Consider the following 72,089-nt stretch of genomic DNA (forward strand, 5'->3'; position numbering starts at 1 on the left):
TGTGTGTGTAATTTTTTGTGTGTGTGTAAGTTTTTTTTTGTGTGTGTAAGTTTTTGTGTGCGTGTTAGTTTTTGTGTGTGTGTGTAAGTTTTTTTGTGTGTGTGTATGTTTTTGTGTGTGTAAGTTTTTTTTGTGTGTGTATTTTTTTGTGTGTGTGTGTATGTGTGTTTGTGTTTTTATGTTTTTTTGTGTGTGTAAGTTTTTGTGTGTGTGTTTAAGTTTTTTTTTTTTTGTAAGTTTTTTTTTTGTGTGTAATTTTTTTTGTGTGTGTATGTTTTTGTGTGTGTGTAAGTTTTTTTTTTGTGCGTTTTTTTTTTTGTGTGTGTATGTATTTTTTTGTGTGTGTGTATGTGTTTGTTAGTTTTTTTGTTTTTGTGTGTGTGTAAGTTTGTTTTTGTGTGTGTGTGTAAGTTTTTGTGTGTGTGTACTCTGGTGTTTTCGTGTATGTTTTTGTGTGTGTGTTTGTTTTTATGTGTGTGTAAGTTTTTTTGTGTGGGTGTAATTTTTTGTGTGTGTGTGTAAGTTTTTGTTTGTGTTTAAGTTTTTGTTTGTGTGTAATTTTTTTTGTGTTTGTAAATTTTTTTTTTTTGTGTAAGTTTGTGTGTGAGTGTAAGTTTTTGTGTGTGTGTAAGCTAAGATATTCTCAGATACTTGGATTAAAAGGTGTTCTATTCCTTTTGTTTTGATTTTCTTTGGTTACTATACTTAGGGTTCATATAGATTTTTTTTCTCTTCATATACATTTTTATTCATGAAATTTATATACATTAACTGAATAATTGAAATTGAAAAGCTGAATTTAACATTGCAAACTTCCGTAAGTCCCTTGCTTGAAATAGGAGATCATGCATATTTCTTTTTTTGTATTTTTCTATATTCTCTTATATGTTTTCTTCCAACAGTGGAGATATGACTAGTAAATGAAGAACTCGATATATTGTTATGGCTCTTTTTATTTGGAAGGGTATGATTAACACAAAATGTTTCCTAATCCAATTGTTCAAATAAACTATTCGAATCACTTAGAAATGAGTCAATAAATTCATTTGTGCCAAAAGGTAACGCATTAATATGAGAGTGATTAGAACATACTGAGTCTAAATCAAACTCTTTAAATATATCATAAGAGTCATTCTGAAATAATTGAATGAGTTCATCATAGTCATATCTTACATTGTTTGGCTCATTCTGTATCACAGAGATGGTTGGATTGGGGATACTCTCAATCATGCTGACGATATTGGTTATATGATTTTTTGCGATATATGATTTATTGGTTGCTGGGTTTGGATTTCCACAGTTGACAGTTGGTTGGTGTATGATGGGTCCGGATGGTTGTGTCATATTGCTGTGGATGCTGGCTGTGATAGCTGGATAGTTAGCTATTGGGCGGTTTACGGTTAATGTTGATTATACGTATTAGTGGATTCGACCTACGACCATGTTGTATAACCGTCGGTCTGTTGACCACTGGCGTCGCTTCACCCCTTCTTATCTTCTTAATTGGTAGGGGGAGCTCTGTAAAATCCTAAAAAAAAAGTTTGTTTTTCATGAAAAAAATCTTGAAAGAGAACCATCAGTCCTCATCAATAGTATACACAATACTAAGTTTTTAAAATTTAAATTGAAAGTGTCGTAATATTCTTCAGATATGATTAATATATGTAAAAAAAAGTTAAAAAAAACTGTCATAAAAAAAACAAAAAAAAATTCTCAGAAAAAAAGTTAAAAAAAACTGTCAGAAAAAAAATGGTCACTACAAACACTATTATTCTAATAATAAAAGTCGCAACACACATATCTATATCATTCCCATTTTGAACCTGGAATATATCAAATATGAAATTTTTATGTTTTAAGTGTGTTTCATGACATTCTAGGAGATGTTAAAAAAAAGTTGAAAAAAAAGTTTAAAAAAAAATGTTGGGGGGGGGGGTTGGAGGGGGGGTTAGATGAAGGGGGTTGGAGGGGGGGTTTGGAGGAAGGGGGTTGGAGGGAGAGGGCGGTGGACGATTGTGGCACTTTGGGCCGGTGGGGAACGAATTTGGGGCCGGTGGGGAATGAATGTGGGGCCGGTGGGGGACGAATGTGGGGAACTTTGGTCCGGAATAAATAATAGGTATGATTTAACTCATGTGCTAAGCTCGCAAGCCATTTAAATACAGTTTTTATATACTTTTTTTTCTTGTTTTGATATTGCTCTTTACCGACGACTGGAGATCCAGGTTCAAAAAATATTTAACAATCTGTTAAATATAATAAGGTCTGTATAAATTTTAATAGACTTTATGTATTTGCCGACTATGGACATAAGTGAATAACTTACTTCTTGCGTGTAGCTTTCGACAATATTCCTTTTATTTGAATGCATCATTATATTTCAAATGCCAATTCTGAACTGAGAAGATAACAAATTGTCGGAGTTTTTATACCCGTGTTCAAGGTCAAACATAAGTCAATCACATCTAACAATTAAAAGGTAGCAGACAGATAGGAAGTTACTATAGTATAAAGGAATCATCACGCACTTTGAACACAGATCAACACGAATTTTCACGGTGGTTGAATTCCGGTCATTACACTGTCTGCTTGTATTGGCGGGACTGTCTTGTTGTAAGCATTGTAGCTATATGGGAGACACCCCGCTCTCTATCGTTATAGCTATATAGGGAGACACCCTCGTTGTAATCATTATACCTTTACTACTAATAGAAAGGGCTGATACCCTTTTTAATAGTCGAAAGTGCTTGGAGGGAAACTAATCCCCCTCCCCCACCCACCCTCCCATTTTACTTTATTTTTAAAAACTAAATTTTTCCAAAAGATTAAAACAAAAAGCACAGTTTTAATTCTAAATCCCAACAATGCAACTCAGCAGTATCCCAAGAACGACAGAGGGTATTATGTACAAACTTTCGGGGCTGCTTCTGCTCTTAAAACTTAACCAAATCAAAATAGCGTAAGTGTATCCAAGCTATCAAAGTAAGTAAACACATTTTTTTTGCGAATGGTATAAAGTTTTCCATTTCAAGTCAACTAGAGGAGGTATGAAACTAAATTAAACACTACTATTTGTGTCCAAATTTTTAAGAGAGTGTATGTTGTTAAAAATTGCAGACAATTTTTCTCCAGTATACAAATAGCAGGCCAAACTATAAATTCTTAAAAAAAACGAAAAGATTTTAAGTATTATTTTCTTTTTCTCTGAAAAGACTATGTCAATATAAAACGAACAGAAATTATTTGAAAAAAAAATTTCCACAAAATAAGTTTTTCAAAGAAAAGTAAAGAACTCCATGAAACAAAAAATGAGCAAAAATAAAATCAAATAATCTGCCAAGCGTGAAAGTACAAATTATGTTCTTGCCTTGGGAAGGCATAGGGGTTTTGAGCCCAACTTATGTTAATTTCTGGTTGTTTTGAGTTTGACTCGGTTATTTATTGTAATTTCTGTTCGTTTTGGGTTTCATTTATTTATCAATGCTAATTTGTGATAGTTTCATGCTTGGTAGATTATTTGATTTTATTTTTGCTCATTTTTTGTTTAATGGAGTTGTTTACTTTTCTTTGAAAAACTTATTTTTGGAAAAAGATTTTTAAAATAAATTATTGTTAATAATAGTCCATCAACGGTGAAGACGGAACATTGGTTATGGATCTTTTAAGCAAGAAGCAATAGAGAAGTTTTTGATCCGCTTGGCCTACCATATACATTCTACGCGCCTCATATTAAAATTTTCTTGAGCAGAGTGGAAAATCTATTATTTAAAATCGAGAGCGGGTACAAGATCTATCAACAAAATCTGTGGTTTTCTTGCCCTTTTATATGTATTTTTCGAAGTTGCGGGCATACTTGCTTGGAATTCCTCAAGATTTATGGCAATAATCCTCGATTAAAAGACTTTCTAGTTTAAAATACTCTTTTCTACCTTTATAATATAATTTTCGGTGCCCTAAGAGTGAAATACTTTAAACATTTATGTAAATCGGTTTATTAATAAAATTTATATATACATATATAAAACACTGTGTCCCTTTAGATTTCTTCTTCTACGTATAGGTAATCATCAGAAACGATAAGTGACGACAGCTCATCAGGATTCAACTTGTATTCATCTTGAAATGTAAAGTCAGGGTCACATTTTCTACAACATAGTGTAACTTCATTTTTATTGAATTTCTTTGTAAAGTCAATAGTACTATTCTGATTCATATAATAAAATTCACATGTTTCAATTTGCTTATTTGAAGCAATGTCACATAGAAAGTTCATATATGAAGAATCACTCTCTGTAACAGCCAAATAAAAGTCTATAGGCTTATAATCATAGTAGCCGGTATCTTCACAACGATGTCGTAAAAACCAGACTCTTTGTTATTCCAGCAATTGAAGTGTGGACTAGATTCTTCTTCTCAAAAAAATTTAGAATCATGACTATACCAGTCTCTGAAAAATAAAGTGAAATCGCGCTTAGGGTTTTTCGCAATCATGCCAGGGTAAGTATTTCCATTGATCACATTTATCATAGTGACAACTGGCGCATAAGAATCCTCTATTATGAGAATCACAAATCTCTTCCAGTCATGAAATACAGTCTTTATTTTGCATTGCATATCCTCTATGCAATTTACATGGATTGCATAATTTACGCTTCTCATTGTAGTCATCAGCAAAAGTATAATTATCACACGATGACCAGCTGCCCAAAGTATACAAGCATAATGGCCAAGTGTAAAACATTTTTTCGATGCTAACTGTCTCACTTCCAAAAAGACACTGATTGAGGAAAACGAATGTTCTTCGCTGTCAGTTTTAACCCATCGACTCACTAAAAAAATGGGAAGAGTAACTGAAACTCTGTGTAATCTTCAAACAGATGTGCAATATCATTTTGTTTCGTCTCAAGTATATCTATAAATTGAGTAAAAGCCTGGGGACCACGACACATAAGTCTCAGAAAATACTCCAGTGATGGAAACTCATTTCTCATTATATTATCGATTATCCTCTTAGTGAAGATTTTCTACTGCACTGACAATCTTTGAAAACTATTAGAGGCAACACGATAGCGTTGCCTATAGCAAAGGCCATACGGCTCCAATGTTTTATTATTATTATTATTATCGATTTTTTCCCCGGAGACACGTCATAAGGAAAGCGTCGTCGTAGAAACTTCAAAGGGGGCTCATTTGATTGGAAATCGAGAGTTCTAGTGCCCTTTTTGAGGATCAAAAGTGATTGGAAGGCAACTAACACCCCTTCCACGCCCACCCGTTCCCCAAACACATCCAATCAAAATTTGAGATAGCCATTTTGTTCTACGTAGTTGATTTCCACATAGAAATTATGTTATTGAGGAAGACACTCCCCCACAGCCCTCAGGACACGGGTTGTAAGTTATGCCCTGGGAGCATATAAGGTTTTTATAGAAAGATTTGTCGTAGAAACTTCAAAAAGGACTCATTCGAGTGGAAATTCAAAGGGCTAGTGCCCTTTTCAATAGTCGAAAGTGATTGGAGGACAACTAACCCCCTTCTCGCGCCCACCTTTTCCCCAAACACATCCAATAAAAATTTTGAGATAGCTATTTTGTTCAACGTAGTTGAAAATTTTGGAAATTAGGTCTTTGAGGATAACAGCCCCCCCACAGCCGTCGGGGAAAGGGTTTTAAGTTATGCCCTGGGGGCATATACGGTTTTTATAGAAAGCATTGTCGTAGAAACTTCAGGAATGGCTCATTCAATTGGAAATTTAAAAGGCTAGTTACCTTATTATTGTCGAAAGTGATTGGAAGGCAACTAAAACCCCTTCCATGCTCACCATTTCCCCAAACACATCAAATAAAAATTTTGATGCAGCTATTTTGTTCAACGTAGTTGAAAGTTCTGAAATTATATCTTTGAGCAAAAACCTCCCCCCACAGTCTTCAGGGCAAGGGTGATATGTTATGCCCTGGAAGCATATATGGTTCATATGAAAGGATTACTCGTATAAACTTCAGAGAGGGCTCATTTGATTGGAAATTGAAAGTTTTAGTTCACTTTTTAAGTGTCAAAAGATATCGGAGGGTAACACGCTTCCCTCCCCCGAGCGCTTTTTCACAAATGCATCCGATAAAAATTTGAGGTAGCCATTTTGTTAAAAATAGTTCAAAGATCATATAACAAAAACTCCTTTACGTATGGCCATTTCGCAAAAAATAGTTCAAAGGTCAGATAAGAAAAAATCCTGTGTCGACAACGGGGCAGGCGTTATAAGTAATGCTCTGAGGGCATATATGGTTCTTATGGAAGGTATGCTGGCATAAACTTCGGAGAGGGCTCATTTGATTGGATATTGAAAGTTTTAGTTTACTTTTAAAGAGTCATTAGATTTCGAAGGGCAACAGGCTCCCCCCCCTCCATGCCCTTTTTTCCTCAAACCCATCCGATAAGAACTATTAGATAGCCATTTTTTTTAAATAGTTCAAAGATCACACAATGAAAACTCCAGGGTCGATAACACCCCCCAGGGCCCGGAGGTAGGCGTTGTAAGTAATGCTGTACTACTACTACTACTAACAACTCACCGCAGCACCAAGCCGCCTGAGGCCAACACAGCTACGCACGATCCTCCTCCACCCCAATCTATTCAAAGCCTCCCTTTTTACACCCTCCCACAAAGCTCTCATTTCCTTTAAATATTTCTTTATGACGTCCTTCCACCCCAGACAAGAACGATCTGCTTTCCGTTTAGCCCTAGATGGTTGGCCGAAAAGAACAACCTTTGGCAATCTGTCATCCTTCATCCGCACAACGTGCCCTAACAACCTCAACCTTTCTTTCATTATAGCCCTAGAGAGCGGTATTGAACCACATTTTTCGTATAGCCTATTGTTTGAAATACGGTCAGTTAGCCGGGTACCCAGAACAATCCTTAAGCAATATCTCTGGAAAACATTTAGCAAATCTTCATCCGCTTTTCGGAGCGTCCATGCTCCGAAAACCAAAAATGCTCAGAATCGAAAATAAATGGGATTTGCAAATTTGGAGGGAAAACTAAAAATACTCAGAAAGTTCATTTTGAATTTCTTTCATAGAAATGCAAGAGTTGGAATATTTCAGTAGTGTTTTGTTGTGCTTTACCTTGTCACAGTTACATTCTGTTGATTTTCATAGTTCATTTTGAATTTCTTTCATTTAAACACGAGAGTTGGAATATTTCAGTAGTTTTTTGTTGTGCTTTACCTTGTCACAGTTACATTCTCTTGATTTTTCGATGTTCATTTTCAATTTATATCATGAAATGCAAGAATTGAAATAATTCAGTATTGTTTTGTTGTGCTTTACATTGTCAAAGTTACATTCTGTTGATTTTCATAGTTCATTTTGAATTTCTTTCATTGAAATGCAAGCACAACAAAACACTACTGAAATATTCCAACTCTTGCATTTTACGACAGAAATTCAAAATGAACATCGAAAAATCAAGAGAATGTAACTGTGACAAGGTAAAGCACAACAAGTCACTACTGAAACATTCCAACTCTTGTATTTTACGACAGAAATTCAAAATGAACTTCGAAAAATCAAGAGAATGTAACTGTGACAATGTAAAGCACAACAAGTCACTACTGAAATATTCCAACTCTTGCATTTCACGACAGAAATTCAAAATGAACTTTGAAAGATCATGAGAATGTAGCTGTGACAAGGTAAACCACTACAAGACACTACTGAAATATTCTAATTCTTGCATTTAACGACAGAAATTCAAAATGAACTTTGAAAAATTAAGAGAATGTAACTGTGACAAGGTAAAGCACAACAAACTATTACCAAAATTTTCCAACTCTATCATTTCAACGAAAGAAATTCGAAATGAACTTTGAAAAATCAAGAGAATGTATCTGTGACAAGGTAAAGCACAACAAGTCACTTCTGAAATATTCCAACCCTTGCATTGCAACGAAAGAAATTGAAAATGAACTATGAAAAATTAAGAGAATGTAACTGTGACAAGGTAAAGCACAACAAAAAACTACTGAAATATTCCAACTCTTGCATTTCAATGAAAGAAATTCAAAATGAACTATGAAAATCAACAGAATGTAACTGTGACAAGGTAAAGCACAACAAAACATTACTGAAATATTTCAACTCGTGAATTTCACGACAGAAATTGAAAATGAACTTCGAAAAATCAAGAGAATGTAACTGTGACAAGGTAAAGCACAACAAAACACTACTGAAATATTCCAACTCTTGTGTTTCACTGAAGGAAATTCAAAATGAACTTTCTGAGTATTTTTAGTTTTCCCTCCAAAATTGACCCCCCCGCCCCGGCCCTCAGACATGGGGGAACGAAGGGCCTCTGAGCCTTGCCCTTGAGGAAGATCACCTTTATTTTCGATTCTTTGCATTTTTTATTTTCCCTCCAAAATTGACCCCCCCCAGCCCCAGCCCTCAGAAATGGGGGAACGAAGGGCCGCTGAGCCTTGCCCTTTAGGCAGATCCCGATTTATTTTTGATTCTGCTTATTTTGATTCCCCCACCAAAACTGACCCCCCCTCCCCTGCCCTCAGAAATGGGGTAAGGAAGGGCCGCTGAGCCTTGCGCTCGAGGTAGATCCCAATTATTTTCGATTATGAGCATTTTTGGTATTGCCTCCAAAATTGACCCTTCACGTTAAAAAATTATCCAATCACTAATTACCCCTTTTTTGCAAATGTCAATCAATGAATTCCAATTGTAAAAGCGTGGTTAATCATGTAACCTAACCCACAGTACAACGGTTTGATATTCGTAGCCTACTGCCAGGAACCAGTGGAGGGATCCGTGCTTGTAATTGCTAATCCCATTAACCCTTTTATCCTTCGTCAATTACATGCTCCAAAAATATGTCATTCAGAGATTTCACGTTAAAAAATTATCCAATCACTAATTACCCCTTTTTTGCAAATGTCTATCGCTCTGAATCTCTTTGAAAAGGTGTAGAGGTCCCATAGAAACGTCTTCCTATGGCCTCTATAGAACGTGGTTCCTATGGCCTCTATAGAATAACATGGTAATTCCTAGGGCCTCTATAGAATTCAATATAAGCATACTACTTTTGACCACTGTCATCACTGCAGCTTCTATTATTCTAATCTTTGTTAGCAGACTTTGCTTACGGCTGTTCAAAACTTTTTTTTAACTATGAAAAAAACACCCTGGGCCTTGACTATTTGACTTTCCACATTTTCAATGATCCCACCATCTTTACCAATAATGCTACAAAGGTAAGTGAAGCTGTCCACCTGATCAATCTTTTTATTACCCAACGTCACATTTTCATCTTCACTTATTCCTAGCTTTAGTGACTTAGTCTTCCTAACATTAATTTTCAAACCAATTCTAGCACCCTGAACTCGCAAAACCTCTAAAACTTCATTCATTTTGCTCACACTTTCAGCTAGGATGCTTAAATCATCAGCATAATCCAAGTCCAGGAGACTTTTTCCTCCCCATTTGATTCCGTGGTCTCCCATTGCCTTTCCTGTGCTCCTTAAAACAAAGTCCATCAAAATAATCCATATAAAGGGGGATAGAACACAGCCCTGCTTAACTCCTGATTTAATACAAAACCAACTGCTTACCTCATTTCCTACCTTAACTGCAGCAGTGTTATTCTTGTACATAGCACTAATCCCATTAACGTATTTGTCTGGTATACCTTACAAGGATACAACCTTTACCAAAGCTCTTCTATCAACAGCATCAAACACTTGCTCGTAATCTATAAAACTGAGGACCAAAGGTGTTTGAAAACTCAGGCACTTCTCAATTATTAGCCTAAGAGTGAAAATTCGGTCGACACATCCTCTACCTTTTCTACAACTGCACTGCTCTTCTCTTAAAACTTTGTCTGCGGCATCTCTCAGTCTAAAATGTATCATATTACTAAGTAATTTACTATCTACAGAGACCAGACTAATGCCTCGATAATTACGACGCTCGCTTTCATCACCTTTCTTATAAAGTGGCTTAATTAAAGTTTTCCTAAAATCATTAGGTACTTCCCCTTTTTCAAAAATCATATTCATAATCTTCAATAGCTTATTTCTGACCTCAGAGCCACCATACTTAAGAAACTCATTTACCGCCCTATCAGCACCTGGAGCCTTATTATTCTTTAATCCTTTTAGTACTGTTGCTAATTTCTCCTCACAAAACAAATCTTCCTTCACATCCAAAGTATCACAAACTTTTTCATTTTCCTCTATATTTTTTCCTGCAACTCTATCTCGGTTAAGCAAGTTCTCAAAATGTTCGGCCTATCTCTCTTTAGTTTTTTCCTTATCGCTAATTGCGACCCCATTCCTATCTTTAACTGGGACAAGTCCGGATTGACTACTCCCTCCCAATTTGTTAATGTGCCAGTAGAAAATTTTACTATTATGCCGTCTAGCTGCATCTTCCAGATCCTCGGCAATTTTATCCATGGCCTCCACTTCACACCTCCTTAGTTCTATTTTAATGCTTTCTCCACTTTCTTTACATTTCTTTTGTTTTCATACGATTTATCACTCAGATAATTCTTGTACAAGTCCTTTCTCCTTTCTATTAAACATAAAGCTTTTTCACTAATATTCTTAGCTGCGGTTCTAGCTTTCTTCCCTAAGACGCCTACAGCAACTTCACAAATTATTTTTCTACAATTATTCCAATCTTCTTCCACATTACCAAACTTTAAACTCTCAAGTATAGCATTCAACTGTTCCTGGACAGTTTCTCTCAAATTCTCATCCTGGAGTGTACCAACATCATAACTTCCCGGAAGGTAATTACCCTTCCGATATTTCAGCTTTAAATTAACCCTTGACATTACTAGATGGTGATCTTTATTTTTAACATCAATAATAGCACTCCTATATACCCTAGTATCTTGTATTGATCCTCCTAGTCTTCGGTTTACTTTAACATAATCAATAAGGTTTGCTCTCTTACCATCACTTGAATACAAAGTTAACTTATGAGCCACTTTATGACCAAATACTGTGTTGGTTATGACTAGATTGTTATAACTACAAAATTGCAAAAGTCTGTATCCATTATTGTTTTATTTTCCTACACCAAATTTACCTAGGCTGGTATACCATCTATCCCTGTTTCTACCAACCTGGGCATTGAAATCTCCCAGTAATAACATCATATTTCTACCTGAGACCTTGTCTATTTGCTCCTGTAACTTTAAGTAAAATTCATCTGAGTCCCTAGTATCTCCGTCAGTCGATTCTACAGGGGCGTATACTACTATAACTGATACCCTGAACTTTCTAGTCATAAAATAGGCAATTAGTATTCTATTATTAATACCTTCCCAGCCTAAAGAAGACTTAGCAGCTTCCTTATTCATCATGAGCCCTACTCCCTGTCTATGTACACCATCCTTCATGCCTGAGTAAACAAATTCTATATCACCTAATTTCATGGTTCCTACCCCTGGGATATGAGTTTCTGAAACTCCTAATAAGTCCAGTTCGAATCATCTGAATTTGTCAGTCAAAATGTCGATACAATAGTAATTTTTTAATGCCGTAACATTCCAAGTTCCAATTTTCATGTTCTTTAAATCAATTAAATTATTTTCGCCTCAGGAACAGCAATGATCCCGGATACCAGTGAAGGACGGGGATCATATATCTTCTCAAGTCTACACCGAAGTGCTTAAGCCGGCTTAGAACCGGACAGCAAGAAGTCCCTGGGACCTCCAGAATGAATGGAGGCTTTGCGCAATCCTGGGCCCATATTGGTCACAACATGGTTTTCAGCACTTGGCGATGCTCTTCTATCAGCAAGAGTCGAAATCCTGCACTGAACATCTCAAGCCTATTACCTCCGACTCATTATATATTCATGCCTACAAATATTATGCTACTACGGGGAGGCAACCCATAATAGATAAATTAGCTAGGAAGAGGTTTTTCAGCCCAAAGCCGCCCATCAAAACATACCAAGCCCGAATACTGTATCGTTTAATAGGCTATAATTTCCTCGAGGGGCGCCACTCCTCAAGTGGGAATAGAGTTGACCGCAAGGTCCCCAGTCTTGCGGGTACCCCGAAAAGGTCGAGGCAACCCTCTGCAGAGGCCGTTGTCCATAGATCTGGATCTTACGCCCTGCCACAGTTGTCCTCCTATAGAGAATCCTCCCGCGATGGTGTTCTGAATCACCATGCAATTTAACCCATTACTGGGAGAAGGTATGCAACTCATGGAACTTGTGGACAACCAGTGGGCCCTTTTGAGTGTACATTTGAGGGGCCTTCTTCCTCCTCCGCCTGTATTTATGACCCCGGGCGAGGGTGTCCCAAATTCTATTATGGACCCCCAGGGACAAGGTCCCCCCTTGGTCCGTGCCTCCTATGGAGGTACCCAAACCCGCAAACTACTTATAAATATATATAACTCACTGAATATATAAGTTATATACAGAAATATAGAACTCACTGAAATATTTAACCTACTACTTATAAATATATATAACTCACTGAATATATAAGTTATATTCAGAAATATAGAAGTCACTGACATATTTAAACTACTACTTATAAATATATATAACTCACTGAATATATAAGTTATATACAGAAATATTCAACTTACTGACATATTTAACCTACTGCTTGTGAATACATATAACTCACTGAGCTCATAAGTTATAGACGTAAATATATAACTTACTGACATATTTAACCTACTACTTATAAATACCTATAACTCACTGAATATCTAAGTTATATACAGAAATATATAACTTACTGACATATTTAACCAACTACTTATGAATACATATAAGTCTCTGAATATATAAGTTATATACAGAAATATATAACTTACTGACAAATTTAACCTACTACTTATAAATATTTATAACTCACTGAATATATAAGTTATATACAGAAGTTTAGAACTCACTGACATATTTAATCTACTACTTATAAACATATATAACTCATTGACTATATAAGTTATATACAGAAATATGTAACTTACTTACATACTTAACGTACTACTTATGAATACGATTAACTCACTGAATACATAGGTTATATACACAAATATACAACTTCTGACATATTTAACCAACTACTTATAAATATATATAACTTACTGAATATATAAGTTATATACAGAAATATAGAAATTACTGACATATTTAACCTACTACTTATAAATATATATATATAACTCACTGAATATATAAGTTATATACAGAAATATATAACTTACTGACATATTTAACCTACTACTTATAAATATATATGACTCACTGAATATATAAGTTATATACAGAAATATATAACTTACTGACATATTTAACCTATTACTTATAAATATATATAGCTCACTGAATATATAAGTTATATACAGAAATATATAACTTACTGATATATTTAACCTACTACTTGTAAATATAGATAACTCACTGAATATATAAGTTATATACAGAAATATATAACTTACTGACGTATTTAACCTACTACTTATAAATATATATAACTCACTGAATATATAAGTTATATACAGAAGTATAGAACTTGCTGACATATTTGACCTAATACTTATAAATATATATAACTCACTGAATATATAAGTTATATACAGGAATAATTAACTTACTGACATATTTAACCTACTACTTATAAATATATATAACTCACTGAATATATAAGTTATATACAGAAATATATAACTTACTGACATATTTAACCTACTACTTATGAATATATATAACTCACTGAATATATAAGTTATATACAGAAATATATAACTTACTGACATATTTAACCTACTACTTATAAATATATATATATCTCACTGAATATATAAGTTATATACAGAAATATATAACTTACTGACATATTTAACCTACTACTTATAAATATATATAATTCACTGAATATATAAGTTATATACAGAAATATATAACTTACTGTTCATGATTCATTCTAACAGTTAATGAATTCATTAACTTTTTTTGCTTGTGACGCTCTCTTTATTTCAATACATCAATACTATGGTTGAAATCTTCTACTAAGTTTAATATTTTACTAGTTTTCCTACACTTTTCTATATTTCCCATACAATTCACCTATTACAGCAATTTAGACAGAAATTATCATCCAGTTACGCCAAATTTTGGACTTTATTTCAATTTATTAGTTCAGGAAAACTCAAATGTAAACTTTAACCAATTTTTGAGCAACATTTTTATACTGACCTGGGTCCTTAGAATTTTTTTTTTCTAGAAGCAAAACCAGAAGTTGAAACTTTCTTCTATTGTAAGCTCCTATAAACTAACTAAGTAATGCTCTGGGGGCATATATTGTTCGTATAGAAGGGAAGGTCGTATAAACTACGTGGAGAGGGCTCATATGATTGGAAATTGAAAGTTGTCGTTCACTTTTTAAGAGTCAAAAGAGATCGGAGGGCAACTAGCCCCACTCTCCACGCCCTATTTTCCTCAAAACAATCCGATAATAACGTTGAGAGAGCCTTTTTTCAAAATACTTCAAAGGTCAGATAACAAAAATTCCGGTGTCGACACATCCCCCCGGGGCCCGGGGGCAGGCATTGTAAGCTATGTCCTGGGGCAGTATGGGGTTCTTACGAAAGGGATTCTCGTATGAACTTCAGAGAGGGCTCATTTGAATGAAAATTAAAAGTTGTAGTACATTTTCTCAGCGTGAAAAAGATCGGAGGGCAACTAGCCCCTCCCGCCCTCCAGACCTTGAACCCATCCGATAAAAATTTGAAGTGAACATTTTGTTAAAAATAGTTCAACTATCAGATATTAAAACTTCGGGGTCGACACAATCCCCTAGGGCACAGGGACAGGCGTTGTAAGTTATACACTGGGCATATATATGGTTCTTATAGAAGGGATAATCGTATAAATTTCAGAGAGGGCTCATTTGATTGAAAATAGAAAGTTCTAGTTCACTTTTAAAGAGTCAAAAGAGACCGAAGGTTAATTATCCCCCTCTTCCACACCCCTTTTCCCTAAGCCCATCCGATAAAAATTTTGAAAAATAGTTCAAACATCAGATAATAAAAACCCTATGGTTGACACAAACCAATTTTTTCACTTTGATATTGTTACTTTGATACCAGTTTTGATACTTAGATGAACATTTGATTTTTTTTAAAGTTCGACTTTGAAATAAGGAATTTTTAATAACTTGAAACTTTTTGCAATCAAAAACGAACAAAAACTAATAAGAAAAACTAAGCTCAGCAGATATAAATACCTGTTAAAATCCAAACTCAATACGACCAGAAATTACTATTAAAGAATAAATGAAACCCAAAACGACCAGAAAATAAATAAACAATCATAGCAAAAAATATACAACAAGTAATAATATAAATGAATAAATAGATCTTAAAGCGAGTAATGCTTAGATTGAATATGAAAATCAAGGTTAAAACGAACAAAATATTTTTCTATTGAAGTATAGATGAAACTTGAAACGAACAGAAATTAAATAAACAATCAATGCAAACAAAAATACAATATACATTAATATAAATGAATAAATGAATCTTAATCCGAGTGAAACTTAAACTGAATATGCAAATCAAGCTTGAAACGAACAAAAATCACTACAAACAAGAGTTTGGATATGGCCTCCTTCTCTCACTGTAAAAGTCTAAAACCTATTGCGTCATTGGCGCTTTCCTGAATACTATATGTGTATTGAACGATCTTAGAAAGTATAAACAACATCAAATTGAATATTTTATGTATACTAATATTAATTGTTAAAAGATCCATCAGTTCAAGGAATTATTTCACTGTTATTATATTATTATTTTCAATGCTGTAAGAACTGGGAAAGAAAATATTTGTAATATAATTTGTTTTCAGTTAAGCGCCAATGACGCAGTAGGCTTTTGGTTTTTATTTACAGTTAAGGAAGAAGGCAGTATCCAATCTCTTGTTTGTAGTAAAACTATATTCGTCTTGAACAACTTTAAAAGAGCTAATAAACAAAACCGAATATTTGATGTATAATAATATTAAGGTGAATGTCGCTAAATTCATTGCAATGTTAATTTTTCTATGCTACGAAAAGAGATCTTGCTCTCTGACCCGACATACCAGCACAATGAAATTTTGTACAAGTGATCATCTTTGGACAAGTGTCTAAAATTTGGCCGGTTTTTTTTCTGATTTAATTCCTAGGAAATAGAAAAAAAATCTAATGTGAAACCTGGTAGCTTTTTTTAAAAAAGGTCTGGAGCCTAAGAAATGGAAAATTTGACGCAGTCGAAAGTACTATAAATTCAAAAAAAAAATTTAAAATTAATTGGCCGGATTGAAAATTCTAGATTCTTTTAATTTATTCCTCCAAGATTTTTTTTGTGTTTTTATATTTTGGACTCTTGCACGGCATGGATAACAGTGAAAAAGTCGGAAGTAACTTCAAATTGTAGCTCTTTTTTTATTTAGTTTATTCCAAACTTTTCAGATTTCTAGTCCAATTCATTAATTATATATATATTTATAAACAAAATTAAATTTTTACTCTGTTTCTCCTGTCTTACATAACCCCACTTTACACCCCCTGAATGGAAACATACCTCACGCTAGGACGGGTAATGCTTGCGTTTAACTGTCAACTTGTCTTTAATTGGATTTTGTCAGCTAAGAAAACTACATAAAAATCACCAGAAGAAAAAAGATGAACAAGGGATGGCTTAATCTAAAACAAATGCGGTAAGTACATAAATTATAAAACTATCAACAATGTTTTTTCATAGTTTGAAAAAGATCTTGAAGGAGGGGGCCCGGGGCTCATGACAGATTTGGAGACCAATTTGGCAGAAGCAACGAAATACATTAAAAATCGAAAAGATTATATCCAAATATCGCATATGGAATAAGAAAGATCGTGTAAAAGCGATATTAGACAAAGGCATACGTGTCGTAATTTGCTGGGCGGGTCTCTAAATCTCTTTGGCTCTCTCTCTCTCTCTCTCTCTCTCTCCCTCTCTCTCCCTCTTTCTCTCTTGCTTTCCCTCTCTCTTCATTCTTCTGTAACAGTTTGTTATTTCATTTGTAAAAAAAACATTGCCATTTGTTCCAGCCTCAGTCGCGTCTATTATTTTGTTTTTAATAAATGATTCTGAAATTGATAAGCATAGTTTTTTATAAGGCCATTACTGAATTTATTTAGATTATATCTGAATCTTTTAGATATATCATTTAGATTACGTTTAAAAGAGTATATTCCATGTCAGTAGTATTGATATAACAGTTCCAGGAAGACAGGTAGGAAATTACTGTGTACAATTAAAGGTAGCGGGGTAATAGGAAATTACTGTGTACAATCTAAGGTAGCGGGGTAATAGGAAATTACTGTGTACAATTAAAGGTAGCGGGGTAATAGGAAATTACTGTGTTCAATCTAAGGTAGCGGGGTAATAGGAAATTACTGTGTACAATTAAAGGTAGCGGGGTAATAGGAAATTACTGTGTACAATTAAAGGTAGCGGGGTAATAGGAAATTACTGTGTACAATTAAAGATACGGGGGTAAGAGGACATTACTGTGTCAATCTAAGGTAGCAGAGTGTCTCCCCATATAGCTATAATATAAGGTAGCAGAGTGTCTCCCGCCAATACAAGCAGACAGTGTGATGACCGTAATCACCATACCATGAAAATATCACACACTTTGAACATAGGTCAGCACGAATTTTCAAGGTAGTTGAATCCGGTCATCACACTGTCTGCTTGTATTGACAGGTGTACTGTGCGCTCTTAATCGTTATAGCTATATGGGTACCACCCCCGTCGGAACTGTTATAGCTACATGGGGAGACACTCTGCTACCTTTAATTGTTAGATGTGGTTGATTTATGTTTAACCTTGAACACGGATGTAAAAACTCCGACAATGAATTATTTTATCAGTTCAGAATTGGCATTTGAAATATAATGATGCATTCAAACAAAAGGAATATTGACGAAAGCTACACGCAAGAAGTAAGTTATTCTTTTATATTCATAGTGGGATAAAGAAATTAATTCTACTAAAATTTATACAGACCCAATTATAGTTAACAGATTGTTAAATATTTTTTGAACCTGGATCTCCAGAGGTCGGTAAAGAGCAATATCAAAACAAGAAAAAAAAAGTATGTAAACACTCCATTTAAATAGCTTGCCAGCTTAGCACATGAGGTAGATCATACCTATTTTTTTATTCCGGGCCAAAGTTCCCCACCGGCCCAAAGTGCCAGAATCGTCCACCCCCTCCCTCCAACCCCCCCCCCCCCAACAATTTTTTTTTTAACTTTTTTAAACTTTTTTTTTACATCTCTTAGAATGTTATGAAACACACTTAAAACACAAAAAATTTCATATTTAATATTTTCCAACTTCAAAATGGGGATGATATTGGGGATGAAATGGGGATTGAAATGGGGATGATATGTGTGTCGCAACTTTTACTATTAGAAAAATAATGTTTGTAGTGACCAATTTTTTTTTTCTGACAGTTTTTTTTTCAGACAGTTTTTATTAACTTTTTTTTCTGACAGTTTTTTTTTCTGACAGTTTTTTTTTAACTTTTTTTATGACAGTTTTTTTTAACTTTTTTTTAAACTTTTTTTATTTTACATGTAAATTCTATAAGAAAAAGAGAATGACACTTTTAATTTAAATTTTAAAAACTTATTCTTGTGCATACTATTGATGAGGACTGATGGTTCTCTTAGGGAGTTATTATTCATTTTCTTCAATTGTGTGCTATAGTTTTTGCCCAGCATCTTTCCCCGGAATTATTAGTTAATTTGGTTTTACACTATATGCTATGTTATATTGCAGTTCCAGTCGCGTGGCCAATCCTGCCACAGGGTTGGTAGGCCAAAGCCAGAGCATAGCATGCCATAGCCAAATATTGTTGAACCGTGGTTGGATTTTGGTTTGAATATCTGAGACATCATTTTCTCAAAAATTTTGCATTAATGCTAAGAGGTTAATGCTAAGTTGCATTTTGATTAGAGAGTAAAAAGAAATGAAAGAGGAAAAGTCTTTAAATATATCTGTTATGCCTGTGATTGTATTTTGAAATGGCCTTTCCAAATACAATCACTATAAAACTAAGAAAGTATCTAGGTAAGAGGGTGAGGGTTTAACCCCCCACCCCTGAAATTTTTGTCCGACTCATAGAAACATAACAAAAATGCATATAAACAATTTTATAAAAAAAAAATTTTTAATCATTAGTACAATCAAGTAATAATATAAATATGATGAAAAAATAATAATAAGCCTAAAATGAAAGTTGATATATTCGCAATATTAAAAGAGAAATAAATTAGTTGACTTATTTTGACTCTATTTCCTTGGGATCATTCAGATTTTCAAGTACCTTCACAAGGAAGTAGTTAGTCTTGACTTACCACAGTCAAAGATAGGAATGGGGTGTCATTTAATGATAAGGAAAGTTGTAAAGAGCAAACTATACTGCAAAAAAAAATATATACTTACCCCTAGTTCCTTAGCTGTAGTTACTTGTAATCTTTTCAAAGAGCCTGAATGATCAATTAGCTTTAAAACATCTTTTGTTAGATCTAAAAAGGGAATATGTAAACGATAATTTTTCACTTCAAGGGTTTTTTATTTTGAATAAGTTGTGTTTGGAATATACAAAGGAAAATCAATAGACCTGGGTTGAAAAGTTGAAAAAAGTCCGACGGGAAAAGTTGACGGGTCTTTCAAAGTGAATAAATGTAGTGGTTGTGCGGTTGCAGTAGCTCACAGTTTACAAATCATTTTCCAGAAGACAAAAAACGAAAACAACAATCAGGCCGAGATTGAAGCACTATTGTTAGCCTTGGGCCTAATTTTAAAGACGATCATATATGGTTGATGATTTAGATCCAATCGTTACCGCAAAGTGGTTTGAACTTGAGCCTTTCAAGTCAAAGAAAGAGCGTCAAATCCACTGAGATACGGTAACTGTTTCCATTATTTCCATTAATGTCTTCCATTCATCCCCATCATTATAGTGATTTAGCTGCAACCTAGTAAAGAGCGAACCACAGCCCCTAGTAACCAAAAGTTAAAAACCGCGTTAGTAGAAACATCTCAGATTGACCCAGAAATGGGTGTAGCTGCAGAAACCTGTCTGGCAGGTCTTGTCCCGTTAAAACTGCGTAATAGCATACTACTGGTGTGACAAAAAAACTACTAAGGCCATTAGGTATAAGGCATATACACTAGGACAAACTTTGAAATTTAACTCAATTAATTTTTAGTTTAATTATGAAAAAAGGTCAAAATCAAGTTTTCGAGAATCCTAAATTTAGCATCTAGTACACTTCAAAACGTCGTAAGGTCAATATTCTAAATAAACATTACTGATGCGTGCTAGAAGGGGCAGGTTTGGTGCACATAGAGCTCACACAACGTCTTATTTTGGTTCACAATTTCGGACCCTTTTTATGTGAGTTGAGACCTTTCTAGTCAAAAACAAGGTCAATTGCGCTGATAAAATTTGTTTACAAAACTTGTTTGAATGGTTACTATAATCAGGGCCGCTACAAGAGAGGATCGAGGCAGTTGCCCCGGGCACTGCGGCTTGGGGGGCGCCGTGGCTGGGGAATTGTCCACTTGATCCTCTGAAGAGCAGTAAGATTGTGTCAAGAATTTTTCTTAGAAAAACATTGTCATCGAATGGAAGTGGCCTGTGCATGCAACCCAGGGGGGCAGGGGGTAGGAGTGATATTAGAGATAGATTTAAAGCATTTTAAGAGATATTTCTGAGAGCCCGTAACAAAAATAATGCGTCTTGAGACAGGATAATGCGAAAGGAAAAAAAAAACATGAAAAGGCTTACAAAGGAATAAAATATAGAAAATAACATGCATAAATTAAAGAAGAATGAGAGGGGAGGGGTCCAAGCAAGTAGTTCTAGAGGAGGGGTGCCTTTGTAATAGGGTTAAATTTATGCTATATTTAGAGCTTTCCTAACGAAATGGATCTTTTCTTAGATAGGAATGTTAGATTTCACTTCCCCTCTACCGAAAAATTAATTTAACGCTTCCCGCCTTATCTTTAATCTCCAGAGTATAAGTAGTAAAAGCGTATCAGATTCAGAAAGGACTGACGTCAGACCACTTTCTGCAGCAACACCCATTCCTGGACCAATCAGAGATGTTTCTAAGCCTATTGAATACAAAAGGGAGTGACGTCGGACCTATAGTTTCTAACCTAGATTTACGCAATAGCCTTATGATGAAAATCTAACAGAGTTTCGATTATGTCATGATGAGATCTATTTTTAATAAGGCTTCCTCTAGAATCAATTGTATGAACAGCGTCACCACCCCTATATTCCGGCCATGAATATTTCGTAAATGTGGTAGACTTGAGAAGGATGTCAAAATTAGTTTTAAGGTTAGAAAGGTTAGATTAGTGGAGGAATGGTCATATTTAGGAGTAAAGCTTAAGGCGAAAGGAAATTTATTGAGTAGTGATTTAGAAAGTAGGATCGAAAAAGATAAGGCATGTTGTAATATGGCATTAAGAAGTCAGCCTAGGGATATTAAAAAGATCAAAGTAGTTAAAGAGGTTTTCAGGGCTAAAATCTTAATTGTAATGCCCTACGGTTCTGAGGTTTAGGGGTATGTGGAGTGAGATAGGCTAGAAACAGTGCAATTAGGATATTATAAGAGGTGTCTAAGGATATATAAGAACACAAGTAGTATAGTAGTTAGAGGTGATTTAGGTATGTTGTCATTACGAAGTCGTAGGCTAATTAACATGGTTAGGCTTTGGGAAAATTTTTTAGTGATTTTTAGGGTGCGGGCGATGAAGGCGGTTTTATTTAGAAATTTTGAAGGGCAGCTCAGGTAGGGGTTAGCTATACCCAATTAAGAGTGTCTTAGATCAGTGTGGACTGAGCCATATGTGGGGGGATGATTTAGGGCTCGAGGATATAGGGGGACCAAGTAAGTAGATTAGTTGAAAGCATTTTACAGGACCAAGAAATACATGCATGGCAGGCCCAGCTTTCGCTTTCGAATTCACCGGGTCTTTATTGTCGGTTGAAGGACATTTGGGGCGAAGTTTTGTTTTTTAAGGTGGGTTTGAAAAAAAAAATGAAATAAAGTTATTAATTGAAATGAGGGCTGATAGTTTGCCACTGGGCCAAAGAAGAAAGTTTATCGGGAGGGAAAGTCAGCGTAGTGATATTAAAAAGATCAAAGTAATTAAAGAGGTTTTCAGGGCAAAAATCTTAGGTGTAATGCCCTATGGTTCTGAGGTTTAGGGGTATGTGGAGGGACAGTGCAATTATATATTATAAGAGGTGTCTAGGGATATTTAAGAGCGCAAGTAGTATAGTAGTTAGAGGTGATTTAGGTTTGTTTTCTTTTAGAAGTCGTAGGCTAATTAACAAGGTTAGCCTTTGGGAAAATTTTTTAGTGATGCCTAGGGTGTGGGCGATGAAGGTGGTTTTATTTAGAAATTTTGAAGAGCAGCTCAGGTAAGGGGTGGCCGTTTCAAATTAAGGGTGTCTTATATCAGTGTGGACTAACCCATATATGGGGGAATGGTTTAGGGCTCAAGGATATGGGGGGACCAAGTAAGTAGATTAGTTGAAAGCGTTTTGCAGGACCAAGAAATACATGCATGGCAGGCCCAGCGTTCGCTTTCAAATTCACTGGGTCTTTATTGTCGGTTGAAGGATATTTGGGGTGAAGTTTTATTTTTTAAGGTGGATTTGAATAAAAAAGAAATAAAGTTACAGATTGAAATGAGGGCTGATAGTTTGCCATTGGGACAAAGAAGAAAGTTTATCGGGAGGGGAAGGTCAAAGGCTGGTCCTTGTGTTTGTCGTATGTGTGGAGGTTTAGATGAGAGCGTTTATCATTTGACAAAATAATCATTTAAAAGAGATGAAGGCTTAAAATATTAATTGCTTATCAAGTAAGCGATAAATCTCTTGGAATAGTAACTCCATTAAGAGATACATATTATATTTTATTTTGGAGGGATGCTGAAAGCAATAAATGGAAACTTTGAGAGCTACTACAACTACTACTTATGAAATTATTACTACTGCTATTGTGATTTTTTTAAGCTGTGACTACTTTTAACTGTTTGAATTTGTATTTAATTGCAACTGCAAATACTTGTGAATGTGACTGATTGGGACTGAAACCACAACTACTTGTAAATACAATTTTCAGTGCATGTGACTGTATCAACTACTTTACTATAGCAAACAACAAGACAATCCCTCAAAACTGGAGCAATGCCAAAGAGGCAGGGATAGACTGGCTGGTAGAGTCCGTAAATACAAATAGTTATACATAGACCTATAGTTTATTTCTTATTTTTACAGATTTATACACCCAAGACAGCTTCTAAAAAAAGAAAGATTGTTTAAGAAAAACGGATTTTTAATGAAGCATGGATAAATTTATATCTTTTTTAGTGAAGTAAAGAAAAATATTTGTGTTTAATCTGTCAAAAGAGTATTTCTGTAGTAAAGGAATATAACTTGAAGCGACATTACGATACTGAGCACAAAACTAAATTTGACTGTCTTGTAGGTGAGTCTCGAAAAAAATAAAATCATTAACTTGAAATTGTCACTGAGAAATCTGCAGAAAATATTTGAAGTTGTGACAGACAAAAGCAAATCAGCTGTACGAGCCAGCTACAAAGTAGCAAAAAAAAAAATAGCAAAGCATGGTGGCTAGAACTTGCACCCGCCGCACCGAAGACTTGGGTGCTAACTTGTGTGAACAGCTTAAGGACAAACCACAGTCTTTTATGTACTTCTCTCTTGCGATGGACGAAAGTACGGACGTGTGGATACGGAAAAATTTCTAATATTTGGGCGAGGGATTTGTGAAAACTTCCATGTGTATGAAGAGTTTTTTTTTAAATATGCGAGTCTTAATAAAACTACAAAGGGGTAGGATTTATTTCACCACTTGGAATAAGCTCTGGTTTCATGCGGCTTGAGCTGGAATATATTGAACAGCATCACCACGGAAGGCAGAAAAAACATGAGTGGCCATAATAAAGGTGTCGTTGGAAGAGTCAACAGCAATCTTCTAGAGTCTGGACCTGAAGTTCCATATACGTTTTACCGTATTGTCCATCAAGAAGCATTCTGTTGCAAGGTTTTATGGTAGAGAGAAATAATGGATACCGTTATATCTTCCATTAATTTTATAAGAAAAAATAGGCTCACTCACCGCCAGTTTAAAAAGTTTTCGGGAGATGTGGAAGCTGAAAATGTTGACGTGATGCATTACCGTGAAGTAAAATGGCTAAGCCGAGGATCAGTGCTTCAACGATATTTTTATTTAAAGAAAGAAATTTGTAACTTCACGAATATGAAAGGAAAGGTAATACCCGAACTTTACAGCAACCAGAGGGTTGTATTTCTTTGGTTTTAACTGGTTTGATTACAGAGCTGAATCTACTCAATACCCGTTTACAAGCAAAAAATACATTTATAGGCCAGATGTACTAAGATGTTAAATTTAACTCACTTGATTTTTAGTTCAATTCTAAAAAAGGTCAAAATTAAGCTTTCGAGGTTCCTAAATTTAGATTCTAGTACACTTCAAAGTGTCTTAAGGTCAATATTCTAAATATACGTTATTGATGCGTGCTAGATGGGGCAGGTTTGTTGCAAAAACAGCTCACACAACGTCTTATTTTGGTTCGCAATTTTGGGCCCTTTTTATGTGACTTGAGATCCTTTTAGTGAAAAACAAGGTCAATTGTGCTAATAAAATTTGTTTCCGAAACTTGTTTGAATGGTTTCTATAATCAGAGTCGTTACTAGGGCGGCTGTGGCAGTTGCCCCGGGCACCGTGGCTTGGGGGGACCGCGGCTGGGAAATAGCCCATTTGATCCAATTGTTCACTGTGATTCAGCTTCTCTTGCTTATATTTGAGTCGGGAGAAGGACGCTGTAATTAATTTTGCCCGGGCGCCACCAACCCTAGGAACGGCTCTAACTATAATACGTATACTTACTATATCAAACAGTTCGTGGTAACGACCTGTAAGTAAGGAGCTATCCGGCTCAATAGTAACCGAAACTCTAAAAAAAGGAATTTTGATACAAATAGGAATTTTGATACCAAAATAGACGAATATAGGAGTTCGTTACGTAAGTTAATTGGTAAGTTACGTATACTTATTACTAACAAAAACGTTCGTAAATAAAATTAAACAACTTTCGAGAAAGCCATTTAGCCAAAAAAAGTAAAATTAATATGCAAATTTCGTTTTAATTATTCTTGTGCGGTGAGCCAAAATCAAATCTGAATTAATTTAAAAACGTTCTGAAATTCAGATTTAAGTTTGACTCTGTCTCACAACTATTTTGTAAAACAATAAAAAACATGGTATACATACATTCTAATGACTTAAAATACATACATTCTAATGACTTGAAAGACGTACAAAACACAACAAATTCAACAGATATGACAAACACTTCACTGGAGAAAGGCAGTTCTAAAATTTCGACAATCACTGTTTTGTGTAACTGTGATTTAAGCAGTTTTCTTAGATTTCTCCTTCTTCAGACTCTTCTTAATTTCTAAAAAAAGCAAAAACATTATAAAATGTTAATAGATAGACACTGTAAACAATCCACTGAGCCAGGGCAACAAACAAAATACTACTCTTAACACATAAATGAACAATTTAATAACATACAATAATAACATAGAAAGAAAAACAAAAACACAAAACACGTGCATACAATAAGTAATATGTAATAATATACATATCTCATGAAAACTAAGCAACACTAAAACACCAAAAATTTGACAATTGCTACAATATTGGTCCAAACAGCTTGACGACATTAATGCTTTAATTATTTGTTGGATTTTAATTCACAGAAATTTAACTCGATATTTAGACTTGACCTCAGTTACCTCCACATGATCAACCCAGATTTGCACTATGAGGCAAGATGTTAAGGAGTTTCCAAATTACAAAAAAACTAAACACATGTAGCCTACTTAAATATAGGGAAAATTTAGATGAGGGACTTATTGCAATCTTGGAAAGCGATTACTACTACTACTAACAACTCACCGTAGCACCAAGCCGCCCGAGGCCAACACAGCTACGCACGCTCCCCCTCCATCCCAATCTATTCAAAGCCTCCTTTTTACACCCTCCCAGGAAGTTCCCATTTCCTTTAAATCTTTGTTTATGACGTCCTCCCACCCAAGATTAGGACGACCTGCTTTCCGTTTAGCCCGACGGTTGAACAAAAAGGACAATCTTCGGCAATCTGTTATCCTTCACCCGCACAACGTGCCCTAGCCATCTCAACCTTTCTTTCATTATAGCCGTAGAAAGAGGGATTGAACCACATTTTTCATACAGCCTACTGTTTGAAATACGGTCAGTCAGCCGGATACTCAGACCAATCCGTAGGCAATTTCTCTGGAAAACATCTAGCAAATTGTCATCCGTTTTCCGGAGCGCCCATACTTCAGAGCCATATTTGACCTCTGTCATCACTGTAGCTTCTAATATTCTAATCTTGGTTTGCAGACTTATCTTCCTATTCTTCCAATTTTTTTTTTAACTGTGAAAAAAAAACACCCAGAGCCTTGGCTATTCTACTTTTAATATCTTCACTGCTCCCACCGTCTTGACTAATAATACTACCAAGGTAGGTGAAGCCGCCTACATGATCAATCTTTTCGTTACCCAACGTCACCTTTTCATCTTCATTTATTCCTAGCCTAAAGGACTTAGTCTTCTTAGCATTAATTTTCAAACCTATTCTAGCACTCTGAACCCGCAAAACCTCTTAAAGTTCATTCATTTTGCTCACACTTTCATCAAGAATTTCATCAGGTTCATTCAATGCTCTCAGCCGAATAACATCGTTTTCATGCGAGCCCGTTGAAATATAAGTGAATTATACACATGTTGTGACGTAATAAACTAGATGCTATTAATGTGATTGTCTCCTTGGATGGTGCTAATTTGGTCTTACAACTTAAATGGAAATAATTGAAAATGGATTAACAACTAATTGATAATGGATATAACAACTTAAATAATTGAATTATACACCTGTTGTGACGTACTAAACTAATTGCTTTCCTCGTGTGATTGTTTCCTCGGCTGGTTTTGCTAATTTGTTCTAACAATTTAAATGGGGAAAACTAAGAAAAGACATATGGATCTAGAATCCACTCGGATAATGCAACGATGCATGAATCAATTCAAAGACTCGCAGCGAATATTCAACAAATATTATCAACTGTGACAAACATTCAAGCAGAAATACAAGGACTGAGAAGTGAAATGTTAGAAATCAGAGGTGAGATAAGTAATCTATCACCAAGGACCCAAAATTTGGAAAGTTCCAAAAAATTCAGGATGACGCAAACGCTAATCTACAGAAGGAGGTTAAGGACCTCCGACTATCAGCGAACCAGTCCTATGATAACCCCAGCCTTCGACCCTTAAAAAATAAAGTGCTGATCCTATAAAATGCTGACCGACGAAGTAACGTCATAGCGTGGAACCTAAAATATTCGATGAAAGAAGATGGCGTGGAAAAAATTGGTGAATTATTGCGGAAATTGCATATTCAATGTAATTCCTGGTCATTGAATTAAATGAAAATTTCAGTAAAATCCAACTCCACAACTCTAAGGATAAGTTTCCAGTTTTGCAAGCAAACAAACTACTTCGCGATCAAGCTTTTAGGGAAAAAGCCTGCATGGATAATTGTCCGATATTCTCTAAAGTGTATTTATCCGACAAGTGTATTTATGTGAGCAAGTCTGTTCAAGAAATTCGCTCATCCCTCCTGAAGAAGAAAAGTGAACTTAAACAGAAGGGATTTCAGGCTTGGATTCCTCCAGTAGTCCCACCAATCCTATGCTATATCGACCAAGTTGGAGAGAAGAAAAAGATGGATTGGTTCCAAGTCAAATTGACTTTTTCTTTGTGTGGTCAATTAACATAACTTAGCTGATAAGTAAATATTTTCTTTGTGATATTTTGATTTTTTTTTTTCCCTCTCTTTTTTCTTCTTTTTTTTCCCGATATGGTGTGATTTAACATTAAAGGGGCTCGTAGCTGAATGACATGATATCTTCCGCGACAATAAACCCATTTAGTGTGAGTTTTAGAGCTTTTAGTTTTTTGTGGGAGAGGCACGGGTGGGTGCTCCTTGGCATGAGGTAAATACACGATAATGGTTAGTCAAGTTCATGTGATCCCTGCATCTAGGCTGGAAGAATTTGAAAAAAATTCAGCCCTTTTTAGTGATGTATTCCAAACGCCCCTAGGGTCATGATAATAATGAAATTTTAAACTCTTTTTTAGTCGCCCCCCCCTAATAAATATTTGTTTTCTCATGAAATAGTTCATAAAAAACCCAAATATGAGGAGAATATCTCTTGGAACTGTCGTGGATGGAGGAGCGGGCAGGATGCAACTGAAAATTTTTGTTTGAATCAGATACGGATATTCTTGGAGTTTCTGAAACATTTTTAGATAAAAGTTCGGCAAATAAATTTAATATTAGCGATTTACAATTTTTCCATGTAAGCAGAAATCGAAAAAAGTAAGGTGGTTTAGCAATACTAGTTAAAAATGATATTCCGGTACGGATGAAAGAATAATTTCTATATCTGAATACTGAGATGATTTTTGAAAGCTGTATTGTTGAATAACAAATTCTTCTTTTTCTCTGATTGATAACATTTTTGTATCTTATCCATGTGAGGCTACATTCGTGGTTATGGAAGATACATCTGATCCTTGTATTTTAATATCTGATTTCAAAGCGCGAAAGGTAGTCAATAAAGAGAATCCTATGAAGAGGAAAAATTTCTCACAAGTAAATATGAATGAACGGAAATTTAATCTTAGCAATGTAGATTGGAGTTAAGTTACTAATGAGAATGACCCAATTACTTCCTTAGATATACTTTATCGAATTTTGAATGAAAAACTGGACCTTCACTGCACATTTAAAACTACTTTTTGGAAAATAACCTCGCCTAAAAAACCTTGGATAATTTTATCACTTTTAAAATATATCAAGGAAAAAAATCGACTGCATAAGATAAAAATAAAAACACTCGGCTCATAATGTACAGTGATTCAAAAATATAAAAATTTGCTGGTTAAAATTCTTAGAACATGTGAACAAATTTATTATGAAAATTCATTTTAAAAATTTGATTCTTCTCGGACTACATGGAATTTAATAAAGGAAACAATTAGAAATAATACAAAGACACCACACCCTGAAGTGATCATAAATGAAAATGATGTTGAATTGAAGGGGAAGGATGTTGTTGCAAATTATTTTTGTAATTATTTTTCTCATATTAATATTACTGTTGAACTGAATTCCCCAGAATCTCCGTTTTATTCATATAAAGAATATCTCCCACCATCTGAAAATTGTAGTATGTTCCTGGCCAATGTTACTTTCGGTGAGTTCCAGAAGGTAATTGTGAATTTAAAGACTGGTAATTCCCAAGGTCTAGATGGGCTCTCCACAAATATTCTGAAAGAACATGCTTGTGTAATCCATGTCCCCTTGCTTCACATTTTAAATGCGTCTATATCATCAGGGATCTTTCCAGAAGTATGGAAATCTGCACGAGTTATTCCAATTCATAAGAAAGGTGATAAGACAGATAGGTATTTTGATAAAATGAATTTATTTACTAAATATAAGTTTGGATTCAGGTCAGGTCATTCTACTGAACAAGCCATTGCTGCGCTAATTTTAGAGATTAATGATTCACTAAATGATGATAATCATGTGTCTACTCTTTCTATGATATAAAAAAGGCATTTGATACGCAAAACCACGAAATATTAGAGGTAATGGCCTAGATCTAATAAAATCTTACCTGCATGGTCGAAAAATTCAGGTAGAAATAAATGGGAACCTGTCGAGCCGTATTGCTATTGATGATATTGGAGTCCCCCAGGGATCATTATTAGGGCCATTACTATTTTTGATTTATATAAATTAATTTCCGAGGTGTTTACCCCAAGATAGTAGCTTAGCAGTAATTTTCGCAGATGATACGGCGGTGATAGTAAAAGCTAAAACCCCATCTTTGTTGGTTGAGAAAATGGTGATAGCAATGAAATCTTTGAATAAATGGTTTGCATGTAACTACCTAGCTCCGAATTTTTCTAGAACTGAATTCATGATTTTTGGGCGGTCACAGCAGAAAGTAAATAAAATTACCATAGAAGAGTTAATTGTAAATCAAAGTAGGATAAAAAGAGTAAATTCATTTCGCTACCTTGAGATTATTCTCGATGAGCTTTTATCCTTCCGTAAACATTCTGATTATTTGAGATTGAAACATGTGTTTCCTTTTTCCATCCTTAAAATTTTATACCATTCTCTAATTGAATCATATCTAAATTATTGCCCTGTAATCTATCTCAACCCATTTAGGGTCCATCTTGAACCTCTTCAGATAATTCAAAATAAGGCGATTAGAGTTATAGGTCCTTCTGTTCATCACCCAATGAGGTTTCAAAGTCTCTCGAAAGCCGAAATTTTTTATGTCTCTATCGATGTACTTAATCTCAAATAGCTGAAAGATCAGCCTACAGCAGTGCAGTATTATTAAGTCCAGTCTCCGACAAATTGCTTCAAGTATTTTTACGTAATTGAGACTCTCATTTCTCCCGACCACCATGTCTGCTCCAAGAAGTATCGCCTTCCTCCAGTTAAATCAGAAAGAGCTGGATTCTCACTGACATATCAGATTCCTCATAGTGTTAACTAACTTAATTCAGTAAAAATGTTCCAAGTTTCAAGAGTAGATCCTCTTAGAAAAAACATATTTCAAAAATGGTTCTTTGTGTGGTTGATGGGATGGATGGATAATTTATATTAGTATGAATTGTGTTGTGGTGTTCTTGCACTGGGGTCGCCTCCTCTGTCATCTCCTACCTTTTATGTTTTTTTTATATATATATATATATATATATATATATATATATATATATATATATATATATATATATATATATATATATATATATATATTTTCTATTATTGTTTTTTTTTTTGTATTTGTTATTTCGGCATTTTCTTATATTTGATTATGGCCGACACATTGAGCCCTGCTCTCCGTCGACCAGTTTAGAAATTTATTTGTCAGGTCTTTTTGTCAATAAAATGTATTATAAATGTATTATAAGGATGCTTAATTCATCAGCACAATCTAAGTCCAGGAGAGCTTTTCCTCCCCATTTGATCCGAAATTGCTACTAACAAGCTATTGATGGCAGGAGTGGGGGTGTTCGAGGATTCAGATTCAGATGCATGATTCAGATTCAAACTATCTAGTTCAACAAGGTGTAATATGCCTACTTGACACGTATCGGACCCGGTTAAGCACCAACTGAATACCCCCCAGTACAAAGAACACACATATCTGTAACTATCACTCTCGGGAAAATACAAAATTTCACACGCTTTCTGAATAGAAGGTTGAAATCAGACTTTTAATTCAGGCCGTATCCAGTATTTTTTTTTTTTTGGGGGGGGGGGGGTTACAAAAAAAATATGTATAAAAAATTTGTTTACATTCATTTTTGTTACGTTTTTACGAATCACGCAAACATTTTGGGGAAAAGGGGGGGGGGAGGTTTGCTTGTATTTTGCAAGGACTTATTCTCCGTTGTGGAATTTTCAGGCCTTATATGACGCTTCTTTTCTGTGAAAGATAACAGATTTTCCTAATTTTTTTTCTTCTTTCCCTTCTTTCTCTTTTTTGGAAGTGTTTATTTTTTATTGTTTCGCTTAAGTTGTACTGTTTGGATTCAGTAAAAACAAAATAAGAAAAATATAGTTTTAAATGTGCTTAATGGTTGCTCTACAGTTTAGCAGATTTTTCATAAGTCGGAAAGTTGTTTCCCGAATCGATCTACAGTCCGAATTAGGACCCAGGAAGTTATTTTCAATTAAAGGGTTCCCGTCCCATCTCCCGAAAAACTAACTTTGTAAGAGCTTTGAATTTTTTGATAAGGAAACGAACTTCCAGATGTTTGCTACAGCTAATTTCTTAAAATGATATTTGATTTTCATTAATTTCTCAAATTAGCATGACTAATAAAGTTTTATGTTTGATTTTTTTATACCTTAGTTCTCCTTTTATTTTAGTTCTTTCATGTTTTGTTTTTGACTTCTTGTGCTTTTTTTCAAATCCTCATTGTTCTTCGCTTGTGCTGAAGAAATAGAGACAAAAACAGTCTGTTTAACAGGCAACATATTCATGACATGTTTCCCTTTCGAATTTCACTGTGAGTCAATGATCACAGTTATTTTCTAAGTTTTTTTTAACTTCCTTTTTGAATTTCGCTGTAGGTCCCAGTTCATAGTAATTTTCTAATTTTATCAAGGTATTTAGTTCAGCGTTAGTTATATATTTTATATTTGCAGTTATGGCTACGAACATCATTTAATAATCCTTAGACCCTTTGGTTATAAAACCTATGATTATTAAAGCTGAGAACAATAATAAAAAGAAAATATAAAAAACCGCTTGAATTTGGTTAAAAGTTGCTATGAAAGGAAATGAGATATTTTTAGACCCTTGAGAAATTTCTGAAATATATTAGCCAATACATATATTAAACTGGATTCATAAATTCAATGAAAAACACTGATGACTAAAAGACCAAAAACCGAAATTGATCTAATTTTGATCAATTTATCTAACATAGCTCTTTGGTTTTTATTACACAATAACATTTTTTTTTATTATTATTACATTATTATATATTATTATCTTTATAATTATATATATTATTTTTTTTCAATATCTTTTTTTTAATAAAATAATGTTTTCGTCAAAAAACCAACATTGTAGGGAAATTTTCAGCATAAAATTTGAATCGGACCGGAAAATAGTAAATTCAGCTGGAGTGAATAATATAATAGAAAATAAATAATAGATAAAATTTTATAATGAATATATATTATATAGTTTACTTATACCATAGAAAATAAACGCTAAATAAACTTTACAAATTTTATAATCTTTGCTTATTTATTATAATGAATTAATTATAAATTGATTTATATCTAATTGCATGATTTGAAATGCAGACTAAAGTATGCTTGCCATATAAATAATAAAATAATTCCGACATTTCCTTAATAAGAAGAATTTAAACCGTTAAAAAGATTTTAGCACGAGAGTTGTACTTTTGCACGACTCGTTGTTCTATGAACATTAGTTAAACAAAAAAAATCCATAAAAGAATTTTTTCCAGGGAAAGTAAAGAGCTTCATTAAACCAAAGATGAGCGAAAATACAGTCAAATAATACTCAAATCTAATACTACCCTTAACCACCCTCAGTAAATAAATTAAACCCAAAAGGAGACGAAGCTAAGAAGTTTAGGGCTAACTCCCCTCACACCTTCTAAAGAACAGAGTTTACACTTTATACTATTTTCTTTATGAGTAAAATCTAAACTATTTCAAGAACTTCCCTCCTTCCCTTGGAATACCTCTCTTCCCTTGGAATAAAACATTGTATTAAAAGAACAAAACGAAAATATAACTATCATTTCTTACCTCACTAAAATTTTGAATAGATTTTCTTTTTTAATAATAAATCAAATCAAAATAGGGTAAAATAGGGTAAAAGTAGAAAACTTGAAATATTATTCGAAATCCCCAATAAGAATAAAAAAATACAATCATTCCTTTGAACACTAGAATTTTTATTCTGAAAAAGTTAAGCAGCTGGCTTCCTGAACATTAACATGCATTTGAAAGGGTTTGAAGCAATTTTCAGGATACAAGGGCCTTCAGACCGCATGTCTAAGCGCACGATTTCTACTTTTGTAAGACTCTTCGGTTTTATTACAATAGTTGACATCGGTAGAATCGGATCAGAAGTAACGCAGCTGGAGTGAATGATATAAGTCAGTGGATAAATTTTGCAATGAATAAATTAAAAAAATTTCCATACTTATTATAAAGTAAAATGAACTACTATTAAATTTATTTACATCGAATTGCATGATTTAAAATGCGGACTATAGTATGCTTGTTAAATAAATAATAAAATAATTCTAATATTTAGTTCATGAGAAAAATCTAAACCGTTACAAGAAAATTAGCATACGAATTGGACTTTCGTAAGACTTGTTGTTTTTTTTACAATACTTGACATTGCTAGAATCGGATTAGAGAATAGCGATTTGAGAAGAAGGAAAAAATATCCACACAAATAGATCGTTTTTACCTAGATCAATTTATCCAATAAATTAAAATTTTTTAATTAAGTAAAGAAAAAATCAAGTACCTAAATTTACTTAATAAATACATTAAATTACTAAGAGGAATTAAAACCAATTAAATAAATAAACTAATATAAAAAAAAAATTTACCTTGTTTTCCCCAGAGTATGCTATTCAAAGTCTGTCCGAATAAATAGAAGACCATGGCGAGAGCCATACAGCCAAGAATGAACAGGATTCTGAATGTCCAATTAAGAACAGCGAGGACTGGATAAACCCAAAAACTGGTACGATATGCGATATAAAACACCCTAAATAAAAACAATATCATCAGAAATAAGAGTACAAAGGCTTGGGAGCACCATTTATCAATAAATCGTATCAATAATAAAAAACTTGATAAGAGAACGAGGTTTCAAAAATAAAACGATTCGAAGATAATGACTAAAATTAGATTGTAGCTAACAAAAATTTAGCATAACAAAGAAAGGTGCGATAAGTACTATCTCGTAATACGAACACAAATCAGCAATAATTTTGAACTACTTTTTCCACAAAAGCACTAGTTTAATTTTCTTAAAGGTCTCCAGAAGCACCATCTATTATTTTAATAGCGCCCTTTTTGGCAGAGGACAGAATTGTAATGTTATATCTAAAGGTATCTTTCATTTTTTTTTTCAGAAAGTCACAGACAGACTTTTTTTTATTACATACATTATTAATTTGCATATCATTATTTAAAGGTTTGTTATTGTTTCTAGTATTTGAAGGTATCTTTGTTTTATTTATCTCTAAAAGACCATTAAAGTTTTTAATTTACTTACCCAATTCCTTATCAATTGTAGGTTCCAAGATAAAAACTACCATACTTCTTTGTGCCTTCAACAATTAAATCATAATTGTTCTTCTACAATAAAGCCTGATTTGCGCTTTAAAACTACGGTATTTATCTGTTATAGCTACAACACTCAAGTTCTTGGTCTGACAGAACCGATTTCTTTCAGCTTAGCATGACAGAGTTTATATACACTACAATGTATGTATGTTTAATTCAATATTTTATTTGGTATTTTGATTAGGTTAGTAACCATTTAATATAACGCGTTCTGAGGGGCCTGCTTTCCATAATTCTCTGTTATAGTTTCCATAATTTTGTTACTAAAGTATTTTATTTTCATCATACTTAGGTATATTTCATTAGGATTGATCTAACTTCACTTCTTGAGTGTAGTGGCTATAATAGATAAAAACCGAAACTGCTTTTTCAGCTACTAATAGGTATCCAAAGGACTATTTAATTCCATGAAAATAATGTGCATATTTTCTCCAGTTTTAACCTTGTCATTGTTGGGTCCACTTGTATATCAACGTTAGATTGAATGTCCCACAAATACGTCCAAATTCTTTCTAATACGCACTAGAAATACGTATATCACGAAAAAAAACTATTGCTAGATAGTGTTCCACATGTTCCAAGTAGTATTTGAAATGAAATTTTAATGAAATAGTATTTGAATAAAACAATATTTTTTGCCTTCTGGTGAATAGAGTAGTTTGTCTTCATGGTTTCAGGTAAAGAAGAAAATAAAAAAAAGAGTCCAATTCACGGCACAATGTGCTATCACTTAAATTACATTTAGAAAATATGTTTAGAGGGAGTTGAAAATACGTTTAGAATTTTAGCAGGACTGAAAAATGCGTTAAAAAATCTTTCTCAGAAACTTTTTCATTTCATGTATATCCATAAATCAAATGTCTGCATAATATAGTTTTGCTGTTATTGTGTTTCCTTTAGAAGAGGGCGTAGACGAGAATGACAACATTCATGAGAAACACTGAACTTATTTCAAGCCAATAGGGGGAAGGGCCACCGCCTTATTTAATAATTTATCCATCTGAAAAGCTACACACAATCAAATTTCAGGTGGAAAGAAAGGCACATTTTAAAGGTTGCAAGCTTTTACTTGTACTATTTTATCAAGTTCCTCTTCTTTTTAAATGCATGGGCTTCCCAGTCAAGACTATTTAGCCCCCTTCTTGTTTCTCTGTCTTAAAGTGGAGTGTTCAACCCTTTTTTAAGGTGTGGCCGACTAGCCTTCTAACTCTAGGTGGTAGTTTGTAGGGTTTGAGGCTCTTCAACAAATTATTTTGAAGAGTAAGCTGAGGTGATGTTAGCATATTACATTCAACTACTCGATGATTAAAGTTTCATTCTGAATATTTCAGAGCCTCCAATACAGGAGCTAGGGAGTGAAGCCTCTTACCGCTCTAAAGCTTGCCCTTGGTTAGCTTCATTCTACTTTTTTAGATCATTATGTTCGTTACCTTTCTGGGCTTTACCCCAATTTTTGGGAAGAAGGATATTAGTAATATTCGAGCGTCTTATTTCTGCTTCTGTAAATTTCTTCTTTTATCTTCCTCTTTGGTATAGCAATCGAAAGATAGTAAACAAGTTCCACCTTCCGAATATTACTGAGAAGCTAATTGGTTTACACGAAAAGCTGTATCGGCGTTTGTCGCCTTACCACGGTCTGATCCGTTTCTTTTATTAATTTTATTATTTAATATTACTTTTCATTTTCGTTTTTGTATCAAGTTTTTTGTTGTTGTTTTTTTCCTGAAGTGTTTATAAAAGTGGGTTATAAATAAATATTACTATTACATTGGGGATATGGCAAGAGAAATCCTACAAGGCCATTTAAGCATATCTTAAGGGGATGGTTCTCCCACTTGAACGTCTGAAAATTTCTTTAGTCAGAATTTAATTGATTTTTTGAAAACAACAGTCAGCATTTTCACATGGTATTTATTACAGGAAAATCGCTAAAATGCTAGGTAATAATGTTTACGTTTGTTTTAGAATTACCAGTGAATATTTCAAATTTTATATCAATTCATTACAATGGTAGCCTATCGAAATGTTTTGCATCACCACTGGTGCCATACTTTGCCACTGTTAGGCACAGTGCTGACATCTACCTGTGGGTGATTAGAGATGGCATGGCAGCATTTTTGCATACCAGCGAAAAATTTCAAATCCCCAGTACGTGCATAGTAAAATGGTCCATAGTCCTGTGATGACGCAGTGGGTTTCATCTCAGCTTGGTAGTGCGAGACCCAGACTTCGAAGCAGGCTGTAGCAACACACTGCACGGCTAACACAAGGACCTTAGCACTCAAGTACCAGACGCTTTCTGTTTTTACCTTGTTCTATATTTGCCAATGCCTGTAGAACTAAAAAAAAAGAAAGAAAAAAAAAAATATTTAATTTTAAACGCGACAAATCTGAAGATAAATATAGACATAACTCCTTCAAATAAAACGATTATTTTTTAATATCTTGTAAAATATAAAAGTTTTTGGATTTCCTTACCATGAAGCATACAAAATCATAGCACCACCGCTTAGTAGAAGGCCTTTAGAAGTAGATAAATATTTGTGAAAGCAAACAGCTAGCTCAATGAGATCAAACGGTAAAATGGCTGTATGCATTACATGGTTAAGCCAAACTGGAATGAATGTATCCAAAATTGTAGGGTAAACAAGGTCACGATCAATAGCAAATAGTCCCCAAAATGTTGCACAAACAAACTAGAAAACAAGAAAGTAGTTAATAACAGATAAAAAATTAGACTGATTAAATACTAATTACTTGAAAAAAAAGAAACAAAGATAACATTTAATACAAGACTGTCCTGAAATAATTCTTTTGCTTTGTAATTTCCTGAACCATATCGCAACATATAATATGTAGACGCATCTATAATAACATATTGACGATACATAATCTGCCGTGCTTAAATAAAAGAGATATAGGGTGGTCTTTTCAACCTAAAACCTTTTCTTCTGTTAGTACAATCCTCCTTTTCTAAGGATTAATTAAAAAACCTTTTTCCACAATATAATTTTTTAAAAAATAGTATATAACTCCATTAGGTACTAAATGAGCAAAAATAAAATCGAATAATATACCAAGCGTGAAACACCCGCAATAAAGCCTCGAAAGATACATGAAACCCAAAACGAACAGTGCTTACAATAAATAACCGAGTCGAGCACAAAACCCGCAGGAACTAGTCCGCGTTTGAACCGCAATTCCCATGCCCTCCCAAGGCCAGAACATAATTTGCACTTTACTGAAAAAACATAAATGTTTTTTACTTTTATAACTTTCTTATATCAAATAATATTAACCTTTTTATTACTAAATATCAGTATATATATATATATATATATATATATATATATATATATATATATATATATATATATATATATATATATATATATATATATATATATATATATATATATATATAAAAATAATTTCTGAGACCACACTGGCTAATCATGATAAACAAAAAATCGCGAAAAAAGGAAGAAAACGAGGACAATTAACAGCCAGTGAAAAAATTGAAAAATTATGCAAATATTTCGGTCAAGACCTCCGCTTGACCGCCCTCAGTGCAGAATAAAACTGATCAAAATATAAAAACCAAACCTTAAAATAAAAACACCAAACTAAAATTGGACGACCCTTTCCTAGTAACGGTGAAAGGGTAACTCACCTAGTAACGGTAAATCTTAAATTCTTGTTAAATAAAAAGCAATTTTTTCACCTGATAGTAAGGAACAACATTAAAAATCAAAACGAATAGAAACTGTTCTATGTATGAGAGGGCTACCTCCTCTCTACCCCTAGCTCATTATGCCAAAGTTTTTTAGTGGTTTGCAAAAGCTTCTTATTTCAATCCAACGGTCATTGCGTTCTCTCTTCAAGCATTGCGAACAAATTTAAACTTTAGCGTAAAGAGTAAGGGGTTTGGGAGGGACAGCCCTCCTTATACACGGAATAATTTCTGTTCGTTTTAAGTTTTAATGTCGCTCCTTACTTTCAGTTGAAGAATTTTTTACAACTGAGACGTCTAAACAAAGACGTCGTGGATTTGACTCTCATCGTATTATAGCTACCACAGGACAATGTTAATAATATTCTCCTTTGATGATGGAGAAACAAATAAACATAGTTGTAAAATATCTTGTAGCTGAAAAGTGTGACTTGATCTTGGATTTTTTTTTTCGAATATGGAACACCCAAAAAATATATTTGTCTAGGGATACAAAAATAAATGAGTGAAGCAGATGAAATTTTTATAACGCCAAAAAATAGATCTCTATCCATAATTGCGCTGGGAAGACCAGATGATGTTCCTTTAGGCTTTGAATAAAAAGAGATTTAAAAAAATTATATCTTATGACTGAATAATGTGGCTTGATTTTAGTTTTTTATTCAAATATTGGCCACCAGCCAAATATCTTAATATAAGAATGTATAGGTAAATATATCAAGTAGTTGAAGTCACGAAAAGCTCATTTCCAATGTTTATTGCTTATGTGTATAGCCCATACCTCTTACATTGTGCTAAGCATAAGAAATTTATCCTTTCGACGTTTATAGTCATGAGCAATTTCTGTTTTTTTTTTCAGCTACTACTGGCACTTTACTTTCAGTGAGTTGTAATGAACTGTTGGGTGAGCTAGCCACGTCAGCATTTGTTTTTAATAGCAGGGTGTAACCTGTTCGTGTGATCCAGTTCGGATTGGGGGAGGGACTCCACTGACCCCTCAAGATCCCAAAACTAACAGACGATCATAGGCAGCGCAATCGCGCTGCCTAAGTAAAGAACGATGTTGGCACAATGTATTTTTTTTTTTCTTTACACAAGGGCACTTCGTATCGAAGGAGTTGTCGTAGAAACTTCGAAAATGGCTCATTTGATTGGAAATAGGAGTGGCTAGTGCCCTTTTTAATAGTCGAAAGTGATTGGAGGACAACTAAACCCCCCCCTCCCCCCACGCCCATCATTCCCCCAAACACATCCAATCAAAATTTTGAGATAGCCATTTTGTTCAACGTAGTTGATTTCTAGATAGAAAATATGTTTTTGCGGAGGACACTCCCCCACAACCCTCAGGGCAAGGGTTTTAAGTTATGCCCTGGGGCATATAAGAAGGAGGTTGGCATAATGTATTATTTTTTTTTTCTTTAGAGCAGGGCACTTCGTATCGAAGAAGTTGTCGTAGAAACTTCGGAAAGGGCTCATTCAATTGGAAATTGGAGTGGCTTGTGCCCTTTTTAATAGTCGAAAGCGATTGGAAGGTGACTAACACCTTTTCCACTCCCAGCACTTCCCCAGACGCATTCCAACAAAATTTTGATTTAGCCATTTTGTTCAACGTAGTTGATTTTCTGATAGAAAATATGTTTTTGAGGAGGACACTGCCCCAGAGCCCTCAGGGCAAGGGTTTTAAGTTAAGCCCTTGAGGTATATAAGGTCTTATAGAAGGCGTTGTCGTAGAAACTTCAAAAATTGCTCATTCGATTGGAAATTGAAATGGCTAGTGCCCTTTTTAATAGTCGAAAGTGATTGGAAGGCAACTAACACCCCTTCCACGCCCACCATTTTCCCCAACACATCCAATCAAAATTTTGAGATAGCCATTTTGTCCCACACAGTTCAAAGCTCCGGAAATTATACCTTTGAACAGGACACTCTCCCCACAGTCTTCAGGGCAAGTGTTATAAGTTATGCCCTGGGGCATATAAGGTTTTATTGAAATCTTTGTCGTAGAAACTTGAAAAGGGGCTCCTTCGATTGGTAATTCAAAGGGCTTCTGCCATTTTTCATAGTCTAAAGTGATTAGAGGGCAACTAACCCCCCCCCCCTCACGCCCACCTTTTCCCCAAACACATTCAATCAAAATTTTTAGATAGCCATTTTATTCAACGTAGTTGAAAGTTTTGAAAATTAGGTCTTTAAGCATGAAAACCCCTCCCCCCACAGCCCTCAGGGCAAGGCTTGTAAGTTATGCCCTTTTAATGAACGTGCATTGTCAGTTTAATATATATATATATATATATATATATATATATATATATATATATATATATACAAAAAATCGCGAAGAAAGGAAGAAAACGAGGACAATTAACAGCCAGTGAAAAAATTGAAAAATTATGCAAATATTTCGGTCAAGACCTCCGCTTGACCGTCCTCAGTGCAGAATAAAACTGATAAAAATATAAAAACCAAACCTTGCCCTCCTTTGCCCTCCCGAGGGGGGTCGACGCAGTTTGGGCTGTATTTTTTTTTACTTCAAGTCATTAGTTCTAAATTTTTTCCTTGGCTCCAGCCTTCTTTTTATACAACTCTGGAAAAGCTATGCCAGCCTTGCCTCTCACAGAGGCTATCTATCTTGAGTTTACTCTAATCATGCTTTCAAGTCTTTAATCACTTTGACCGAATTTTTAACTTAGAGTCATCAACTGTTTCTAATTGCTTCTCTTATTTTACTCGCTTGTGGTTTTTGTTCAGATTCTAAAAATTTTTAACTTGAAATATTTCATTTCATTTTCAATATTTTCAATATTTCTTTTCATTGTTCAGCTACACGATATTTTTACAGGTTTGTTTCTCCATTGTCAAAGGAGAAGACTATTACCATTGTGCTGTGGCAACAAGAATACGACGGGAGTCGAACCGCAACCTCTTTGTTAAACCCTAGAAAAAAATCCTTAGTGTTAAAAAAAACGAAAAACCTTAAAAATCCAAATATCCTTGTGTTATTGTTCACTTGCAATGGTTAGTTGTTTTTACTTTTTTTCCGTTTGTATTGTTTTGAGCGCTGAGGACGGCTTGGCGGAGGTCCTTGCCAAAATATCTGCTTTTGTGTTTTCGCTTCGTTTTTTCCATTGGCTGAAAATCACCCTCATTTTCTTGGTTGTTTTTTAATTAAAATTTTTTCTTGTATTTTTCAAGTGTCATGTATATCCAGTGTGGTCTTAGAATGTTTTTAATTGGTTCGATACAATCACTAATCAATCAAACATTTTATTCGTACTAAAGCACTATTACAAACGTGAAACAGTTATTCGGCCGAAGAAGCTTAGCTTGTTGTGCCATGGGAAAAAAGGCATTGGATGAGGAGGAGGATATTCCAGGATTTTAGTGCGCTAACATCACACCAAAAAAGAACTTAAATGAGATTTTTTATTGAATCGAATAATGCTCCAAACACATGTTTGTCAATAATGAAGTTCAGTCGACTTCCTTTTAGACACAGAACTTTTCTTTGATGCAACTTCAGACTTTACATTCGGCTTTTCCCCCGAGTGAATTAGTTCTTGAAAAAAAAACTTCTTGAAAAAAAAAGAAAATTTTGGATTTTCGTACATAGGGGCTTTAAACCTTTGGAAAAGAGTTTTCTAACTTGTTGAATGTGTGGTATAATTTTCAGCAAAGACACGCTAAGTGCTCTTTGGAGAAGTTTTGCCCCTTTTTCTAAAATTAAGCAATTTTTCTCTTTTAAGCTTAAAATTAAGCTTATAACTTTGACGAACAACTTTACTTTTGATTATAAATATTTAGAATCACCAGAATAAGCTAAGTGCTTTTATAGATATTCGGTTGTCAGAAGTTATCTTTAAGTTTCAGTTACTGTTAGCATGAGTAGCTCTTTACTTACAGTTTGTGGGAACAAACTGCTTGATAACTATTTAACATTCCTGCAATTACTTTGTCGGAAAGATAGAATTTTTTTTTATCATACGATAGAGATACTTACCAAGCCTATAGGAAAAACAACCGTAGAAAAAAACGCATCACGAATGCTTTGTAATGTTGTCCGATTAGCTGTTATTGATTCATTGCTTGTTAGTATATCGATAACACAGCAAAAAGCAAAATATAGCAGCTGAATGTTCTGAAAGAAAAGAAAGAAAATTCTAAGTCTTGAATAAATGGACTAATAATAATTAGAACAATAGCTAAACCTAATAAAGATACAAAATCAAACTAAATGAAAATGCTGGGAAGATAGAAAGAAAGAGATTGAGAGGAGGAGGGAGGGAGAAAAAGAGGGAGGAGGTTGGGAGACAAACGGAGAGGGGGGCGGAGGGAAAGAGGGAGATGGAGAGAGAGAGAGAGAGAGAGAGAGAGAGAGAGAGAGAGAGAGAGAGAGAGAGAGAGAGAGAGAGAGAGAGAGAGAGAGAGTGGGGATGGAGAGAGGGGGATAGGAAAAAAGAAAGAGAGAAATGGAGAGACAGAGAGAGAAAGAGAGAAACAGAGAGTGATGGAGAGAGGGAGGGATGAAGAGAGAGAGGGGGATAGGAAAAAAGAAAGAGAGAGGGGAAAAAAAGAGAGAAAGGGAGAGAGAAAGACAGACAGAGAGAGAGAGAGAGAGACCAGAAGAAAAACATTTTTAGGCCTTTCAAGTTAATATAGCTAAGAACTGACTATTATTATTGTTCTATTTCATTGTGATGTGGAGCAACGCCACTGCTTTCAAAGCTAATTTTGTCTCTTGATCAGCCGTTTGTTGCTCCAAAATGGTAAGAGATATAAACTGAACAATTTTCCTGTATATGGGAATCGTGAAAAGGGACAGAAAATGTTCCGGTGAAGTTTCTACAATTTCCAGTAGTTTTTCAGGAGAAAAAAATAAAAGCCGTTTTTCCTATTGTTGTGCATAGTGCGAAAACAAAACTATCTGAGAAGCTAAACTTGGGGTGGGAAACTTCCAGCTGAACATTATATTGTCTCTCTGACAGCTGGAGAAAAAAATTCCGTATCTCTTCTAGGTTTCTTGGAAATACTTTTGGAGAAGTCGATCACGAATACTGAATTCCGATTTTTGTAGTTGATTTCTGAAATTTTTGATTTGGTGCCCTTTTGTATTTTAATCAAGCAATACTATAAAAAGAAAGCAATGTGACATGTACTTTCCTATATACAAAATAGTTTCGTTCACTTAGAAATAATCTCCAAAGTTGTCATGACGCTTCAAATCTCTTTGATATCCTTGAGGTAACTTTTTTTAAGACAAGGTAGAATCATTTTTTCAACGCGGATAGACATGTTTCAATTCGTTTCTTATTTTAAATAGATGAAATCAAAGGAAAAATAGCCAAAAAGTTTCTTTCAGTGAAGCAAAAAAGATGTCGATCTTTTAAGAGCTGGAGCTGAAATTGGTTTCCCAGAAATAAATTTCCTTCTGTGACTTTCTATTTTGAAGTCTTGATTTTACAAATTACCAACATTTTGTCTAAGTAAAATGTCCTAGCGTCGAAGCTATACTTTTTAAAAATCAAATAACTTTGAATACTGATAGAGATTCATACTATCTTTTCAAAAACCTAAGCAAAATTTCAGTTTCTCTCATAAATTTTGGCAAATAATTCCGAAAATTTTTATTTCGAAACACAAAAGTTCCGATTTTTGAATTTGTTTTCTAAAATTTTCGATTCTGACGTTTATGCTTTTAGATGTTAAATGCAATGAAAAGCAGACCAGAAGACATGTGCTCCTCTACATCCGAAAATGAACTAAGTGGCCATTCACACGGGGCTTAGTCGTAGTGGTATTCGCGACCACGACTTGGCAAAAGCTTCCCGTTCAAACGGGTGCTAGAGTCCAAGTCCTAGACGTAATAACAGATTAATTTGGATCAACTCACCAGGAACTAATCCTAGGCTTTAATCAATTGTATGGAAGATAAAAGGGGAGAAATTTGACAGAATTCTACCAACAAGTGAAATGACATCATTTTGACACAATTCTTAAAAAGGGCTATGCCAGCTTTGCCTTTCCTGAAACTATATGTCTTGTCTTTACTAAGCAATCGTCCCAAGTTGCACGGGCACCCATACGGGGGGGGGGCAGGAGGGGGCACATGCCCCCTCCAGGCTGAACGATGCTGCCTTATTTTTTTAATTTTTGTTTTGAGATTTCTATTATATAGCGTTAAAAGTGCTAATTAGACCAGGTAAGGCGCCCCTGGAATTCAGCCTATGAACGCTCATGCCAGGTTGTATTTGTAAATGCAGCTAATAAAGGCCTGGATGTTACTTTTGAGCAAGTGACCTCCCTGTTACCTCCTATGTATTTTGCTTCATTGAAGTACTGAAGTACATTCTTGTGATTTTTCTCTGTCTTATCATACAGTAACCTTCTGTTCTCACCATGAACAATAAGTTCTTCAAGAAAATCAACTTTTATGCCATTCCATACCTGTATCACTTGCTCACCCTCCATTCTCGTCAAATGTCTTGCAACTAATCTTCAATGTAATTGGTTGAAACTAAGGTTTAGTTGCTTATGAGTTTATCCAGATGGAACAATTATTACTCCTGGGACTTAGGCTCTGAGACCCGTGTGAACAAGAAATTTTTGCCAAGTTATAGTCGCAGTTGCGCCTACGACTACGACTAAGCCCCTTGTGAATGGCCACTAAGAAAATAATTTCTAAAGTTGTTATTACACATCGATTTCCTTGACACCCTAGGGGTAGTTAGTTTTTCTAGACAAGGTAGAATTTTTTTTTCTCAACACAGATAGACAGATCTTGATCTTCTAGCAGCTGAAGCTCACATTGATTTTCCATAAATAAAATACGTTCCGTTACTTTTCTATTTAAGTTTTGTTTGTTCAAATTCTCTACATTTTGACTAGGTAAAACACCCTGGCTTCGAAGTTTATCTTTGTGAAAATCGAATAATTTAGAATACTGATAGACTTCATATTATCTCTTCGACAATATAAGCAAATTTTCACATCTCTCATAAATTCTCGGGAAATAAAACTGAAAATCCCCATTTCGAAACAAATTTTCCATTTTTTTTCCATTGTAGAATTTTTGGTTTTGATGCTTGTTATATTTTATACGTTTAATGCCATGAAAAGTAAGCAAGAAGACATGCACTTTTTTATTTCCGAAAATTGACCATACACTAAGAAATAAAAGTTTACACAATCAACTGTTTCAAGGATACCCACTAACCACAGTAAATATTTCACAGCCACAATAGAGATAAATACAAAAATAATACGGATACAGAGTTTGACAATTACTTCGTACACACAGAACTTATTTGAGAAGTTCTCAAATCTCTAATTACATATTGACCTTACAAATATTAACTTGGAGTAATCATTACACATCTGCAAACGTGATACATGAGTATACACATTTATTATGGGCCAGCTGTGGCCCATAGGCCACAGTTGCAGCAACACTCCACAAGGCCTTGGTGCCCCAAGTCCAGTTTTCTTCTTATTTTTAGTTGAAAGAATGAGTTGAGTCAGATTTCATCACAAGAAAGTTTCATAAAGGAATTCAAGCCAGAATCGGGCTTAAAGTGAACAAAATATACAGTATACATTGTATACAAAATATAACTAATTTTTTACAAAAATAATTTTTCATAATTGGTAACAGACTAGAAAATAGGACAGGTTAGTTGTTCTCTATACTTAACTACTTACCTTACACTTATCTGTACTTACCATACACTTACTTACCCTAGTCGGTCAGAAGATTAGACATAATACTTATGAATATGACACTCAGAAATCACTTTGAATGGCTAGTCAGTCATTTTTTATGTCTAATGATAAAAGCTCATTTTTGGCGTTTTTAGTGGGGAGCAATAGTATTTTAACAAAAACTTAAATGTTTTATAGCATATATTGATAAAACAGCTTGCCTCACCATTTTGGTCTAATTTTGCCAGCCTACAGCAGTAAGAAATTGATCAAAACAAAAAATAAATAGAATACATCTGAATTTAGTTTTAAAAATTTAGATTTCTAATTTAGTCACAGAACTATACCATAACTAATTTAAAAAACAAATTATGATACATATTATTTTATTAATAATACCAGAAGTTAATTTTGTTCACTTTTGTATACTTAAAATAAGGCATTCTAAATTGATGATTGAAGTACAAAATTGACAATCATATTGTCAAATTCCTGTTTTCTTTGATAACCTGATTATGAATATCAGATTTTCCTTGAATATCCTATAATCAGAGTATTAAGAGATTCTCAAATTGACAGTATTATTATTAACAAGATCGTTAAATTACATTATCAAAATGAACACATACAATCAAAATTTACAGGAACAGAATAATAAACTTTCTAATATAAGGATTTAAGATCATAGAATTAATATACACCGAGAAACGAAGTACGAATTTTGAAAATTTTTATTGCAGTAAACCTGAATTCAAATCGAGAATGCAGAATATAAAGCTCAAGGAATTCAAAGAACAGGCTTTTAAATGATGGAATCTAGATCTTAACAGACTATTTCTCTTGTATCAAAAACAGAAGGCAGAACTTGTTTAACAGGCTTGCTTGAGACTTTTTGCAGTTCTTTATACAAAGAATCTGACTTTTCATGGTAAGAACAATAAGCAAAGAGTCACCCTTTTCAGGGACGTCAATTAGAGGGGGAAGGTTCACAGGACATCAACCCTCTCTAGATTTTGAAAAAATATCCTTTTTAAATATATAGTCATTGGAAAAATTGAAGAACAACAACTCCCCCAGGACTTTGAAAAATACTTTTCCCCACCACAAATTTGTCAATTGAGGCCACTGACCCTTATCAATATTAACCAAAATTTCAAAACAACGAAAATAATTGGATTCAGTGTTTGTAATGGGCTTAGAGGGGACTACAGCTTCCCTCTTCTGCAGAAGAATCTTGAGCATAAATTAGAAGATCACATCAATATAATAAACTGCACAAAAAGGGAGGGGAATACCCATCTCCCTCCTCCTCCTAATTCTTATAATTTTGTTCATAAACCATTATAACTGGGTATATGTCTCTGTTTAGGTTAGGTTACGTATTTATTATACGGTATGCTATGGTATGACCCAAAATCTACAAGGGATCTTCAACCCATTAGAAAGTTGGAAAATTTTGCAACTTGAAAATTCCCCTTTTGGCATTTAAAATCCTACCCTCAGGAACCTGTTTTGGGGTGCACTTTTTTAGAGGTGATAATATCAAATTATGGTTATAGAAAGTGGAAAGAAGGCTCATTCAAACAAAACTTACTAATTCTAGTGCCCCTTGTGATCAAATGCCCTTAAACGAGTACATTTGTTCTCAAGCCATTGTGGTGAAGAAAATGTTAAATATAATATAAGATCTCGGTATAGGTGCTGTATCTCCCTATATTTAGTTTAAGTTTTAACATTGCTCTTTACTTTCATGTGAAAAACTTTCAAAAAAAGCAGCAGCAATTATCACACAATAAGCAACCTTATCAGGTTAACGCATTATCACTGTATAAAAAACTTATCAACATGATCAAAACATAAAGAAATACTCTATATTGCAATTTTCATAAATCTAATAAAGACATAAAACAAGATTATAAGAGGTATAATAACTGCACTTACTGCATCAACAAATTTTACATACCTCCATTTCAGGTCAAAATTCATTGACTTCTATGCATATACAGTTTCACATAAGCAACAACAATAAAAACACTGTCACTTCATAAAAAAAGTCTATTGATATGATTCAGAATTTAAAAAAGAAAGTTTTATTTTGTAATTTTTATACATAAAGAAAATACAAACTAATAAAAGCTACAATGATTCTACTTACAGCATCAATGAATGTCAGATACTTCCATTTCCAGCCAAAGTTTATTGACTTATCTAAATATTCTTGAGGGGGCTTTACATTATAAATGTCATAATATAAACCATATCCTAGGACAGAGGCAGCAGTAAAATGGAATAATAATCGAGATCCTCTGTTCATGTCCTTACCTGAAAAGAAAGCAATTTACATCTATTATAGGTTTTATAAGTATAAAAAAAGTCAAAATACAACATACAAAAATGTAAACATCATTGCATAAATGTCAAATGTCATAATATAAACCATATCCCAGGACAGAGGTGGCAATAAAACAGAATAACGATCAAGATCCTTTGTTCATGCCCTCACCTGACAAGAAAGCAATTAACATATGCCATGGGTTTTAGGAATGCTCAAGATAAAGTCAATATACAATGTACAAAAAAAAGCAAATGTCATAACTTATAAACCATATCCTAGGACAGAATCAGCAGCATAATGGATTAATGATTAAGATCCTCTGTTCATGTTGTCCCAAAAAAGGATTTTGTTTGTCCCATTGAAAGCAAACAATTTAAATCTGTCATAGTCTTTGCGCAACAATTTAATTCTATTTTTACTAAGAAATTAGGGTAATTTGGAAAGAGGAGTTTTCAGTTGCATGGATTCAAAATATTTGCATGATTTTTGGTTTCCTCTTGGAAAAAGTCTCATTCTATCTTTATATTAACAGGATAGTTTATCTTCTATTTTACTTTTGCTGTTAATGTGTTTAAACATCTGCATGTCTAGAGCATTTATGAAAGCATTTTACTTGTTTCAGAAAAAAAATCAAGTTTCTGCCTTTTTAAAAACCAACTTGGTTTCTTTCAGGAATGAAACTCAAATTGAGCAATGAAAATTGGTAAAGCCATGTATACAGTCTAGAGTTATATCTAGGCATTAGGATTGGGGAAAAGGTTGGGACAAAAATGCAGCAGTAGCAATTGTTGCTATATTTGGAAAATGGTATCACTTTAAAGCCTTATCAATCAAAAGTAAACAAAGATATGAAGCACACAACACTTTCCCTAGGCTGTTGTCTTTTTCATCAAAGGCACTCCTCTTTAGAAAGGGATAGGGTAGAGGACAATGCACCAAAAGACCTCCCTAAGGCTGACATGATCTAAGGTTTAGTTAGTCAATAGTTTTCCCAGATTTTCAACATTCCCCAAAGTCAAACCACTTTAGCATAGATTCTCCATAGGCTTAGCTATTTTCATGTTACTTTGGAATTACACTTATGTGTCCAATTGTTTGTACCTTCATCTTTGTTTGTTTGTACTTAGTGCATTTGCTGCACAGAATGTTTTTTGTTTCGGAGTAAAGTAACCACTTTTTTGCTTGCTGTTTGTTAAGTGTCTGGTAGAGTGAATGTTACTAAAATGATGGCTACTGTTATTTTTCAGAAAAGTTATATCAGTCACTTGGACAGGACCTTTTTCAACAATTTGGGTTTGTTTTGACAAAGTTAATAGGTTAGACCATAAGTATAGATCACAAATGTTATTATTGTAGCCTATTCCTTTGCATCAGTCTTTAGCTGAATAGTTGGATATTCTTCTGTTGATGGTATTGTCAACACTGCCGTTCTTAGACATTTGATCACAAATAACCTTCTATCGAAACAACAACATGGTTTCCGACCAGGCAGATCAGTCAAAACCAATCTGATTGACTCGTATAATTACATAACTGAGCTCCTCGACCAAGGTCTCCCAGTGGATATGATCTTGCTAGACTTTGCTAAAGCCTTCGAAAAAGTCTGCCATCGAAGGCTTCATTTGAAACTGAAGGCAATTGGAATTCAAGAGGGAGTGGTGGACTGGATCATGTCTTTCCTAAAGAGAAGAAAGCAGCAGGTCAGAGTTTTTGGTGAAGGTGGCAGAGCTTACTACTCTAAAATAGCTGAGGTCTTAAGCGGGGTTCCTCAAGGAACAGTTTTGGGACCTACACTCTTCAATGTATATATTAATGACGCTCCAAGAACCGTTACAAGCAAGCTTAGCCTGTACGCCGACGACTCAAAGCTCATTGGTCCTGTCGAAACTCAGCAAGGTGTGACCTTAATACAGTCAGATCTTGACAGCTTTGGCAAATGGGCCAAGACATGGAGGTTCGAGTTTAATGTCGAAAAGTGCAAGGTTCTCCATTTTGGAAGAAATAACCCACGATGGCAATACTCAATGTCAGCAAATGCCGGTGTGAGACAGCCACTCTCTGAGAGTCCCTCTGAAAGAGATATGGGGGTCGTTGTAGACAAAGACCTTAATTTCAACTGCCAAACCCGAGCTGCAGTAGCAAAGGCGAACCAAACTCTCGGTCTCATCAAAAGTACAATGACAAGTAGATCCCCTGTAATAATCACAAAACTTTACAAGAGCCTGGTGAGACCAAGATTAGAATTTGGAATGTGTGTCGCCACGCCAATTAATAAAACAGACCAGATAGCTCTTGAGTCTGTCCAAAGACGGGCGTCAGAATGAGTAAAGGGGCTCAGAGACAAAGAGTATGAATGCCGACTGCAGAGCCTCAAGCTACCAACTCTGACATACTGTCAGCGAAGAGGTGATATGATAATGACCTACAAACTGCTCAAGTCTGACAACAAGGACCTCTTTCAGCCTGCCCAGTTGTCAAGAACCAGGGGTCATTCAGCAAAGCTTTTTCGGAAGCGTGCTAATGCAAGGAAGAGGAACCATTTCTTCTCCAACCGCATCATAAGCCTCTGGAACGATCTGAGCAAAACGACAGTGAGTTCACCATCCATTGACAGTTTCAAAGCCAATCTTGATAAGGAATGGGAAACCAAACTATGGCTAACGCAATGGGATGAAGCTGATGTCCCGCGGCCCTATCATCACTAACTGGCGTACACTGGACTCGTCCATATCGCTAGCAAGTGCGATTTAAGGTAATTTAAGGTAATGGTAGTGTGGAAGACAGGTTTAGTAACAATGGTTATTGAAGAAACTGTGGTCCTGGTGGTCCTTAGTACAGTAATTGAAAACAAAGATGGATCTCTAAATATTGGATCAACTGGTGAATGCAGGAGCATTGATTCTTTAATTTTAGTACAGTCTGAAGTATTATCAGTAATAAACAATACTTCATTTTCACTTAGGTTCTTTTTAGCCTTTGTCAGTGAATTACAAAGCTGGCCTTTGAGCCTCTTTCCCTTTAGAAATTGTTTTTCTTGTCACATTTCCAAAACTGCATTTTCTTCCTAACTCTTGCATGCAGGAAATCATTCTTCTAATTAAAATATTAGAGCACTGCAAAGCTAACACACACTGTGGCCACAATTGGCAAGAACAAGTTTGTTACAAAACAACCAACAACAATTTCAATGTGCAATGATAATGCCTGCTCAGTAATTAGCCAATAAGTTAAAGCAAGGGCTTTTATCTGAATGTATACATCTCTTTGTAAACCTAAAAATTTAATTTAAAAAAAAAAATTATAAACCTTTGTGCATCTAGAAATTGATTACAACAATGAAAGCATGGCCAGTTTTTACATAACATGTTAGTTTTTTCATTTCGATGGGAATTACAAGATTGTATATATCAGTTCAGTTTTAGTTCTCATTCAGTGAACATCTAAAAAGCGGATTATATATATATGACTAAAATTGTGAAATACATGATTCAACATTCAATTAGTTTGACTTGTGAAATATATATCCTGCAGAGTTTGTCGAGAAGTCAATTATCTTTGGATTTCACTGAGAAGTTCACTCGGAATTGCTGTTAGCCGTGGCATTGTTAACGGCGGCTTAGCTAACTGCACGCTTTGAGTCAGCGTGGATAAAATAATTGATTTTTAAACACGTACGTCTCTCTATTTTAAGTAGCTAGTAATTACCATCAAGATGACGGAAGTCCAGCTATACATTTTAAAGAAATTAAATGAAATGTCTATAGAGCTTAAAAAACTGGATCCCCTGTGCAAAAAGATAGAAAAATTATCTGTGGAATTTTCGTCAATTTCAGAATCTCTAAATAAGAAAATTTGTGAAGTGGAAAAAAGATCGGAAAATACAGAGGCAGAAGTTTGTGAGCTGAAAACGGAAGTTTCAAAGAATAAAAAGATAATGGATAGAATCAAGGCGGATAAAAATAGGTGTAATGTGATACTCTACAATTTTGACCCAAAGATAAGGGGTTCTAGTCTAAAAGAGGACATTCTTGGATGCTTAAATGAAATAGTAAGAGGCACCAAGTTTATGCAGACATATATTAAAGATGTTTTTCGTTTACCATCAAACCAGAAAGACACACCAGTTGTAATTAAATTAGCGTCTATGGAATTAAAAAAATCCTTATTTACTTCGGCTGCACTTTTCAAAAAGTTTCATTTGTCAGAAGCCCCAAATTATACTTGTTCAGATTTTTTGGCATGCAGTAAGTTGATACACATTTTGGAAGCCATGCGTACGGAAAGCCATTTACGTCCAAAGCTGAGGGGTGTGAGACTCTTCGTGGGGGATAAGATTTTCGCATACGATAGTGAATTGGGTAAAGTGAAAGAAATTTATTGAGAACAACGAAAGGTTATAGCAGTAGAGGAAATAAAAACCCATGATCATCAGAGTTCCGACTTAAATCGTAATATGCACACGGATAATAAAGTAATGGACAATGCAAGTTCACTAAGTAACGAAGGATCAAAATCAGTCACGCAAGGGACAGTGAATGAAGTTCAAAAAGAAAAACGCACGAGTGATGAGGTGGCTAGGCCCCATGATGATTTTAAAGAACCTGGGACATCTTACGCTCGTGCAAATCAGATTAATCAGATTATTTCGCGTGAGAGAAGCGGATCAGTCAATTCTGCTGCTAGTTGCCTGAGTTTTGGAAGCACTGCTTCTGTATTTAGTATAAAAGAGGGGGACCTGGCTGCTTTTTTGGTGGGCAGTATCATACCCCCATTAGCAAAGAACCTGTGGTGGATTTAGCTCAGCAGAGTGTGAGAGAGGGCAAAAGAAATAGTAAGAACATTAGCCCTTTGGAGCAGGATAAAGGCGCAAAAAAAAATTCTTGAGAAAGGGAGACAATTCAGGATTACAAATCATTTGGGCCTCACCAGATAGTGAAAGCTCTGGTTTTTTATCAGGAGCATCCTAGTTGGGAGGATATAGTAGTGCCTGGGAACCAGTCAAAATTGCCAAAATAGGGAATACACGGCCATAGTGAATTGTGCTTAAGTTTTGTAGTTTGGAATTTACAAGGTTATAGTGGGGAAAAGTTAGAAAATCTATTAGAGTCAAGTACATCAGCCGGTTGTGAAAGTTGGGATGTTGTTTGCCTTGTTGAGACGTGGAATTCTCTAGATGATTTTTCGTCATGTGAAGATTTTGATGTTTTTGAGTGTTGGAGAAAAGTTTCAGCAAATGGTAAATATTATGGAGGAGTTTCAGTGCTTCTAAGGAAGGGTGCATTTAATTTATTTTGAAGGCTAGAAAGTGAGCCTGAAAATTTATTATGGTTATTATAATCGGTTAAAAATGTTCACCTTGTTGTGTGTGTTGCTTATTTGCGTCCAAATAATAGTTCTTACAGCCATGAAGATACATGGGAATTGGTTGAAAATGAAACTCAGTTGTATAAAAGAATGTACCCTTGCCGCAATTTTATTTTTCTAGGGGACATCAATGCATATACTAGTGAAGAGGACAAGTTGCAGGTTGCTGAACCCCTTGTAAATGAACCAGGTAAGAATGTTTGTTTGGAGAATGAATGTGAGTATGTTTTCCCTATTAGGAAAAGTAGGGATAGGTCTTGGAAAATAAATAGTTGGGGAAGGATTTTAAAATTTTTTTGTAAAAAGGAAGGGTTACTAATTATGAACGGAAGGTTGGGGGGGAGATTTTGGTGTGGGTGATTTTATGTGTTATAGTGGATTTAGCCTGAGTTTAATTGATTATATTTTATGTAGTTTTTCTCTTTGGCCCTGGGTGGTTGACCTCAGGGTTCTAGAGTTGGTTGGATCTGACCATCTTCCAGTGAGTATTATGCTGAGAGCATGTATTCGACAGTCTGAAAGGGGAAAGGAAAGGTCTACGTGTGAGGAAAAGATCCATAAACCAGTTTGGATAGCCAAGGAGAAAGAAGAATTGGTTAAAATGGAACAAGAAAGTGAGAAATTTCAGAATGATTGCAGTTCGATTTGGATTTTTCAGAACCAGCTGAATTGCATCAAATTGTTTCAGTAATTACAGACAATATTTATGAGAGAATCAAGCTATACGGCCAGGATAAAAAACATACGGCCAGAAAAGATGACGTTTTTTTTATGAGGAATGTAGGCAGAAAAGGGAAGAGGTAATTAGGGTTTTCAAGCTACTTAAAGCAACAGGCCCATTGGATCAGGAAACGAATTTGCGCAGGTTAGCTGAATACAGGAAACTAAGGTCAGATTATAATAGGGTTAAAAGAGTTAAAAAGAGAGAGAGAGGCAGATGAAAATTAATGAGGAAATTAAGAGAGCTTATAATGTGAATAATTCAAGAGAGTTTTGGTCGGTTGTTAAATGTTCAATCCAGGGCCGGGAATAAGAGGAGACATCTCAGCAGTTGAAAAGTGGCCAGATTATTTTGAGAATAGGGAGTCAGAATATGTTAGGACAAATGAGTTGAATGGTTCAGAGGATAGAGTCAGGTCTAAGGACGGCAACATATCCTTTAAGACAGAAGGATTACGATTTAAATAGGCCTTGTATCTCCTTGTATTACGTAGACCTTGTATTACAATTTGTATCTCAACAAGAAAGAAATTTGGGATCAGTTGAAAAGGATGAATGGAAATTCATGTCCAGGAACAGATGGTATATCTACAAGGGTTCTGAAGTTAGGAAGGACAACTTTAATACCCATGTTGGCTGCAATTTCCTCTTTTTTAATAAAGAAAGCTTGTTGGCTTCGCTAATGAGACATTTCTGTAGCAGTGCCTCTTTTTAAGAAAGGTAATAGGAAGTTACATGAAAACTAGGTCTATTTTTATGGGGGATGTGGTAAGTAAATTGTGTTGTAAGGTTCTGGAATTTAGGAAAAAAGGGATTCATATGATACAAGTGGGATTCAGATTGACATTCAGCACTATTGACCATATTTTTACTTTGGATGTATTGAGAAGGAAATATGCTAGAGGAAAAAATGGTTGGCTATTCATAGCCTTTTCAGACCTGAAAAGTGCTTTTGATTTGGTAAATAGGAGGTTATTAATTGAAAGTCTGTTAGATATACGCTTGCTGTCTTGCTTTGTAGCAATAATATCAGATATGTATTGGAGGGTGAAATTTGTTGAGAAGGTTATGGGAATTTTTTCCAGGCTGGTTATGTCTCAGTGATTGTGGAACAAGGATGTACTTTATCTCCTAAGCTCTTCTCCTTGTTTGTCAATGATTTAGATAGGTTTATGAAAAATAATGGAGCCCCTTATGTATCTTAGGATTGGTTTAGGCTATCATGCATGTTATTTGCAGATGATATAGCTCTAGTAGTGGATAGCAGAGATAATGTTCAGAAGCAATTAGATATAATAAAAAATTATTTAGAAAAGAGGGATTTAGAGTTAAATGCTAAGAAATCAGTAGTATTAGTATTTAGGAGTAAAGGAGATGTTGATTCAGAGGTTCATTTTAATTTTGGAGGAAAGGTCTTAGAGGTTAAAGAAGAATTTCTTTATTTGGGTGTTAAGTTTAGTGCATTAAGGGGGATGTCTAGGCATGTAGAAGATTGTAATTTAAGGGGTAATAGGCTAATAAATATGCTTTTGGGAAGTAATTTAAATCAGCTAGCTGACATGAGAATCCAGAAAAGAGTTTTCCAGACAAAAGTAGCTTCTGGTCTACATCGGGGCTCTGAGGTTTGGGGTTTTTCTAAAGCAGCTAAGCTAGTAGTAGTTCAGCTAAGATATTTTAAGAGAATTTTAGGCTTGAAGGATTCATTTAGTTCAGTGGTACTGAAAGGAGACTTAGGGCTTTTCTCTTTAAGGATAGTTAGATTGGTTAGAATGGTAAAATTCTGAGAGAAGATAATTAGGCAACCTAGAGTTTGGCTTCTTAAGGCAGCTTATTTGGAGAGCTTGAAGGACAGAAGATGTGATTAATGGTCAACCAGAAGTAGTTCAGCTAAGATATATTAAGAGAATTTTAGGCTTGAAGGATTCATTTAGTTCAGTGGTACTGAAAGGAGATTTGGGGCTTTTCTCTTTAAGGATAGTTAGATTGGTTAGAATGGTAAAATTCTGAGAGAAGATAATTAGGCAACCTAGAGTTTGGCTTCTTAAGGCAGCTTATTTGGAGAGCTTGAAGGACAGAAGATGTGATTCATGGCCAAATCAGGTCAAGAAAATACTGGACCTTTGTGGACTTTTGGAGATGTGGAATGAAGAAAAAGGACCAATGGATGAAACCGTTTCAGGATGGAAGGAAGTCCAGCAAACCCTAAATGACCAAGAAATCCAAAAGTGGCAAGCTCATAAGGACCAATCTATGTCTTTGAGGTTTTACTCCCAAACCAAAGACAGTTGAGGGGAGGAAGTTTATTTTAAATTTGGGTTGAATAAAGAGGATTTGAAGAATTTGTTGTTGGCAAGAGAGGATAGTTTGGATTTAGGTGGGAGAAGGAAATTTTTGGGAAAGTTTAGGTTGGCGGCTGGCCCTTATTTTTGCCCAATCTGTGGATTGGTGAATGAAAGCTTATTTCATTTTGTATCCGAGTGTGAAGAGCTGTCTTAGTTGCGGAATGAATGTTTTGGATGAGTGTTTGGGAGTGAATACTGGTTAACTGAGTGGGTGGCTGAGAGGAACACATGTGCTATTAAACAGTTGTGTAAGTTTCTTTGTTTAGGGATTAAATATAGGGAATCATGTTTAGGGGATAGCCTGTTACTATTTTTAGGATTTGAATTTCATTATATGGTGTTTGTTGGTTAAAAGCTGAACCTTGGTGTGTTTATTTTTTTGTTGTTCTTTTTTCTTTTTTGATTTTTATTATCTAAAGTTGTATTTTGTTCCTGAGCTTTGGTTTGTAGATTTTATTATGTTTTGCTATGGCCCACAGGCTTTTTGCAATAAATCTTATCTTATCTATAATAAAGGTCTATACTACCTGAATGCTGACAACTAACATTTTACCTTAATTTTGAATCCCTTGTTTTGGCCATCATAAGCCTAGTTTTTACCCTTGAAAATGTAATTCCTGTTGTTTCAGTGGGTATATACCTAGAGAAAGAAACACGTTAACAAAACAATTTATACTTCATAATATGCCAAATATTCACATACGTCAACTAGTTTCCAAGATAACAATGACCCCCTAAAGTAGAACTTTATCATTTCTTGGATCTGGTCAGATTAGGCTGGTTTCTGAATTTTAAATTTACCTTCGTTTCTACAGAACATTTTTCTATATTTTCACCTGATATAACTGTTCTCACACTAGACTTTCTATAGTTTTACCTCTAGTATAGTTGTTGAATCCTGTCAGAATTGGAGCTTATCTTGGACGTTCAAATTAAATGCTAAAATTTTTATAGGCAGCGGCAGCGATTGCGTCGGTTTTTAATTCAACCACAAAAAAAAAAACCAAAAAAAAAAAAACCTGCAGAACCAATGGTTATAGTCAGGACCTCCAAAAATGATTACTTTGAACACAAGTAAAGATGTGTCCATTTTGAATATTGTAAAATTGCTTGCCGGTTATTCATCTTCAAAACCCTACTTAACCAATTGAGAAAAATCTATCTTCAAAGTTATAATTGGGACAAAATGTGTTGCTTATTTCTTGTTCAGGGGGCCTGAACAATTGTAAAGCTAATGATGACACTAAAATTTTAACTATAGCATCTTGTTTTATGTTAACAAAGGTACTAATTCAGTTCACAGTACATAAAAGACGAATGAACGAATGGTTTTATTCAGTGTTTAAACCCGTACAGAGTATTTCACTATCTAGTCTACAAAATACAGCATAAAATATCAAACACTGAAAAACACAAGCAAAATACTAAACACCACAAAGAAACAAGGAGAAAAGGAAAATCAATAAGTTTACAAAATTTATTAGTACTTAATAGTAAGTAAATGAAGAGGAAAAGGAAGGAGAATAAAAAAAATAATTTATACAATATCTAGTCTCTTTGTTCGGTTCAAGTATTCCAAAACGGCATACCGAACCTCTTTAATGAACCAGATAACATTAATATTAAAAGAATCATAGGCAGCGCGCTAGCGCTGCCTAAGTACTTCGTATTGAAGGAATTGTCTTAGAAACTTCGAAAAGGGCTTATTCGATTGGAAATTGGAGTGACTAGTGCCCTTTTTAATAGTCGAAAGTGATTGGAGGGCAACTAGCCCCCACCCACGCCCATCATTCCCCCAAACACATCCAATCAAAATTTTGAGATAGCCATTTTGTTCAGCTTAGTTGATTTTCAGATAGAAAATATGTTTTTGAGGAGGACACTCCCCCAGAACTCTCGGCGTAAGGGTTTTAAGTTATGCCCTGAGGATATATTAGAACGATGTTGGCACAATCTACTATTTATTATTTTTTCCTACAGAGCAGGCCACTTCATATGGAAGGGGTCGTCGTAGAAACTTCAAAAGGGGCTCTTTCGATTGGAAATTGAGAGTTCTATTGCCCTTTTTAATAATCGAAAGTGATTGGAGGGCAACTAGCCCTTCCCCCCCCCCCCCCCCGCACGTCCATCCTTTCCTCAAACACATCCAATCAAAATTTCTAGACAGCCATTACGTTCAGCGTGCTTGATTTCTAGATAGTAAATATGTTTTTAATGAGGACACTCCCCCACAGCCATCGGGGCAAGGGTTGTAAGCTATGCCCTGGGGGCATATATGGTTTTTATAGAAGGCATTGTCGTAGAAACTTCAAAACAGGCTCATTCGATTGGAAATCCAAAGGGCTAGTGCCCTCTTTAATAGTCGAAAGTGATTGGAGGGCAACTAGCCCCCCCTCCGACGCCCATTATTCCCCCAAACACATCCAATCAAAATTTCGAGATAGCCATTTTGTTCAGCGTAGTTGCTTTCCAGATAGAAAATGTTTTTTTGAGGAGGACACTTCCGAACAACTCTCGAGGCATGGGTTCAAATTTCTACCATGGGGGCAAATAAGGCTCTTATAAAAGACGTTGTTGTAGAAACCAAAAGACAAATTCTCTTGATTTGAAATTCAAAAGACTATTACTATCTTTAAAAGTCGTACGTTATCGAAGGGTACCTAGCTCACCCCCACGCCTATTATTCCCCCAAACACATCCAATCAAAATTTTGAGATAGCCATTTTGTTAAGCATAATTGATTTCCAGATAGAAAATATGTTTTTGAGAAGGACTCTCCCCCATAACCCCCAGGACAAGGGTTTTAAGTTATGCCCTGGGGGCATATAAGGTTTTTATAGAAGGTGTTGTTGTAGAAACTTCAAAAAAGGCTCATTTGATTGAAAATTCAAAAGGCTAGTGCCCTTTTTAATTTTCCAAAGCGATTGGAGGGTAACTAGCCCCCTCCCCCCCCCCGCCCATCAGTCCCCCAAACACACCCAATCAAAATTTTGAGATAGCCATTTTGTTAAGCGTAGTTGATTTCCACATAGTAAATATGTTTTTGAGGAGGACACTCCTCCAAAGCCCTCAGGGCAAGGGTTTTAATTTATGCCCTGGGGACATATAAGGTTTTTAAAGAAGGCGTTGTCGTAGTAACTTCAAAAAAAGCTCATTCGATTGGAAATTCAAAGGGCTAGTGCCTTTTTAATAGTCAGAAGTGAATGGAGGGCAATTAAAAAAACCTTTTCCACAAAATAAGTTTTTCAAAGAAAAGTAAAGAACTCCATTAAACAAAAAATGAGCAAAAATAAAATCAAATAATCTACCAAGCGTTAAACTACCACAAATCAGCATCGATAAATAAATGAAACCCAAAACGAACATAAATTACAATAAATATACGAGTCAAACTCAAAACGAGCAGAAATTAACATAAGTTGGGCGCAACACCCCTTTGCCTTCCCAAGGCCAGAACAAAATTTGCACTTTACTGAAAAAATACAAATGAATGTGCTTTGTCAGTTTTATATACATATACTGATATTTAGTAGTCAAAATGTTAATATTATTTGATTTATTAAAGTTATAAAAGTGAAAACATTTATATTTTTTCAGTAAAATGCAAATTATGTTCTTACCTCGGGAAGGCATAGGGGTTTTGCGCCCAACTTATGTTAATTTCTGCTCGTCTTGAGTTTGACTCGGTTATTTATTGTAATTTCTGTTCGTTTTGGGTTTCATTTATTTACTAATTATAAACTAATAGATAGGATTATTATCAAACTTAGTTATGAGAACAAAATGTTTCGTAGCTGTCAAAATATAAATTAGAACGACAAGAACGACCAAGTCAAAGGTAAGAAATTAGACAGGCCGTTATTAATGCAACAATCTATAAAATTTCTGTCTAAGGACAACGTTCTTAGATTTTGTCATGAAATAGAAACCAAAGACATATACATATGAGACAAAATTGTACTTCGCAAGGTCCTTCAACAGTTCCGATTGTTATTTTATTTGTGTTTTCCTTTTGATGAACTTCGAATTAGTTTTGTACATTTTTAATCATATATTGTATTTATCTTCGACTAGTATTCAAGATCATTTTCAAAGTTAAACAGCAAACCCTCCTTCTATATCGCCCAAAAATTTCCTTAAGAGTTTCATCTTCATTGTCATTGAATAGTTTTTTTATGTCATACATGTCGATGGTATATCTATTCAGCATAACGGATATAGAATCAAAGTCCCTGCAGCCCTTTCCCTGGCAATTTATCCTCAGTCGGGTGGTCATAGTAGTTAAGCATTTAAAGGTACATCCTGTTTTGAATTTTGTACTTGACAAGATTCATGACAGAAAACACTCTCTCGACGAAGGGGTTGCTGATGGTTGCTGCTTGAGCTATGTCAAACAAAGGTCAGCTTTTCCCGCTCTTTTCTGTATTTTTTTTTTGAAATTTGACCACCTTCCCATTTGGTTTTTCACGCTAATGATAATGCGCGCTTTAAAATTTGAAATTTAGGTCGTCATGGAGCCTGGAATGCGATATGAGAATCCCTACGGGGTTCTGAAAATTCCACCTGTCTTTATAGGGAGATTTCTGGATCTGTCAGTAGAAGTTGTCAGTAAACACTAGACTCTGAATTTTTGATTTTTGTCATTGTTATTGTGAAGGCAAAGTCCGCCCACTTTGTGCCGAATTTTTTGACATGCGCAAAATTAGCGCAATGCGTCAATTTGAAAAATTCACTGCACAGTCAATTCAAAAAAGTACCCAAATGGTGCAAATGCGAACCATCTTGCCACTATGTTTCATATATAGGTTTTTGCGCAAGGGTTTTCCGGATTTCATTTAAATTATTAGAAGTAGAAAGGGAATTACCAAATATAAAATTTACTTGCGAGTCCGTATAATGTGAATGGTCATTTATATTATAGTTATTTAAGTAATTGAGGGGTGGCCAGTAATCAGGCCTTCCTCTCTTTAGATATCTGGTGAGAGACATCTTTTGGCTCTAAAATCAATAGGAAGGCATCCCACTAAAGCCGTTATTGTCTCAGTTTTAGCGGACAAAAAAGCTTTGGAGATTTAAACCATGGAAATTCTTTGGACAGAAACTAACTTTTTTCAATTTTCTTTTTATTGAGTACTGACAGCCATACGGGTAATGCATAGAAAATGGTGGATTCAATAGCAGCTTCGTATAATTTTCTTAGGGCAAATGGTTTAAGACCCCAAGTGGTTCTGGCGGCACATTACACTTTTCTGTTGGATATTGTTTGGCGACTTTTATTTTACTTTCAACATGATCATTCGAAAGCAATATTCTATCAAGAATGAAGCCCAAGTATGCTACTTTATCACTTATTGGTATTCTATGGCTTAAAAACCGAAGATTAATCTGTGGGAATTCTCTTTTCTTCGTAGAGATGATAGCTTCGCATTTATTAACATCGAAGTTTAATTTATTTTCAACTGCCCATTTTTCTAATAGTGTAAATATTATTTTTACAGAATGATTTAGGAAATTGACATCTTTAGAAGATATTGTTATACAGAAATCATCATCATACGCTTGTATTGTACAGCCTGTCGTTAGCTCTGAACGAAGCAAATCATTCACATTAAAATACCATAATAAAGGAGAGAGTATGCTACCTTGTGGCAAGAATTTTAAAGGATACGAGTTATATTATCAGCTTTATTACCATAAAAAACTGATCAATCTGATAGATAACTCTTAATCAACATAACTAGAGGAGTGGGGCAACCTAAATCTAATAACTTTTTTAAAATCCCGGGATGCCATGCATTATCGAAGGCACCTTTGATACCAAAGAGAAGGCAAAGTGTAAACTTCTTCAACTTATTATTCTCTTCCACTGTTGTGACGAGTTTGTCCAGAGCATCTACTGTTGATTTACCTTTAACAAATCCAAACTGGTTATTAGAAATCCAGTCCTTATTAATACTTAAATCATTCAACATATATGATACGACTCTTTCGAATATTTTGCCAAAAACTGGTATCAAGCTGATGGGTGGATAAGAAGACGGTAAACCGTCATTAATTCTCCCTCGTTTAGGAATTACTATTATTTTAGTGTTTTTAATGAATCAGTTGTTATTAGTGACAGTTTATCTTGGTTATTATCAAATACATATTCAAGTTGACCTCGAATCTGGCGGTGATAAGAAGGTTCCGTTGAGCAGTCATTGGGGGTAAACCATTTGTCAAAGAATGCCTCACCAGCTTCCTTGTACGATTCAGTGAACACACCAATATCTTTTGCAACATGGATTGGAGATACTATAGATGGGTGGGTAGAGCATATTTTATTTATTGTACTCCAGGGATCTAAGAACAGAATTTCTTCCAGTCTTCCAGACCTTTATTTCTTCCAGACCTTTATTTGAACAGAATTTTTTCCAGTCTTCAAGTTTTGAATTTTTTATTTCATTTGAATGTAGTCTTTTTTCTTTTTCATAGAATGATAAGTTTCATCAGTTGAGTGAATTTTTAATTTTTTGAATGCTCTTCTATAATTACGCCTTAATTCAGTTAATTTTCAGGTCCACCATCTTGCATACTTGTTGAGAATGATGTTTTTTTCTCAGGTATTGCAATTTTAATTCCGATTTGTATTACATTTCGCTTTCTTGTATTTGAAACGTGGATCAGTCAAACCTATAAAAGAGGAGTCATGAGTGGTACACCTTTACTTAAAAGAAATGTATCCGTGATCTGAAAGACTGGGACGAGTTAATACTTTCTAATCATATATATCAAGGGATAAAAGATTTCCGATGGCGGTTACATCCAGGTTCGTTGTATTAACTCTTGTATATGTTGTTGCTGAAGGATCATTTACAACAACTAATGGCAAACATTCGAAATTTTTTTTCATTTCAGACCATTTCCCGTCCTTAATATTGCTAGAAAGCCAAAGAAGTTCTGAAATTAAAATCCCCACCTAACATTAATGTAGATCTATTTCCTAATGTCTCAATTGGAGATAAACAGATGGTGAGATTTTTATATGAAGGAGGACAATAAGCTGATACAACTGTAAAGGTCTTCTTATTAATATAAATGGAAACTACAACACATTCATTTGTTGAAACTTCATAATACAAATCTGCTTTCAGCTTATTTTTAACAAAGATTGCTGCGCTATAAAAATTTTCGAAGGATCAAATTTAGAAAAACACCGGTAATTTGGTGGTACCGAGGAGACTTTTAAATTTTTATTCACATATGGCTCTGGAACTAAAATAACATCTGGTTTAATCATCTCAATATTTTTATACAATTCTAATAAAGCTAGATACGAATGTTGTTTTACTGAAGAAGAAACCATGAAATAAAACAGTCAAATTGAGTGATTTAGCCTTCAATTTTTTGCGCTCCTGATCAGCTCTGCAAGAACATTAAAAGTTTCCGGACCAGAAATTTGATGTTTCACATTCAAAATATTCGAAATCGTTTGTGGCAGTAATTTGTTTCAAAGCAATATTTGAATTAACTTTCCTACCAAAACTAACGTTCGACCGACATGCTGCTGTGAAGCAAAGACAATACCATTCATGAACGTGGTTATATCAGTAACAGTGGGAGCCTAAGCGAAACCCAGAACTACAGAATCCTAATGAAACAGTCTCTGAATATACAAAAAAGAAAGATTATCGAAGAAAGAGAACGGGATACATTAGTTTGTGGCGATGCCTAGTCAAGGATCTCAAGTACTAGAATAATAGAATAGAATAATGCTTTATATTAATACTTTTCACAAGCGATATATCGCCGAATATAAGTTCGAGTCAAAAAAATGAAATAAAAACAACCATCACAAGCACTTCAATAAAATTAGGTTCACGGACAACTAAACATTAAGGAATATAAACCGACAACATATAGACAAATATAAATTAAAAAATTAAGAAAAATATTACAGTGACTAGAATAATGTCATATCAAACGGGTCCTACATTAAAGTTAAAAATTTAGTCATAAAATGGCATATAAAAAAAGTCATAAAAAAAACAAAAAAAAAACAAGAGTGTCAAAAGAGTTAAAAAAAGGATTCATTAAGAGGTATTGGAGGTGTTAAGGATTTTAGTGAAGGTTGGTATAAAGCTATCTAAACATCTTTTTGCTTTAGATTTTACAGATTCTAGAATGGGGATGGGATTTTTTGCCTCTCTTGGCAGAGGCTTACGTTCAAGATTATGGGAAAGCGGAAAAAGGTCTTCAGTTCGGATGTTGGTTCTCGCATTATCACCAAAACGGAGGTAGAGATATTTATTTCGAGAAATTACTATCACAAGCCCTGAAGGGCCTAATTTGAATTTCGAAGTCCATAAAAAAACAAACAAGCAAGAAAATCATAACAAAAGCCCAACAACTAAAAAATTGGCAACCAATGCAAAAAATAAAAATAAATAAATAATTAAATATCGGAATGCTATATGATTCCTTTGTCACTTACATTAAAAACTGCAAAATGGCAACTAGTTAAAAAGATAAAAACTGATAAAACTGAAAAAATAAATAATATACACATTAACAAATGTTTAAAAATCAACATAAAAAGGAGATAGGGAACAAAAAAAGAGTATAAAGAAAAACGAGCTGTTTCTTTTATTATATAAGAGAAAAGACTTTTCAAATTAGGATATATATTGCTAACTTTATTCCTCCTTAAACATAGATCACAATTCTTTACCGCCTCCTCAACTTGGCAGTACATATTTTCAAAAACACAACTTTGTTTTAACTTATTCAAAGTTTTTAAAGTCCCCATGTGTGCTCTTAGGAAAAGGCTCGTATGCATAAGATTAATGATTCCTCTAATTAGTTTTTTTTGTACGATAATTTTTAATTGATGCATATGTTTCCTTTTTTCTGATTTGTCTATTGCATACAGTAGTTCTTCGAAGAGAATCAACTGAAGACCTTCTAACCATTTCACAACAAAATGATTCCTTTTCCCTAAGTAGGAGATTTCCGGTATGTTGCTCGTTTGAGCTCTCCCCGAAACGTCAAATTTTTGACAATTCTTCCTGCGGCTTACCCCTTTTGGTGCCTAGGTCTGCGGGTATCCCAGACCCAGCCCAATTATCCCTGCTAGTGACCCTTTCTATAGTCCTAGTCTTTGCAAGCTCCACCGCCCGAGCTTGTCGTATCAATAACGGCTCGTCCCTCTCCAAGTCTGAATCCCTGGACGCTTGGGATTCGGCCCGATTATCCTTAGTGCCAGTAACTTCTACAGTAGTTCTGGTCTTTGCAAATTCCGCCGTCAGAACTTGTCCTTTACAGGATTCAATTTCACTCCCCTCTAAAATTGACATGCTGTCAGTAACACACGCATGCGTACTGCCATTTGCTTTTACCTCTTTCAGTATGTCATGGATAGACCCAGAGGCTAGGCATCTATCCCTGTACCCAGGATTGTTCCTTCTCATAGAAAGAAACTCCTCTTCAGTATTACTACTGAATTCATCCCCTTTCGATGGTTTGATAGCTCCGGGAATGTTTGAGCTACCTGTGTTTGACTCACATCCCTCACAGGGCCTGGTCAAACCAGTCTGGCTCGACTGTTCATTTCTACCCTCTTTAGACTTTTCATTATTTTTATCTATATCCTGGGGAGAATTTAAGCCTAAGAGTGTATTTTCTAATTTTATTATTTCATCAATTGCCACCTTAATTTCATGGTCTTCTAATTAAAATCCCCTCATCTCTTCTTTACCAATCCCCAAAACATCAATGGGTTCCTCGTCTCCTAAAAGGGCTAAATATTCTACTTCTAACTCATCAAGATTAATTGATCTATTTACTCTCACAAATTGTGAGCTAGGGTGACCCTAATAGTATGCAGGGTTTCTGATAGTACTCATGTGGCGATATGTAAACAAATCGTTGTCTAATAGAACCGCACTTCTATATAATTTTGAATGAAGATGCTTTGATGTTTTAAGATATGTTAGTGCTGCACAGTCTACAAATATGTGAGTTCTCGCGGCCCATAAATACCCCTTTTGGAAGTGCTTTAGACTTTGTACTAAGGCAAAAAGTTCCCTGTTTTGGTTATCAAATCTTGAGGCTGCACCACTGAGACCCTACGAATAGGTTGCTACTATTCAAAATCTAGCTGTTCTTTTACATTGCTGCATTAAAATCGAAGCAATGCTTTTTTCCGAGGTATCCGTGATTAGGTAAAATTACTTGTCTTTATCTGGAAATTCTAAAAAAAATACTATTTGGATTTAATAATTCTGTTTTTAAGTTTTCAAAGGCTACGCTTTGTTCTGGGCCGAAAATAAAAGGAACGTTTTTTCTAGTTAGTCCAATTAAAGGTTCGGCTAATTTTGCGTAATTATGATAGAATCCCCTGTAATAACCTGTTAAGCCTGGAAATGACCTAATTCCTGTGACGTCAATTGGTGGTTCTAATTTCTTTATAGCTTATAATTTGTGCTTGTGGTTTACCTCTTTTTGTGGAGACCCAAAACCCTAACAAGTCACATTCTTCCGAAAAAAATTGAGATTTATCAATATTAAGCCTTAGATTAAATTTTATAGCCTGTTTTAAAGTTAGTTCAATATGTTTCAAATGTTCTTTAAAGTTCCCTGACGATTGTATTGTCAAGTCATCTACAAAACTTGATAAAAATGAAGAAAATTTGGGTCCATAAACCTGATTTAAAAATTCAACAAAAGCGCGGGGCGAGAAAACTGACCCTTGTGGCACGCGCTTAAATACATAAGAAATCCCCTTATTTGAGAAACTAAAATATTTTTGGCTTTCTTCAGCTAACTTACAGTGACTAAATCCATTTCTAATATCAATAGTTGAAATGAATTTAGTTTTCTTAGATAGATCAGAGATGACCTCTGAAATTCTTCGAATAACCCCCTGTGAGTCCTTTATCACCTTATGTATTGCTCTTAAATTGATGAGGAACCGACTATTACTTTCATCCCACAAGTTTTTTGGTGGAATTTTCCCATCCTTTCCAGGTTTTCCTATGCAAAATACTGGAGCTGTACATTGAGAGCGTTTTATTTCAAATATTCCTACTGACACCATTTTGTTTATGGGTTTTTGTAAAAATTCTGTCATTAACAATAGCAAAGCATATTGTTTGACACTTTTAATAGGTATATCCGTGTTTAGTTGTACTTTATATCCTTTGGGGATATTTTGCCCTACTTTATAAGGTCTAGTTGCAAAGGCTCGTTTAAACTTTCATAACACTGTCTCTAGTCTTTGTTTTCTTTCAGGACTTAATGGACCCGTTTTAATTCTCTTTAAAAATTTGCTGTCTTCCCATCCTATTTTATCCTCCTCTATAGAGAGTGATTCCTCCTTAATTTCTATTGCTCCTGCTGCTAAGAGAGTTGCATCCCTTAAATATGCATTGTTTTTCGCCTCATATAAACCAACGGTTTTAACTCATGGTAAGTTTAGAGGTTCATCGCTCGTATCAAAATAAATTATTTGTATTGCATAGTTATAAGTTTCATACAGTGACGGAGATAAGTGTCATTGTGTCTGAATATTCGGGGTAAACATTATAGTGTCGCCGTGAGCTACAAAGGGTGCTGTGTGATTCGACAATTTGGCCTTAATGATTTTGAAACAATTGGCCTGAATACAGACCTGTTTCGCTATATATGTCAATCCCCTTCCCGAAATTTCTTCCGTGAAAAACGCAAGGGAATTTATTTCCTCTGTACTTGTATTTCCTAAAGAGATTTTATTATATTTAAAATTTAATGTACAATCAAGTTTGTCTAAAATATCATATCCTATAATTACGTCAAATTTCAAGTCTGGGACGACTAAAAATTTCCAAAATAATCTTTCATTCCGTTTTGCCTCATCTGTAATGCAGAATGCTACATTTATCTCTCCTATTAGTGGTAAAGTCTCTCAATTTAAAGATTTCACATTTCGGGAGGATGGTTTGAGGCGTCTACGAACCTCTACTGGAAATTTTTGAAATATTTCCTCCTTTAAAAAGCTTCTTTGGCACCCGCTATCTACAAAACATTTTACAAAATTTTGGTTTGCTATTTTAGCAGTCCACATAAATGGGAAAGAACTTGGTTCAGTTTTATTTTCCGGTAACGCACTAAAACAAATATTTTCATTTTGGTTAGAAGGAGGGGTTGTGATTTTATTTTCAGGCTTGGAACGTACCTCCTCTAAATCCTGCCTGCTTAGTTTTTTTTTCAATAGGATTTGGTGCCATACATTTGTCTGCACTATGCCCGAATTCTTGGCACCTTATACATGCTAGACTTTGCCAACAGTCTTTACGATAATGTCCGGGTTTTCCACAATTCGTACACTTTGGGACTTTGCAATCCACTTTCATGTGTCCCAGTCTCCCACAATTAAAATATTTTCCCTTATAATTGCCTTTGTTTTTATATTCTACTCTATGGTTAACTCTAGGTCCTTTAGCGGAATTTCTGTCTCTTGAGTCTACTACCACTGCTCCAAGGGACGTATCTGGGGAGTCCCTATATATTAAATCTATCGCTTCGAATCTTTTTGCAAGTGTTAATAGTTCATCTTGGTCGTCCGAGGCCTTAGATTGTTCTAATACTCTCCTTCCAATGGAAGGGAGCATGCCACCCTTAAAAATACTTATCGTAATGTCATTTGCTCTTATGGCAGGAGAATTTTTTGCATAATCTATTGCCTTTCCCCTGATCCGGGAGTAAAATTGGTGTAGTATCTCAGATGGCCATTGGTTTTAAGATAGCAGCTCTTGTAGTTTTTGTGCGACTAGTTTTTCATGCAAAAAGGCTTCTTTTAGAAGTTTTTCTAAATGGTCCAAATGTCTTATTTTGGGAATATCTAAACTTGATGTGAATCTTTGTATCTCTCCTCTTGTATAACAGATAGCTTGATTTATCATAGCAGTATCATCTTTCCCTAAACTCCTTTGTATTTGTTTAAGTGTGATAATCCATGGATGGATTTCATTTGGATATGTTAGTAACGAGATGGGGGGCGCTTGATCCACAAATAGATTTTGAAGCCTGTTTGTGACTGGGGCGTCCCCATATTGCTCTTGTAGAGCGTTTATTTTAGCTTGTGCGGTCTCTTCAACTCTTATTCTCTCTCCTTGCGCTTGTCGTAGTGCAATTTCTAATTCTTTAATTTTGTTTTCATTGGAACTCATGATGGATCTATTCTTTTCAATTCTTAGCGTTGGAAACGTTTTGATCCCTTATAGTATTTTAAGTCGCTAAAATGGGTCTATTTATAAATTGTACTAGAATTTTCTCAGTACCTTGATTTAAATTTACCCTCAAGTTTAGTATTATAATTACACACTCTTGAGGATGATTAACTTATGACCTTATTTAGGTAAATTATAGACGATTCAGATACTAAAACTTGTAGTAAAGAGAAAGAGAAGGAGAAGAAAGAAAGAATCTTAGGAAGATAAAAGATAAAAGTCTGTCTGAGCTTCCCTTTTAGGTTAAAATTTCCTTTAATGAACACTTTTCCAAACTTTTCTGTCTTGAATAGCTTTGGAAAACTGAACACACACTTTCTTGTGAGGAACAGGACTAAATTGTACTAAATTTTATAAATTTAATTAATCCTCCCCCACTTAAACGAAAATTGCACCGAACTTGAGTACCCCTGCGACCAGTTTTACTGAACTTGAATACCGATGCGAACAGCTGTAAGGTTGCCCCTTATTTACAGGGCTAATAAATTTGGTAGCGTGATACAAACTGAGGTATTAGGTAAGAAATCGGTACTCAGAATTCAGTGACAACTGATTTTATTTATAAAAGAAGATAAAAAGAAAAATATTCTAATTCTGTTTATGTTGAATACTTCCCAACCTCTTCTAGGTCTAAGGTTTAATGATCTACATGTTCAACCCACCAATGTTTACCGAAAAGAAAAGATTAAGTTAATCTTAGGCTAACGATTGTTTCTACCTAAAAAGGTTACGCTTGAACAGCTAGTCAAGGCTTGAGTTCTGGGTTATTAAAATCCTTTAGTTCAAGCTATTTTTGAGCTAAGCTAAGAATAACCGTACTTGCTTTAAATTCAAATTTCATTAACCCAAACCAAGAGATTCTCTTATTATTTCTTGAAAGGGCTGTTTATTGTTTGGACCTTTATTTAACTTTAGCTTAACTTTATTTAAGCTTTAACTTCACCAGGGAAAGCTTAATTGAAAATATCTGGACATAAAGGTTTGGAAATTCTTACGCTGATAATATTGTTCCCTTTTTCCCTTAACCTACCAGTATAAACATTAAGGTCACCTTTGTATAAACATGCAGTACAGGGTTAACGAAATGAAAGAATGATTAAAAAGGGAACTGTGTTCCTCTTCGTATAAACGTCTGAGGATTGCACAAAGGGGGGTTAATTAATGTTATTGTCCGATAATTCCAATTTTTGGATATAAGTTATCTATAAAGTCAAGCTAAGCCTCAAGAGACTCTAGGCTGACAAGGGGAAGCACAAACGGCTCTCCTAGCTTTATCTTCTTGGGTAAGGTTTCCTTTCCTCTTTAAACCCTCAGTTATTCAAAGCTCAAATTCCTTGGAAAAAATTTAATTTGTCTAGTTCTACCCTTAAAATTCTGTTATATCCAAATGGCACAAGCCTTGTCTAGTTGGAAATACACCCGAAGCTATAAGCACAAAATCATTAACTCA

The 72,089-nt window shown here is 34.7% G+C and overlaps 1 protein-coding gene across 3 annotated transcripts; it reads right to left on the reverse strand.

Annotated features, from left to right (window-relative positions):
• Positions 1-25,414: 25,414 nt before the first annotated feature.
• LOC148942939 (androgen-induced gene 1 protein-like) lies at positions 25,415-58,342 on the reverse strand. 3 transcript variants are annotated; one of them, XM_089101995.1, is made up of 6 exons: positions 58,270-58,342; positions 48,787-48,953; positions 42,934-43,071; positions 37,682-37,899; positions 34,459-34,619; positions 25,415-25,615 (listed from the first exon to the last, which is right to left on the reverse strand). In XM_089101995.1, the coding sequence occupies exons 2-6, from the start codon at positions 48,943-48,945 to the stop codon at positions 25,569-25,571; spliced, it is 723 nt and encodes a 240-aa protein (XP_088958121.1). In that variant the 5' UTR covers positions 48,946-48,953; positions 58,270-58,342; the 3' UTR covers positions 25,415-25,568. The 3 variants fall into 3 exon arrangements, with proteins under 3 accessions (XP_088958121.1, XP_088958120.1, XP_088958122.1); XM_089101994.1 differs by lacking the exon at positions 58,270-58,342 and adding an exon at positions 58,194-58,260; XM_089101996.1 differs by lacking the exon at positions 58,270-58,342 and adding an exon at positions 57,946-58,030.
• Between the last annotated feature and the right edge of the window lie 13,747 nt (positions 58,343-72,089).

Source organism: Artemia sp. Qi Xiang Cuo, chromosome 16 (assembly GCF_049724085.1).
Source record: "Artemia sp. Qi Xiang Cuo chromosome 16, ASM4972408v1, whole genome shotgun sequence".
Classification (NCBI taxonomy): Eukaryota; Metazoa; Arthropoda; class Branchiopoda; order Anostraca; family Artemiidae; genus Artemia; species Artemia sp. Qi Xiang Cuo.

Bases quoted from the DNA above. Each gene is read 5' to 3' on its own strand.
- LOC148942939 (XM_089101994.1), bottom strand. The intron at 43,072-48,786 runs GTAAGTAGAATC...CTTTTCTTTCAG, and splicing joins ATCTGACATTCATTGATGCT to AACATTCAGCTGCTATATTT. The intron at 25,616-34,458 runs GTAAATTTTTTT...TGCTTTTTTTAG, and splicing joins CATACTCTGGGGAAAACAAG to AAATTAAGAAGAGTCTGAAG.